Source organism: Bidens hawaiensis, unplaced genomic scaffold, assembly GCF_021521415.1.
Source record: "Bidens hawaiensis isolate Kalapana, Puna unplaced genomic scaffold, B.hawaiensis_p1.1 tig00001016_1, whole genome shotgun sequence".
Lineage (NCBI taxonomy): Eukaryota > Viridiplantae > Streptophyta > Magnoliopsida > Asterales > Asteraceae > Bidens > Bidens hawaiensis.
The window spans coordinates 779046-851134 of record NW_027491059.1 but is presented as its reverse complement, the minus strand read 5'-3'; the positions used below and the strand labels follow the sequence as shown (position 1 = coordinate 851134).

The 72089-nt window shown below is 36.8% G+C and overlaps 4 protein-coding genes and 1 pseudogene across 6 annotated transcripts; 2 read left to right on the top strand and 3 right to left on the bottom strand.

Annotated features, from left to right (window-relative positions):
• Window positions 1-4880: 4880 nt before the first annotated feature.
• Window positions 4881-9035, top strand: LOC143551432 (recQ-mediated genome instability protein 1). Of its 2 annotated transcripts, none has more exons than XM_077041879.1 (8): window positions 4881-5381; window positions 6452-6622; window positions 6797-6942; window positions 7133-7275; window positions 7542-8254; window positions 8336-8446; window positions 8531-8659; window positions 8747-9035. In XM_077041879.1, exons 1-8 carry the CDS (start codon window positions 4881-4883, stop codon window positions 8909-8911), a joined length of 2079 nt encoding a protein of 692 aa, XP_076897994.1. In that variant the 3' UTR covers window positions 8912-9035. The 2 variants fall into 2 exon arrangements, with proteins under 2 accessions (XP_076897994.1, XP_076897991.1); XM_077041876.1 differs by having other exon boundaries at window positions 7452-8254.
• Window positions 9036-18875: 9840 nt separating this feature from the next.
• Window positions 18876-22630, top strand: LOC143551422 (11-beta-hydroxysteroid dehydrogenase A-like; annotated as a pseudogene). The gene is made up of 6 exons (XR_013138490.1): window positions 18876-19061; window positions 20443-20635; window positions 21250-21335; window positions 21406-21537; window positions 22089-22253; window positions 22343-22630. The product of XR_013138490.1 is annotated as an 11-beta-hydroxysteroid dehydrogenase A-like (transcript).
• A 1756-nt stretch (window positions 22631-24386) lies between these two features.
• LOC143551411 (11-beta-hydroxysteroid dehydrogenase A-like) lies at window positions 24387-27152 on the bottom strand. Its single transcript, XM_077041860.1, has 7 exons — window positions 26970-27152; window positions 26779-26889; window positions 26008-26092; window positions 25834-25919; window positions 25612-25743; window positions 24802-24966; window positions 24387-24671 (listed from the first exon to the last, which is right to left on the bottom strand). Exons 1-7 carry the CDS (start codon window positions 27150-27152, stop codon window positions 24387-24389), a joined length of 1047 nt encoding a protein of 348 aa, XP_076897975.1.
• Window positions 27153-33459: 6307 nt separating this feature from the next.
• Window positions 33460-54217, bottom strand: LOC143552325 (protein YOP1-like). Its single transcript, XM_077042585.1, has 3 exons — window positions 54081-54217; window positions 34867-35037; window positions 33460-33773 (listed from the first exon to the last, which is right to left on the bottom strand). The coding sequence occupies exons 1-3, from the start codon at window positions 54215-54217 to the stop codon at window positions 33599-33601; spliced, it is 483 nt and encodes a 160-aa protein (XP_076898700.1). The 3' UTR covers window positions 33460-33598.
• An 11483-nt stretch (window positions 54218-65700) lies between these two features.
• On the bottom strand, window positions 65701-67777 carry LOC143551400 (heavy metal-associated isoprenylated plant protein 7-like). The gene is made up of 5 exons (XM_077041851.1): window positions 67768-67777; window positions 67493-67679; window positions 66907-67109; window positions 66625-66715; window positions 65701-66338 (listed from the first exon to the last, which is right to left on the bottom strand). Exons 1-5 carry the CDS (start codon window positions 67774-67776, stop codon window positions 65860-65862), a joined length of 969 nt encoding a protein of 322 aa, XP_076897966.1. The 5' UTR covers window position 67777; the 3' UTR covers window positions 65701-65859.
• Between the last annotated feature and the right edge of the window lie 4312 nt (window positions 67778-72089).

The window sequence follows — 72089 nt, the reverse complement described above, 5'->3', positions numbered from 1 at the left end:
GCTAAAACCTACGCCTCTCCTAGTCGTGGTCACATACAGCAACTAAAATATCGTCTTAAACAACTCTCCAAAACGCCTACACAATCGATAACTGAGTACATGCAAGACATCAAAACAATAGTTTATGAACTTGCTATACTAGGCAAAAAGATGGATGATGAAGATGTCATAGATGCTATAACAAATGGTCTTGACCAGGTTATCTTGGATGGGCTTAATGTAAGAGACTACCATCTCATTCAATGAATTGCATGAGAAACTCATAAACCATGAATTGTCTTTGCTACAACAAACTACATCAAATGGAATACACCAACCAGCTTCTGTCTTTTTTGCAAAAAAACAAAAGCAACAGTAGGCAGTGGGCAAACAAACAAGGTAATCAAGCAACATCTCAAAACATATCCACTAACCATTCTGCAGGTCTGCTCCCCACCCCCCACCTCATCAACTGGTCAAAGACCCTATCTTGGCAAATGCCAATGGTGTCACCAAAAGGGTCACTCTCTTGCAAACTGCTCACACTTCAAAAAGGTGCATCCAATGATTTCCGTTCCTAATTTTAACCGTGGCTCATAGGCTAAAAATGCACAAGTAAACATGATGAACACAAACGGTGGAACCTCTGCAAATTACCTTTTTGATAGCGGTGCTTCTCATCATGTCACAAATGATTTAAGCAATCTCTCCCTTCATGCCCCATATGATGGAACTGAAGAACTAGTTATCGGTGATGGTTCGTGTCTCAAAATCACTCATATTGGCTCTCTTGTTATTAACACTCCTCACACACCACTTATTCTTTATGTGTTATGTGTTCCTTCTTTATCTAAAAACATAATATCTATTTCCAGATTATGTTGTGATAACAATCTAACTATGAAATTCTACTCTTGTGTTTTTGTTATCAGGATCGGGCTTCGAAACTCCAAATCCTCCGGGGAACGGCAACAAAAGGAATGTATGAGCTTCGCTCCCCATCCTCACCGCCACCATCTGTCTTCACTATGCAAAGCGCTGACTCCATCACTTGGCATCATCGTTTTGGACATCCGCATAATAAAGTTTTCAAACTTTTATCATCTATTGTTTCTTTTAATTCTAGTTTCAATGACAATTGTAATTCTTGTCACATTAATAAAAGTCACGCTTGCCATTTTCGGATTCTTCACTTTCATCTAGTGCACCGCTTGATTTAATTTTTTCGGATGTATGGTGTTCACCGGTTACTTCATTTGATAATTACAAATATTATATCATATTTGTTGATCACTTTACAAAATACATATGGCTTTACCCACTAAAACGCAAGTCCGATTCCCTCTCCACATTCATTCGGTTCCAAAAGCTAGTTGAAAATTACTTTGAGCGAAAAATCAAACAATTATTCTCTGATAACGGAGGTGAATATGTGGAACTTTTACAACATTTAAACTCTTGTGGTATCTCACATCGCCACCACTTACCCCAGAACACAATGGATATGCCGACACCGACATATTGTTGAAACTGGTTTAACTCTCTTATCTCATGCTAAACTACCTGTAACATTCTGGCCATTTGCGTTCACCACAGCTGCCTATTTGATAAATAGACTACCTACACCCACTCTAAACAACTCATCTCCATTTATCAAATTATTTCAAAAACGACCAAACTATACTAAACTCCGCAGTTTTGGATGTTTATGTTACCCATGGCTTAGGCCTTATTCCCCTCATAAACTACATTCAAAATCCACTCCTTGTATTTTTGTTGGATACTCTCCAACTCAAAGTGTATATTATTCTTTTGATCCACTATCTTTCAAAATTTATTCTTCACGTCATGTTGTTTTTATTGAACATAAGTTTCCTTTTTAACAACTCACAAAATCCACTACCAACTCTTTAGTCAACCTAAATGACTGGGTACCCATCACCTTACCTATTTCACAACCTAGCATCTCTACCAATCCTATAAATTTTGTACCTACCCCTATAACTACCTCTACTGCCACAAACATACCTTTATCCATCCCACAAATTGCTTCACCAGTTGCTCACTCTTCTGATGATCAAAGTACAGATAGTGATCCATCCCTTTCAACACATAATGACATTTCTTCATCACCTTTATTACCTAATTCATCAAACACAACATCTTCATCTCTCTCTTCACCTATCCTAGACATTAATACTTTGTCTTCTTCACAACCCACCAACTGCCACCCTCCCAAACCCATTACTAGTTCTAAACCAAAACCAAATTCTCGCTACCATAATTCAGATTTTGTTCCACACACCAACACACCCTCTGTTCCCACTGAACCACCAACTATTTCTCATGCACTAAAGCACCCATCTTGGCGTCGAGCCATGCAGGAAGAGTTTGATGCTCTTGAACGAAATCACACTTGGACTCTAGTCCCATCTACACTTGCTCCCAACCTTGTCGGTTGCAAATGGGTATACCGAACTAAGTTTAAACCCGATGGTTCAATTGACCGACTAAAAGCACGTTTAGTTGCCAAAGGCTTCACTTAGTGGTCAGGCATCCATTACATAGAAACCTTTAGTCTCCCCATCCGTCTCTCACGGCTGGTCCTTGCACCAACTCGACATTAATAATGCCTTTCTTCAAGGCACATTAAATGAAGAAGTTTTCATGGCTCAACCTCTGGGTTTTATCAACCCATATTTTCCTACTCATGTATACAAATTAAACAAAGCAATCTATGGTCTTAGACAAGCCTCTCGTGCCTGATATGCCGAACTAAAATCCTTTCTTATTTCTCATGGTTTTAAATCAACAATCTCAGATTCTTCTCTTTTTACCCTTACGGTCGGCTCCATTCCTATATATATTCTTGTTTATGTCGATGGCATTATCATTACAGGTCCATCCACCACTCTCATCTCTCGATTTATCAATCTCTTATCTGCCAAATTTTCTTTAAAAGATCTCGGTCCTTTATCTTACTTTCTTGGTGTTGAGATCTTACCTCATCCACACGGTATGCTTCTTTCTCAAAAGAAATATATTTCTGACATCCTTCACAAAGAAAATATGAGTGACTTCAAGTCCATCTCCACACCGATCACATGTTCTGAACCGCTAACATTGCACGGTGGAATTTCTCATCCTAATCCAACAGAGTACCGAACTCTTGTAGGAGCCTTACAATATTTATCTCTTACTAGACCGGATGTAGCCTTCACAGTTAACAGGTTGTCCCAATTCATGCATGCCCCAACATCACAACATTGGTCAGCCTTGAAACGGCTCCTACGCTATCTACAAGGCACTTTGCATCATGGTATACTCCTTCGTAAAAGTTCACCTCTACACTTACATGCTTTCACAGACGCGGATTGGGCTAGTGATAAGGATAATTACAGAAGTACCACGGGTTATGTAGTGTACACCACATATTTATACCCCTTGTTTATGAAAGTGGCCATGCTCATGTAAATTAGTATATTTATACCCCTTTCAGTAATGGAAACAATAAGCTTTTCCTTTCTACTATAATCTCTGAGTTACCTTTATAGTGTACACCACTGCGTGAAGATCGCTACATCATGCGCATGGCCACTTTTCATAAACAAGGGGGCCGGGCTCAAAATTTTAGGGTGAAAATGATTAAATTTACACATTTTACCTTTGTTGTAAGGACTTATTTGCCATCGGCTGGTAATATAGCTTGAAACATGTCGGGGCTCGAGCTCTCGTAAGTCAAAAAGAGTTGAGCTAAGGCTCAGCTTGTTTACACCTCCAGTCGTATATCGTCAAGAGAAACATCTCTTGCACTTCATGTTACACGAATTGGAGTTACGTATAATGCTACCTATATGTGTACCTTTTAAAAAATATGAGTGCCTCGTAACTTTATTTCCACCCTTTTAATTCAATAATAATTGAAAATAGCCTTTATGGCGATTAGATTTTAGTTTTTCAAAAATAAACAATCTTCCGACTAGAACCACCTATAGCACTATCACTAAGTCGACATGCTCGCAAGCTACCGATTGATATAAAACTCGAAACGAGCCGGGTTTTGTGATCTCAAGCCTCAAATAAAGCTCATTTAGTTATTGAGCGCAAACTCGAGCCTTGTTTGAGAAACTCATTTAAGCTTGTTGAGCCTTAACGAAACTTTTGTATTTTTAAGTTTGTGTTCTCTTTTAGACCTTTATATATTAATTTTACATTGGGCAACTGAGTTTGAGCCAAGCTTAGGCTCTTTAAAGGTTTTATTTTTTCAAAAAAACATAAAAACAATTAAAAGTGTATATGAATTAATTAATAAATAATAATCGAGCCCGAGTTTGAAAAAAAAGTCATGAGACATGCTCGAGCTTTTTGTAAAAGAGCTCGAAACAAATCAAGCTTGCCTTGTAATTCAAAACGAGCCGACTCGTTTACACCTGTTCAACCTTATGCCCTTGGATTAGAGATGACAATGAAACCCAAGCCGATGGAAAAACCCAAAAACAGACATAATCAGGATGGTTAATACCCGACCCATCAAGGTTTGGGATGAGTTTGAGATTTCTTATATACCTGATAACCCGACCTGATTACATAGACCCATTTACTAGATATAACTTTTTATTATATTACATATATAGCCTATTTATATTATTTGTCAAAATTTGTTTATAAGAATTATTTGAGACATTTTATCTTTATGATAACCATTTTTTCAATCGACTAGATATATTTTATCAAAACTTAGTAGACGGGTATTTCATCAAAACCCATAACCAGACAAGTAATTACCTCATAGGTTTGGGATCGACTTTAACCGGCCGACAAAACCCTACCCATTATATAAAACCATTTCAAAATGACAGAAAAACTGGAGGGAAAAAGAGACTCCATTGCAGGCAACTACAATGTCCTCTAGAAGACGTCTTCTGCGTATAGTCACTTCATCCGACGAAGAAGAAGAAGAAGAAGATGACGTAACACACCAACCACCACCACAACCTCAACAACACGAACCACAAACTCTCAATCTCCAAACCTCAAACCCTAACTCCATCCAAATCGAAATCTCCGACGAAGAATTCATCGACGCAACAGAACACATCTTCAATTCTCCACCGCCGGTTGTAAACTCGTCGGAATATTCCACGAATTCAGCGTCTCAGAGTCCAATTGGTAGGGTTTTGGAAGAGTTAGGGTTGAGATTGAGAGGCGAATGGTTGGATGCGTGTTTACGTGGCCTCGAGACGGCGGTTCCGGGGTTTATAACCTTTGATGATGCGAAAAAGGCGAAGCTATGCTTCGAGAGGTTTTTGGATGCCGATATGAATTATTGTGGTGTTGGTGTGCTTCCGAGTGATGTGCATCGGATGCACCTTGTTGATCTTCCTGGACCGTTTGTGTTACAGGTGGTTTGGATGTTTTTAGTGTCGGCTTTAGGTTTTGTTTGATAAGTTTGGAAACGAATGTTCATGAACTGTTTGGCGAGAAGTTTGTTTATTTAATAAACGAATGAACGAACATGAACACATGTTTTGTTTGTTCATTCATGTTCGTGAGCGTCTATTTATGTTCATTTAAATTTTAATAAATGCATAAGTAGTTATATATAAGCATGAGTATAAACATAAACACATATGTTTGGATGAGTTGTGATGTATTAGACTAGTTCGTTTATGTTTGGTCAATTTTGTTCAGTTGTGTCCGTTATGTTTGTTCAAAGATGTTTGTTTAACTATTGCGGTGCAGGTGTGCTTCCAAGTTATGTGCAACGGATGCACCTTGCTGATCTTCCTGGACCCTTTGTGTTACGGGTGGTTTGGATATTCTTAGTGTCGGTTTTAGGTTTTGTTTGACGATTTTGTTGTGTAAATTGGAGTTCGCAAATATAAGAAACTAATTGCACATAGGCCTGTAAACGAACTGAACATTCATGAACTGTTTGACAGGAAGTTCGTTTATGCCTGCTTATTTGATAAATGAACAAACATGAACACATGTTTTGTTCGTTTATGTTCATTTAAATTTTAGTAAATGCATAAGTAGTTATATATATTTAAATAAAAACATAGAAACATATGTTTGGATGAATTGTGATAAATTAGACTTGTTCATTTGTGTACGTTGATTGCTAACTTGTGTTCGTTTATGTTTGGCCAACTTTGTTCATTTGTGTTTTTTATGTTTGTTCAAATATGTTCGCTTAAGTTTGTTTGCTGGCGTTCGTGGGCTGTACATTTAGTTTTTAAACGATTGAACACGAGCATGCCGTATTCTTAATGAGCGAACATGAACAAAACTGTACGATTATGTGTCCGGTTAAAGTTAAATGAATGAACAAGAATGTGCCCCTGCTTGTGTTCGTAGGTTCGTTTGTGTTCATAAGTTAGTTTGGTTCATTTACAGGCTTAAATTTGCACATTCACTTTGAAAGGCTTCTTTATGCAAGTTGTAAACTGAAATAAGTGCATTTGTGCAGGTTGATGAGATCGTAAACATTAGTCAACCACTTCGAGAGCGTTACAAGAAGGCGAATCCCGGATCAAAGAGATGCCTAAAGCTGTCTATGACTGATGGTGTTCAACGCGTTTTTGGCATGGAATATCAACCTATTAAAGATCTAGACGCTCTTGCTCCTGCAGGACTGAAGGTGCTATGTTATAAATCTTGTAACTTATTATAGTTTGTGAGCATAAATGGTTATATTTTTTTGAAGAATTTAGTTTGTTGCATAGTTGGTATCTTGCAAACCCTAATTGAAGTTATTCTAATTTGTCTAAAGACGCTACAAATTTTGTGTATAATTTTGTGATTCATTTTTTAGGTTGCTATTTCTAATGTAAATGTACGGCATGGGCTCATAATGCTGGTTCCAGAAGTTATTCAAATTTTAGGAGGTTCGGTTGAGGAGCTGGAAGCAGCACGACAAAGACTTGTTACTGAAGTCAATAAGCCCCCAAGGGGAAATAGGTATTATGTTTTCTCTGATGAGATTCTCATATATTGTTCAAGTACAACAATGCCCAGTGGTTAATGTTTTTATACAAATCTGAATGAATCAGTTTTCAGACACCACAAAAAGAAAAGATTATTGAATCCTTTTGTATTTCGAGCAAATTACATATGTTAATTTGATTAAGTTATTTTAATTTAATTTTAGGACAAGAACTGGAGTTGTCCCCCCCTTATCAACTAGAGCTACTCGTGCAGCGTGGCCTGCTAATGATATTCCCGCTTCAAATTTACCGCCATTAAACAATTCCATTTCTCAAGGTGCAACTCCAATGCAGGTGGATAACGAAGGTACGCACATTGATGTTTTTCTAACCCATTAACATGTATTAAAGTCCACCTTATCATTGTTAACAACCCTTAAAATTCTGCAGTGCCGGTTAATAACAGAATGTTATCAAATTCTGCAGTTTCTGTTAGCGCTGCTAATTCTTTTAATGGTCGAATGCCATCAGATTCTGCTGCAGTTCCAGTTAATGGCGGAATGTCATCAAATCCTGCAGTTTCTGTTAATGCTGCAGATACTTTTAATGGTCGAGTGTCATCAGATTCTGCAGTTCCAGTTAATAGCAGAATGCCATCAAATCCTGCAGTTTCTGTTAATGCTGCTAATCCTTTCAATGGTCGGGTGTCATCAGATTCCACAGCTCCCATTAACGGTCGAGTGTCATCAAATTTTGCAGTTCCTGTTAACAGCCGAGTGCCATCAAGTACTGCAGTTCCTGTTACCAGTCAAGTGCCATCAAGTACTGCAGTTCCCGTCAACAGTCGAGTGCCATCAAGTTCTGCAGCTCCCGTTAACAGTCGAGTGCCATCAAGTTCTGCAGCTCCCGCTAACAGTCGAGTGCCATCAAGTTTTGCAGTTCCCGTTAACAGTCAAGTGTCTTCAAGTTCTGCAGTTCCTGTTCACCGGGAACATGTTGGACATCAGCCACCAAGAACCGAAGTAGAATCTTCTGTTTCCACCCATAGGATGAATACTGAGCCCTTTTCATCTACTGCTGCAACCGAAAATTCTGTTAATATAAACATGGAAAATGCTTCTTTTACTGCTCCCATCATCAGAGAAACTGTTGAAACAACCCCGTGTAGGGCTAGAGAAGAAACGACTGCTCCTACCCAGCTGGCATCACCTCTGGTGTTTACTGGTGACGAAGATGTCCACATGGCGGACAGAAGTAGTGAAAATCCGTTCACATATTTGGTCAACTTGTCGGTCAAATGGGCTGCATCAAAAGATAAAGCGTCTCACGTCGAGGGTAAAATTAAGGTGATATTATCTTTTCCTTAAATCATGTTATCTTGATTTGCTATATTATCTTACTTATAGTATTCATGTAAAACTTTTCAGTGTTTTGTGACTGGAGTTAAGGAATTCCAGTATAAGAAAAGAAACACATATGAGCTTAAAGTATATGTAGATGATGGTAGTTTAATATCTGAGATCCTCATTGATCACAATGTAAGTTCATATTATCCCATTCAAAATATTAAAATCCAAATATTTAAAACAATTAATTCCTGTGTTAACGTTTTGATGCATCAGATTGTACAGAAAAAAATAGGATATTCCCCTGCGGAGATAAACACTGCCTTATCTTCTTCAGTTCCATCTCGGGTTCAAGACATGAAGAATATAATGAAACAGTTCCAAGTTTATTTAGTCAACTTTGAGGTCAGCAAGCCATTACTTAATAATTAGATTTAATTACACAAAGCTGTTTATTTTGTTGTTTGCTTTATAGGTGGTAATGAATTGCAGGGAACAATGGTTATAAGAATTAATGAAGCCTCAAGTCTTCCGGTTGCCATAGAAATGGAGCAGGGCTGCTCATTATCTGATGCATGGCTGCTTCTTGGAAGATTAAAGTCGAGTGGTGGTGATTGTCAACGTTCACAGTTGGATCCGATTATTCTATCTCCGTAAACGAGTCATGGCTTTTTTGGTACATTTAGTGATTCTATTCTTAGCTATTTTATTTGTACATTTTATTTTAGGTAATCAATAGTTACTCTGGATTTCAGCCCTAAATTAACTTGTAGGTTTGATAATCGTGTTAACTTTTTGGTGAGATAATTTCGACTAGTTGACAATACGAGAAGTTTCAATGCTAAGGCTATGGGGTATGCTCTAACCCATCTTAATTCTACATAAGACACATCACTTATTTTTCTTTCTTTCACTCCATCTCATCCAAAATCTCATCCAAAGGAAATAGTTTAATTAATTTAACTCCATCTTACTCTTATTAATTTTTAATAAATCAATTAGTAATTAATTCATAATTAATGGATATTGTTCCTTTTAAGCTGTGAAAAGCATAATCCATTGGCTTTTTTAACAAACTTAATACTAGTGAGAAGTGGTTAATGCTTATTTAAAGTGTCATGCCATCTTAACTTATGTTGGGTGCTAGAGTACATCTCATGACCTAACAATAAGTATCTAAACTTGCGTTATTTATTTATGGTTACGTATATTTAAACTCGAACAGAGTGGGGTTTCTTTTACTTTTTTTCCCTTCCAAATCTCTTTCTGATTAGTTACTTCTTCAACTTGAATATTTTGTTGACGGTATAAGCTCATATCAAAAGATAAATTAGTTTCTAATTTTTTTGTGCAATTGATTATATTTTTGTTTTAGCAAAGTGGTTTGTTTGATAACCGGTCTACTCACGTCACAAAGTAAAAGGGTTAAGAAATAAATAACTAAGGCAACATAAGTCCATATCTTGCACACGATTCGAGAGTACAATGTGTTGCCAAATCAGCCGCTTGGGCGTGGAACGGAACATAGCCACACAAGGGGTGCAGAGATCATGGTCAGAGTAGAGAAGGTTGTGGGCGATTATAAGATTGCTTAATTTATTTTTAAAATTTAAAAGAAAATAACCGAATCATTTAGCTCAAACTCAGCCTCTACACACCACATTTTCACACTACCATAACACATGTTGGTTAAAACGTGTAATGGTTTTTAAACAACTATATGCAAATTGCAAAGTATAAAAACATTATTTAACCAATGATCTTACTGGGCTTGACCTTTGGGCTAATATATGAAACATTATCCTATTTACCAATGCAACATTACACATCTGAAGAAACACTAACCGAACCCCGGGCAGGTTACTGGCAACCTGGGGGTTGGAGAGATGTTTCCCACGAGGGGTTAGACCCTTGGAAGATGGTTCTTCTGATAACCTGCAAAACAGACACCGTGAGCTCGTCACTGAGAAGGGGGGGGTTCCTCCTTGTGACCACCCTCCGGCGTGAGAATCAGACTAGATTGCTCTTTAAATATAAAAGTATATTAAGAGATTGCTAGAGCAGATATCAGGTATAATATGATGATAATGTAGTAAGATATGATGAGATGATCATACCATTTGGGGTATTTATAGCCGAAGGTAGGTTTCCAAGGGGTTTAGCCGGCCCAACACGCTACCAACTGTAACCTATGCACGTGCCCTGCCTGTGAGTGGTAGATAGGTAGCGGCTGACACAGAGCAGGCGTGTCGTGCACTCTTCCTCTTCTGCCAACTACAGGCTAGGCACGTGGTATGGCAGGAGTTGGTGGGTAGGCGGCGGCTATTGGTCACAGTGCTGTGGCGTGCTGTCTGCCATGCTGCTGTCAGTGAGCTGTCGCATTCTTGGTCAGATCTTTTGTCTGTACCTCGTCAGGTATCACACAAAAGATCCTCCATCATACGGACTGGCTCATTTAGGCGGGAGTTTTCCCCCTCCCGCCTTTGCTCATTCCTTCAGGTGACACTGGGGAGAGTTAAGTGCCTAGTGCGTGTAGCCATGCTGCGCGGGTGGCCTTCCCTCATGGCTTGTATCCGAGGCTGCGGGAACAGGCGGAGTCCTTCACCATGGGAGGCATTTCCTGCGGGACCAGCTTGCATACTGCGCGTAAGGACGTCACTTCTCTGAGCATGGTTGGTCCTGCGGATCCAGTTGGTCTCTGCGCAGACGTCCCTGTTTAAGGTGAGTCTTGCGGGTCCAACTGGGCTCTGCTGGGACCTACCTCTTCAAGTCCCCCCAGTCCAATGTTCTTCTCATGCGTGTTTAATAAAGTGAGGTGAACTTTTGGACTTAAAAGGGTTTTGAAAAGGGTTTTGTAAGGTTTTCCATGGGAAGTCCTTGTCACTTGCAGAAATGCCCGAGTTTCCTGCTTGGTCTTTGGGTATGATGCGGGTAGGTCTGTAACCTCCTCGCAGGTCAGGAGCATTGAGTCCCAGTTGTGTGGATTCTCCATGAGGTTTTGGTAGTTTTGAACATAGTGATCAATTATGTTAAAACCACCAATTCCATCCTGGAGCTTCAAACAACGTAGTTCTCGACGTTCCCGCTATGCGGGGATGTTATTTCCTTTTCCGCAAGCATTGCCCAGAAGATCCTTCTTGGTTTCAATTCCCAGCGGAGCGCTAGGTATGTGAAGGGTTTTGCCTTAACACTGTACCTGCGCTCGTCTTACGGTTACTTTACTTCCAAGGTATTCCTGGCGTCAATTCCCTGCGGGTGCTAGGTATGTGAAGGGTTTTGCCTTTACACTGTACCCGCACCCGTCTTATAGTTACTTGGTTGCCGAGGTATACTTGGCTTCAATTCCCTGCGGGTGCTAGGTATGTGAAGGGTTTTGCCTTAACACTGTACCCGCATCCGTCTTACGGTTACTTGTTGGCCAAGGTTTTCTTGGCTTCAATTCCCTGCGGGTGCTAGGTATGTGAAGGGTTTTGCCTTAACACTGTACCCGCATCCGTCTTACGGTTACTTGTTGGCCAAGGCAAGGGGTATTTTCCCGCTTACTTTTTAATACTTCCGAAGTTTGAATTTTGAAATTCGAAGAGTTGGTGAAAAGATAAACCTCTGAAACGTCGTGCGACGGTTTCTTCTGACTGTGTCAGGACGTGCAGGAAGTTATGGTGACGTGACAGAACATGGTCATTCCAGTCGCTTTTTCAGGCGCGTGGGAGCGATTTTTCGGGCGCGTGGCCGCGAAATTACTGGCACACGTCCTTTCAACAGCTGTTGCCAGCTTGCTTTTTGCCACGTGTCATAGTTTCATTGCCCATTTGATTTCTCTCTCCTCCGCATTAAATTCACCGCATTAATTGCGATTACTATATAAAGGGGGAGAGGGTTATTTGCAATTCACACTTTCCACTTTCATCTCTTCTTTTCAAGTAATTTCCGGCGAATTTTTCTGTTCAGTAAAGCTTTACCCTGAAATCTCTTTTCATCTTTCTTTCACCATGTCTTCTCATGATGCTGATGACCAGAAGACTGCTGGCGAATGCCAGTGCTCTCTTCCTGTCGATCTGTACCAGTATATCGTCAGGAAGTTCATGCTCGAGTCTCTCGAGCCTGAGTTTCCTGAACCCCACCATACTGTGTACGATGCCCCTAGTGGCAAGATCGGGGTTTATGCTGCATTCTTTGTCTACGGGAACCTTAGGTTTCCGTTGACAAAGTTTGTGTACCGTGTCCTAGAGAGGCACGGTGTGCACCTGACAGAGGTGCACCCCATGGCCATTGCCAAGGTCCGGCACTTTGAGTGGGTGTGCCGGATACTGGGCCTTGAGCCCCTCGTTGATCGCCTGATGACCTTCTATACATGGAGGTGCATCCAAGGGTGGTACACTCTTACAACCCGTATCAAGGGTTTAAAGATTTGTACCACCGAGCGGAGTCTTCGCTCATGGAGAAGAGAGTTCTTCTTCATATCCGCTCGCGCCATCCCCATCGCCATGAAGTTCAAGAATGGCCAGGCGCTTCCGAACCTTCCCGCCCTCAACTACGAGGAGGCGGAATGGTTCTCGAAGATTTCCCGGGTCCAGTCCCCGGTTTTCCGTTTTCCGGAGTCGGCGATGGTGATGTTGGGGATGAGCCGGGTGTGGAAGGCGGCGAATGCGGATAAGGTTCCGATCGTCCTTGAATATGGTTCGAACTCTGTCCCTTATGGTACGTCTTGTTTCATTTTGCTGACTTCGATTTTTACTAACTTTCTTGTTGATTTCAGAGGGGAACGATCTTCAGTCGCTCCTGAACCCGCGGGAGGAAGATGGTCCCGCGCGGATGGGTACTCGTGCTCTGGACGAGAACGAGTTGCCCATCTTAGAGCAGACCGCGGGTCGGTTCGTGGAGGTTTACCCGCCAGGCCAAGAGATCCTGAGCCACCGACGGCCAGGTAAGCCTATCTTCTACCCTGAACCTCTCAATGCTGTGCCTGCTGCTGGAGTTCATGACATTTCTTCTTCTGAGGAATCCGCAGAAGGTCCTCCACTGGTGCGGAAGAAAAAGGCTGCCGTCGGGAAGGGCAAGGAGAAGGTGGCCTCTACGGCCGACCCGGTAATCCTATCTGACTCGGAGTCAGATAATGCAGAGGTGGCGGGGAAGCCCGGTGGTGAGGAGACCACCGCTCCGGAGGCTGCAGGTGTTACCTCCGGGGAGGCAGCGACGACGACGGTTACCGGTGTCAAGAGGCCGGCTCCATCGGGTTCGCCCCCGCTCGTCCGTGCGTTCAAGCTCAAGAAACCCCGTGAGTACCTCCATAATTCTTGTCTAGATTTGTTGTTTCAAATAAATTTTTCTAACACTTTTGCTTGTGCAGGTGTGGATGTTGACGCATTCCAGGGTGGAGTTGGAGCAAGTATTCCCCCGCCAATGACGGTAGGCTCGGTCAGCCTTCCCGAGGCGTCGACCCAGGCGTCTACGCCTGCTTCCGCTGGTTCCAGCCTTCCCAAGGCTGTTCCAGCTGAGAAGGTGTCTCCGCCGGCCGTGAGTGCAATTTTTACAGCATCTTTCACGGAGCCGGCGGTTACTGTTGCTGAGAAGGTGGCGCCAAACATGGCTACCACAGCGGCTGCCACTATACCTGCGCCACCGCCACCGACGGCCGGACCATCAGGTATGCGCCAGGCTTCCCGCCGATCTATGCCACCTTCCCGTCTGCTTGACCTGTTGGATGGATTTCCTTTAGGTTCAGGTGATGGGTTTGGCGGCTATCGGCCTGTTATTGACCCTACAGGTACGTAGGGTTATTTTTTTCCCTTATATATTTTTATCATCTTTTCCTAACTGCCTTTGTTTCTTTTGCAGTGTCGGATTCCAATGAAGTGTATGTTCCAAGATGGAACATACGCCGAGGAACAACCCTTCGCACCCCTGTGGAGTGCGTGGACTGGGCTCGCCACGCTGCTCCTCATGGTGCGTTGGGGGAAGCCATGGCCAGCTACCAAGAGGGTAGGCTAACCAATGAGCTTCGGGTTCTCCAGGCCCGAACGCAGCCCCGCGTCGAGCTGCTTTGTCGTGAAAACGACAAGTTAAAAGCAGCTCGCGCCAAAGATGTATCTGAAGCGCGGGCTCTTCGGGAGGAGAACCGGCAGTTGGCCGCTGCCGCAGCCGAGAAGGAGAAGGCATTCAAGGCCCTCGAGGTTGAAGTCCAGGCGCGACTCGAGGCCCGCTCCAAGGCTGCCCAAGCTGTGAATGAACAGCTTCGGCTGGCCAAGGAGACTGCGCGAAACTCAACTGAGAGGGCTGCCAAGGCTGAAGCTGTTGCTGAGCCACTTCGCGAAGAGAATGAGCAGCTTAAATGCAAATTAAAGGCTCTTCAGCATGCTCATGATGCCTTGGCAATGGAAGACGCCAAGAAGCTGCAAGAGATTCTTGACCAGAGGGGGGTGCTTGACCAAACCGAGCGGAAGCTTAAGGGCGTCGAAGAGGCTGCCGCAAAGGAAGTATTACTTGCCAATCTGAACCAAAGCGAAGCCGAACGCGCCCGTGACGAAGTGCAAGCTACCCTCCAATGGCTACTTCGAGAAGCGTTGCCTCAGGTATCCTCTTTTTTTTCTCTCTTTTCTACTTGTAATTAGAAAATGTTCTAACTTGTAATTTTCTTTTGTAGGTTGTGCGTCGGGTCCTTTCAGAGACCTCTTACGACGATGCAATGAGCGCAGCCCTCAACGCTTCTCATGAGGATGGGGAGAAGACTGGTTTCCTGCTTGGTCTAGGGTTTGCTGAGAGAGGCTTTCCGCCCTCCAACTTCCCTTTATTCCATGTTAATACTGAAGTTGCTTATGACCAAGCTGTGAACCAGTATGCTGCCTTCCCGCATCCAGTGGTGGAGAAGGTGAATGAAGCTGCTGCTGCTGATGATGGGCTAAACATCCTTAAGGCTTTCCTTGGGCAGCCACGCTCAGACGGTGTTGGTCCAAGCGGAGGTGGCCCTGAAGCCTGATCCTGAAGATCTCTTCCCACCGTTAGGATAGACAGCTTTGTATAGATTTCTTTTAGGCGGGTAGTTACCCGGCTACTGTTGTAATACATCATTGAAATATTAATCTTTTTGCGTATAAGACTGTTATTTCCTTCTTTGGGTTCCTTGCTTTATAAACTTTATGACTTGCATACTTAGTTTAAATTAGCAATTTTCCAAGTGTTCAGAATAAGAACCTTTGAACGTGGTTGATAGTGGGTTAAAGTTTCGCTTCCTCCTTCGTGATTGTGCGGGTAGAACCGTCACTTGCACTTAGTAGGATGGCAGAACTTTACCCTTATCTGACCTGCGTGTAGGTTTCTCATCTTTTGAGGATAAGTTAACCTTTGAACGTGGTTGATAATAGGTGTGAAGTTTTGCTTCCTCTTTCGTGATTGTGCGGGTAGAACCGTCACTTGCACTTAGTAGGATGGCAGAACTTTACCCTTATCTGACCTGCGTGTAGGTTTTTCTCATCTTTTGAGGATAAGTTAACCTTTGAACGTGGTTGATAATAGGTGAAGTTTTGCTTCCTCTTTCGTGATTGTGCGGGTAGAACCGTCACTTGCACTTGGATGGCAGAACTTTACCCTTATCTGACCTGCGTGTAGGTTTTTCTCATCTTTTGAGGATAAGTTAACCTTTGAACGTGGTTGATAATAGGTGAAGTTTTGCTTCCTCTTTCGTGATTGTGCGGGTAGAACCGTCACTTGCACTTAGTAGGATGGCAGAACTTTACCCTTATCTGACCTGCGTGTAGGTTTTTCTCATCTTTTTAAGAATTTTGTTTTGAACCGTTCGACGCGCGGTTGTCGATAGGTTAGTGTTCATTTTCCTTTCATGATTCATGCGGATAGACCGGCACTTTCATTTAATGGGATGAACTCTTTCAACTGACCTGCGTGAAGGTTTGCCACGTTATTGGGTTCGTGCGGGTAAGACCGCCTTCCCACGCGACGACTTCACGTAATGTGAATGTCGTCACCAGTGTTGGATAGTTTTAACCGTTCGACGCGCGGTTGTTGACAGGTTATTATTCAGTTTCCTTAATGATTCATGCGGATAGACCGGCACTTTCATTTTTGGGTGCTGAACTTTTTCCCCTTCAACTGAGCTGCGTGAAGGTTTGTCACGTTATTGGGTTCGTGCGGGTAGGACCGCCTTCCCATGCAATGACTTCACGTAATTATGCGGTGGAAACCGGCATATTAGTGTTCAGAAAAGTATAAATGTAAAATCATCAGCTTCGATATTCTTAAAGAGAATCATTTCCATTAGAAGTGGCTCTTGGCCTTCTCTTTACAAATTGGAATTGATTACATGCAAACTGTGTAATTGAACTCCCTTCCATGTTGGGATGGGAGTGCCATCGAGCCGATACGCACCTGGTTCGGGATCTCGTTCTTTACGCAGCATGTAGTCTCGATTTTGAAGCTGAAATTGGTTCGTGTTTTCCCCAGCTGGGGTTCTATACGCACTCGCCTGCCTAGCTTTTATTTCGCCACGAGGTGCGCGAGCGTCCCATCTCTGACGAATGTTTCGACCATGTCTTTTACGTCTATGCATTCTTCGGTGTTGTGGCCTTTTGTTCTGTGATAGTCACAGTACTTGCTCCGATCAGCATCGTGACGATGCCGGATTACTGGAGGCTTTGGCCATGGGAGCTCCTCAGTAGCAAATATGTCAGTGACGCTTTTGGTAAGTGGCGTCCACCTGGAGTTCCGGTGCGGCTTTACATTATCCCTTTCACCCAATCGGTGCTGTAAGCCGGATGAGGTGTCAAAGTTTACCCTTGACTGCCAAATGCCTTGCTTCCGTTTTTTGTTCAATCGGGCGGTGAGGACGTTGTCCTCTCTCGTCCTCTGGGTGTAAAGGTTTGTGTTCTGCGGAAGGTCTCTACCCAGTTGCTTCTCCGTTTCCGCATAGCGTTTGGCTGCTGTCATGATGCCATCCCATGTGGATGGCATTCCATCTTTACCCGTTAGGGTGCGGATAAGCTCTGGGTCTTGCGCGCCCTGGATGAAGGCTGCGCGAACAAGATCCTCGCTGATATTGCCCAAACTTAACTTCTTTGAGTTGAAGCGAGTGATGAAGTTTAGCAGAGATTCATCTTCTTCCCGTGTGCATTTGAGGATTGTCCATTGCTCCTCGGTATACTTTCGCTGCTGGCTGAAGTGTTGGCTAAACTTCTGCTGGAAGTCTGCCCAGTCGTAAATGTGGTTAACCGGTAAACGATCGAACCAAGCCCTAGCAGCCCCCACCAGCGTCATTTGGAACATGTAACACCACGTGGGTTCCGTCCAATTGCTAACGGTTGCCCCCGCTATGAACCTGTTCAAATGATCGTCTGGATCAGATATGCCATCATATGTGCCTATGTTAGGCATTTGTTTAGCACTTTTCGGGGCGATTGCTTCAGCAATGTCCCTTGCAAATTTGGACGTTCCTGCATTTGTAACGTTTGGTCTGAACGTTTTAGAGAAGTCTCGTGGACCTCCATCTATGCTTCTTGGTTTGAAGGCTTGTCCAAAATGCCTTTTCGGTTGGATTTCCGTTTCTTTACGCTTCCCTTTTGCCTTATGACGAGGGTTCGCGTCGGAGTCGGATTCCTCCGAGTCATCCTCCCAGTATTCGAATTCGTCGGCCTGTTGCACGGAACGCAAGCGTTCGTTCAAATCAGCCTGGAATTCCTTTTGTCGTGCCTTCGCCCATGCCTTGACTTCGTCGAGAGTCTGGCGGGGGAGTCTTCGTTTTTCAAACTGGGTATCGGTGGATCCCAGTAGGCGGTCATTTACTGCACTTGCCCCTGCTTTAGTAAGTGGGGTAGTGTTCGTAAAATTTACTTCACTTGCTCCGGCTTCGGTAGCCGGAGTAGTGTTTGTAAAAACTGTGTTGCCGGTATTCCCCCCAATAGCTGGGGTTGTGGTTACCGGAATTTCTCTAACCATCTTTTGTATAAAGTTTTGAAAAAACTGGAGAAAATTGTAGTTCTAGGTTTATGCACGGATGGCGCCAATGAAGAAACACTAACCGAACCCCGGGCATATAAGTCACAAAGTAAAAGGGTTAAGAAATAAATAACTAAGGCAACATAAGTCCATATCTTGCACACGATTCGAGAGTACAATGTGTTGCCAAATCAGCCGCTTGGGCGTGGAACGGAACATAGCCACACAAGGGGTGCAGAGATCATGGTCAGAGTAGAGAAGGTTGTGGGCGATTATAAGATTGCTTAATTTATTTTTAAAATTTAAAAGAAAATAACCGAATCATTTAGCTCAAACTCAGCCTCTACACACCACATTTTCACACTACCATAACACATGTTGGTTAAAACGTGTAATGGTTTTTAAACAACTATATGCAAATTGCAAAGTATAAAAACATTATTTAACCAATGATCTTACTGGGCTTGACCTTTGGGCTAATATATGAAACATTATCCTATTTACCAATGCAACATTACACATCCAATGTGTCTTGTTGACTTTATAGTGTCTTCACCCACGTGTCACATCCTAAGGCTGATACCAAGCTTCTGAGTTTTGACTTTTGACCAACACCACCGCCTCTTCTTCTAAACTTCAACTGTTATATTGTCCTCATGATCACCATCTCCATCAACTAACCATGGATAATAATATTCAAATACTCTTCAGTTTCCTCTCTTATATTACAACTGCCTCTGCATTCTTCATCCTCACACCACTTTATGCTCTCTTCAAAGCTTTATGCTACATTTACACCTCTATTTCCAAGGAAGACGTAGCCGGTAAAGTCGTGTTAGTCGTCGGTGCATCATCCGGTATTGGCGAGGTTAGTAGCTCTTTCATTCAGCCTCCTATCCATCTGCTTTAATTTAACAGCTCAATTTTGTGTATTCTAAACCGAAAAACGATCCGAAACAATAAAAAAAGAAAAAGTCGGTCCAATATAACCGAGTTGAAACAAAAACTAACGGTTTGGTTTGTTTTTTTTTTAATTTGAACGTTTTGTGCAAATTCGGTTTTGTGTGTAATTAAAATTAAAAAACCGAACTGCCTTTACATATTTTCATTTTTATTTGAATTTGAAGTACTTTGTAATATATTAATATATAGTTTAACCCAAATATTAAGTAATAATATGATTATTTATGGTCCTATATAACCGATATATAACCGAGCTGAAAAGGCTGAAAAAAAATTGACGGTTTGGTTTTCAGTTTTTTATTTTCTTTTTTATTTTTAAAATGAACTTTCGGTTTAGTTATGTTTTGTGTTTAATTAAAATTGAAAAATTGAACTGCATTTACATATTTTCATTTTTATTTGAATTTTAAGTAATTTATAATAAGAAAATTGGAAATAAATAATCTCACCTTTTGTGTATTGGCTGATAATATCCACCTTTAAGAATCACTAGCAGCGGTCCCACCTTTTAACTATTTTTGTCTCACTTGTCCCACGTTAAAAATATTTTTTAACGTCGTTATGTTTTTTCCCTAGTTTCAAACCGATGTTTTAGGGCTTTTGATCGGAAGAACGATATGAGTAGACCGATGTAAAACTTATCTCAAAACGGTGATTCAAATGGCTTGATTTTTGTTAATTGAAAATTCAAGCACCCGAATTGAAACATTGTTCCGTCGTTTGGATCACCATTTCGAGAAGTTTTACATCGGTCGACTCGTATCCTTCTTCCGATCAAAAGCCCTAAAACATCGATTTGAAACTAGGAAAAAACTTAACGACGTAAAGTATTTTTTAACGAAGGGCCATTGTGACAAAAATAGTTGAAAGGTGGGACCATTGGTAGTAATTTTTAATGGTGAGATTATTATCTACCAATACACAAAATGTGAGATTATTTATTTCCAATTTTCCTTTATAATAATATAATATGTAGTTTAATCCAAATATTAATTAAATAAATTATTAACTCTAACTGAAAAAGTTTTATATGTAAATTCATTATTTGTTTGCCAACTTTTCTTTAACCAAAATTTTGAAGCCCAACCGTATCAAAGACAACCAAACTAAAAACTGAAAAACGTGAAACCGAATGGTTTTTAAAAGCTCTAAAACCGAAATTTCAGTTTTTGGTTCGGTATTATCCCAAAACCAAACAGAATCGACCCATGCACACCCTACTATGAACGGTGTCGCTCGTTCATGTTTTTGTTGACTTAATTTGTTTTGTCTGGATCAAACTGTAGCATGTGGCGTATGAGTACGCCAGAAGAGGCGCGTGCTTAGTAGTCGCAGCTCGAAGAGAGAAGAGCCTCCGTGAAGTTGCGGACACTGCTCGATCACTCGGTGCACCAGACGCCATCACAGTTCCGGCTGACGTTTCGAATATTGATGATTGTAAGCGATTGGTTAAAGAAACCATCAATCATTTTGGACGACGTAAGTTTCATTATTTCATATATATTGTGTGTATGGGTCGGGTCGGTTTGGTTTTGGCTTAAAACCGAACCAAATTCTGAAATTACAGTTTTTAGAGATTTTGGAACGTTTCGGTTTTTGGGTTTTTGGTTCGTTTTTTTTGGTTTCGCCATTTGGGCTTGAAAGCTTGAAAAGTTTAAAAGTTTAAAAGCTTGAAAATTTCGGGCCTAAATAAAAAAGTTGGCTGAAAATAGTAGTTGGTTTATTATATGTCTAGGCTCGAATATTTTGAGTTAAACTATATATTAAACTATTATAAATTACTTAAAAGTTCGAATAGTAACTAAAAATCTATAAGTTCGGGTTAGTTTTTGGTTTTACTTCCACGCAAAACCGAAACCAAACCAAAATTTTGAGTTTTACGAAAACGTAAAACCAAACCGTTGGTTTTTGTTTCAGTTCGGTTATTTCGGTTTGGTTCTTTCGGTTTCATACACACCCCTGTATGATATTTGAGACTGCTAACTGAAATTCATCCGTCAAGTTGCTAATTGTGCATCAAAACCGTGCAATTTCAAAATTTTTTGTGACATTAATATCATTATCAATATCATCTGTTGATGAATTAAATACAGTGAATCATTTGGTAAATTGTGCTGGAGTGACTCCAATGAGCATGCTAGAAGAGATCACAGATATTACAAGTATCACACCAGTCATGGTAACGACTAGACAACTTGAAACTTTAAACTTCAAAATATAATGTATATTATAACTTTATATCTTTGTAGGACATAAACTTTTGGGGTTATGTTTATATGACATATCTTTCAATTCCGCATTTGAGAAAGAGCAAAGGGAAGATTGTAGTGATTGCTTCATCTGCTTCTTGGATGCCTGCACCAAGAATGAGCCTTTATAATGTAAAATTTAATATATCAAGTGTCATGATTGTTGAAACTAGGGGTGTGCAAGAAACTGAAAAAACCAAACCGAAACAAAAACCGAAGGTTTGGTTTTAAGTTTTTATAAAAACCGAACTTATGGTTAGGTTTTGGTTTTGTATGTAATAAAAACCGAAAAAACCGAACTGAATTTCTAGATTTTATTTTTTTATTTTAAGTAATTTGTAAGAATTTAATAAATATACAACTCAAATATTTTTTGTTTACAATTAACAAAATTATTTATACCTAAATTCATTATTTTTGGCCTAGCTTTTTTTATCCGTCTAAAATTTTCAAGTTCAAATGACAAAAACCGAAGCCGAACCGAAACAAATACTAAAACAAACCGAAAGGTTTCAAAAATCCGAAAACCAAAGTTTAGGTTTTTTGTTTAGTTTTAGCCGTGCACACCTTTAGTTGAAATTTGTTTTTTTCATTACTTGTTTGCAATAATGTTGTTATTATTATTATTATTATTATTATTATTATTATTATTATTATTATTATTATTATTATTATTATCTCAGGCGAGCAAAGCAGCAGTTGTAACCTTTTACGAGTCATTGAGGATGTAACTCGGTTCAGAAGTCGGTATCACCATAGTGACTCCAGGGTTGACCGAGTCAGAAATGACTCAAGGCAAAATCTTGAATAAAGATGGTGAGGTAGCCGTTGATCAAGATCTAAGAGACGTGAGTCATTTTTTAACGTGTAATATTGTTGGTTATATATCTTGTTTGAATGACTGAACCGAGTGATGAGATTTGTCTTATGATGCTAGGCTGAAATGAGTATTGTGCCGATAGAGATGGCTGCTACGAGTGCCCGGACTATTGTAGATGGAGCTTGCCGAGGAGTTGTTTACATAGCGGTGCCATGGTGGGTCCAGACGACGGTGTATTGGGTGGCGTTTTTCCCAGAGTTGGTTGAGTGGGTGAACCGATGGTTCTTGCTTGTGAAGCCCGGGGCTTCACCGTTGGATGCACCTAGCAAGAAGCTATTGGATGTGCCAGGACTGAGGCGAGTTTCACAGCCGCCTTCTGTGTGGTCTTCTGAGCTGAAGGAATGATCGTTTGTGTTAAACTTTCTCTAGGAAATGAACCGTAAGGGCTGTGATTCTCGTATGTGGGGTTATATGTATAATGTGCGTTATGTGAATCGGATGACAGAGAGATGTTTTACTCACGTTTGTTTGTTTTTGTATACGACGATAGACCGGGAGTTCATATAAAACGGTTGCATTTTGGTCAAAATGTTTATAGTTTCCTTTACAAATTTTACAAAAATTATACTTGGTTACAATTTCTGTTATGTTTATAAACTTCAAACAAGTTATAAGTCAATAAGAATAGAAGGCTTGTAAAAATTCTAAAAAGAGGGTACAGATTATGCAAAGTTTTTGAACATATGTGAATTTTATACAAACTTAAAACATACCTTAGTCCTTAAACATGAGCTATATAATTATAATTTAAAATGATGGAAAAAACATGTGAACTTGTGGGCTAATTTAGCCCACAAGTCAAGTCACTAGCTGAGCCATGTCATTTTACAGGTTAAATTAGCAGCACAATGATGCCTACTGACTTATTGGCTTCTAGCAGCACAAATGGCTTAGCCAAACTGCCGAAGCGCAGAACAACGATGAAGGCTGAAACAGCATGCAAGCTAAGCCTATATCAATTAGCTTATACCTATTTCAAGATCTTCTTGAAACAGTGTGCACACTAAAGGGGGTGTTCGTAATTTTCATCTTAATAGGCCTGTCACGTGTAGATGACCGGGTTGGACCTATTAGGCCCGTGAGATTCATTAATTATGTAATAGGTTTATGGGGTTGCAATTAGGTTTTTATTATATTTAGTAATGTCTTTGCTAGCAAGTTAGGTTAGTCTACATAAACCAAGTAATGGCTAGACAATATAGAACGATGTGAGATACAACCGAGTTAGAGTTCATCAAGAGTTAAACCGAGTTAAGGTTTGAGAGTCGTAATCAGTTTTTTGATTTATATTTTCTGATTAATATGAGTGAGAATTATTCGTTTACTTCGTGTTTGATTATCGATCCAGGACTTGACTTATAAGGTGTGGGAAAAGTAAACTTCGTGAGTGTATAAGTCATAAGTTACAACTTTGTAACTTATAACTTATATAAGTCATAAGAATGTAAAATAAGGAATTCCAAACACCCCCTAAGCCTATATGAGGTAGACAACATCCCCATACCTTAACCGACACCTTTTTGAAGATCGTTTTAAGACAACATATAGGCTACGCATATATTCCGTAGCCCACATCCCTTAACGACACCCTTTCGAGATCGTTTTGAACTTGAAAACCTGTTTCGGCTAAGTCATTTGAGCTACTAGAAGCCGCCAAGCCAACATCCTTGTGGCCGGCTGAGAGTATTAAGATAAATTCAGCCTACAACAAGACACGTGTCTAGTCCACGATGGCCTCACTCACTATTACTATCAGAGTAATCCACAAGAAGCTCCATGTTCCTAGGTCTGGATCTATGTGTGACAGACAACAAAACCAAAAACAAGCGAAGTCCACCATTAAGTCCACTATTTTGGAGAGAATCATTAGGTGAAAAGTTTGTCCCTACAAACTTGAAACATACATGACTTGGATCAAAGTTCTCCCTTGACAGCCTATCTAATGTCTTCTAAAACATTTTCCAAAACGCAAATCAAGAAAACTTGCACAACAACACACAAAATGTTTTCTTATCTAGACATCAAAGAGAACACACAACATAACTAGACAAAAACTAAAAAACAATCACACAAACACAACTTTAACCAAGGCATAAGTTAACTAGTCCGATTTCATCTCCGGCGTTTGAATGCTTGACGGGTACAAGATACCCTGAGCTCCGGAAATGTTCAAAATCTTTTTACCAAAAGTCTCGTCACCACCAACCGTCATCATGTTGGTCAAATGGTTCGCCCACTCCACCGCTTCCGGCCACAACACCTTCCACACGTAACTCATCCTCATCCACGAGGGTTCGGTCACGTACCGTTCTCCTCTCAGTGCCTGTTTCACTATTGCTCTTGCGGTTCCTTCTACCTTCCCCACCGGAGACAAGTTTAATTGCATCTGATCATCAACTTCATTAATCACATTTTGTAAAAAAAAAACTAAGTAATTAACAAAAATGAATTTGTAAAAAGAACTAAAATAACAAGTAATAGTAATTAACAAAAATGAATTTGGGATGCCAACGTACATCTCGAGCCTCATAGTCGACTACCATATTGCCTTCGTGTGAAAGGAACTTTCCTTGAGTAAGTTCAGACTCGATGAATCCAGGAGTCACGAGGGTTATTTTGATGTCCGACCCGAATTCTACTCGCATTGTTTCAAAGAACTGCGCTAATGCTGCTTTGCTAGCCTGAAAAACATAAGCTAATATGTGTTAATTACCATATTTAGGAATATGCATAGGGTTCAAACATGACAAGCTGCTCGCAAGCTACTCGGGATCAGATCAATGAAAAGCTAGAAACAAGCCGAGACTGATAATCAAATAAAGCTCGCTTGGTTATCGAGCCCAAGCTCGAGCCTCGTATGGGAAGAGGCGCATATTTAAGTTTCAACTCCTTTAAGCATCTATGTATCAATTCCACACTGAAGATTCGAGCTTGAGCCAAGCTTTGGCTCGTTTAAGCACTGACACGACCTCAAGCCGAGCCTTGGCTTGTTAAGGCTTTTTTCAAAATATATAAAAATACTTTTCTTTATAATTATAAATTAATTATAGAATAATAAATGTCCGAGCTGATATATCTCGAGCTTGAAAAATCAACTCGTTAGCCGACCTCGAGCTTTAGAGAAAGTGCTCGAAACAAACTAAGCTTGAGCCCTCGTAAGTGAAAACGAGTCGAGCACAGTCTAGCTTGGCTCGTTTACACCCCTAGATATGATCAAAGCCTAATGAAACCATATCTGTTAATTATGGTAAAATAATTTAATTAACCCCAACTAATATATATATATAGAAATTAGGCCCTTTCAAGTAAGATCAAGAAAATATTACATTGTATACACTCATTCTTGGAAGAGGAAGCCAGGATGCCGCCGATGATATCGCAATGATTCGGCCTCCACAGTTTCTAAGATGTGGAGCTGCAAATTTTGTTGTGTAAACTGAACCCCAAAAGTTTATATCCTGTATAATATCAACCCATGAGATTATTTACAAAACTTTATAAAATAATTCGTAGATTGGAATCATATATATGAAGGATTTAAAGCTTACTATGACAGGTCGTAAATTCGTAATATCATCGGCTTCTTCCAACATACCGATTTGGGAAATCCCAGCATTATTCACCAAATGATCCACTGCATGGATTAACCTAACAATAAATCTCACCGAAAATAATAAACAACAATCAATTATTCAAATGCATGTTAGGCAGTGGTTGTGTACATCGGCCGTTGAAGTGATGAACAGTTTGATCAACCATTCGTTTACAGTCGTGAGCATTGGAGACATCAGCTCGAATGATTATAACCTACGGACAGAATATGAATAATAAGTTTTAACGGGAAAATCACCAAAATGTCCATATGACGGATATATATCAATGTGACAAAATGTTCATTTCGCCAATTAATTCCTCTAACGCCCACACTTTTTTAACTACTATATCTGTATCCGAGGTATCTATTCGGTTTGTACTATAATACCTTGTTTTGACTGTATCGCACTATGTATCATTTATAACCCCCAAAATCCTCTACCCTTAATTTAATTTAAATCAAATTTCAAATGGATAAATTCCAAAGTTATTTAGGGCTAGATAGATCTCACTACTTCTTATATCCCCTTATCTTTCAGGAGTATATTTATGTACTTACTTGCTCATGATCATGGTTTAAATGGATCAATTTTGTTGGAAAATGCAGGTTATGACAATAAATCCAGTTTACTAATTGTGATTTAGACAACCAGCATCTACCACGTGTCCCAAAATCTCATCGGAAGCCAAAATAAATAATTTTGTCAGCTCGACAATTTTATTTTTATTTTTGAAAAAGCGTTTTATGATGCATGTGGCTAGTTAGATATCCAGTCGGGTAATGATTAAAATGTGATTGTGCCGCGGGGGTTTCAGTGGACATTTTGGAAATTGGTTGGTTAAATTTTTTGTTCACATCAATTAACCGGTCAAATGAATGTTATTTATTCAAATACAACCTCCGGGGATCCGATGTGGCGGCACCAATTAGCAACCACTCGAAGACGCTCCTCTCGCCGAGCCGAGAGAGCTAAGCACGCTCCTCTACTAGCATATTCATAAGCAAGATGCTGCATGCATGGTGGAGTTTCATTATATCATATATATTTCAATATAAGCATACAAAGGTAATTTAGATGATAACACGTACCTCGCCGATGCCGGATGAGGCTCCGGTGATGAGAACGACTTTGCCGGCGACAACTTCAGAGAAAACGGTACGAAAGACGCGTAGGCAAAACTTGAAAAAGATCCATGGAGGGAGGAGGAACAAGATGGTGAAGAAAGTGAGAGGAGGTGCTGCAAGATTCAAGAAACCATTCAACAAATCCATGGCTATTCTGTAATTGAAATTGATGGTGGATGACGATGATATTGAGGTTAAGTTTAAAGTGGAGGTGGTGGACTACGTGTTTGCATGGGGAGACTAGGTAGTGCCACGTAGCAGTGTGTGCCACGTGTTACAACTATCAGGAGTTCATAGTTGGTCGTCGAGTGAAAAACTTGTAGATTACCTCGTTTATTATTACTTTGTTCTAACGTTCCACGAATCATTTATATGAGATATTAATTAAATTTATCATATCGAGATACTTTCGTTTTTTATTTGGAAAAACTTTCATTTAACGCTAACGTCTATGAACATTCGTTCAAAAGCATAGCGGTGTGGTGAGATAAAGCCTATTCAGATCAAGGATCCAACTAATGAACGACGCCTACTCGTCTAATCACCCGGTGCCGCCGAAACAAAATGATAAGGGCAAGAATCAAACTTGCGTCACACGAAACATAAGTATCTCCCTTAGTACTCTATATTTGCAATTTGGTGCACTTAAATATGAATTTAGTTTAAGTACATTTAAATTAAGTTTAGTTTAATTTGAGAAATAATAATTTTTAAATTTTTAGTGGCTATTTTTAATGAATGGTGTATAAGTTTATTAAAGTATACATGTCTTTCTTTTATATTCAGTTGTTTATCATATCTTTAAACTTCGTTGTTCATCTTCAACTTAATGGTTGGATAATAAGAGTGAAGAACCTAAATCACCAATCCGTGAACCAAATAGAGTTAGAAGGCACTTGGCAAGGTTCAAAAATGCATGTAGTACTTAATGAAGGTTATCATGCATTTACCGATATAGGGGTGCGTATGATAGTTAGTTTATTTATTTTTATTTTTTTTATTTTACATATATATATTTTTGTTTGTGCAAGTTTTAATTTTATTTTGTGTACCTTTTGTTTGTAGTTTATGCACTGTTTATTTTTTAAGTTATGTAATATTTGTTATTAGTTTATCCATATTGGCCGATAATAATCACAACTTAGTTTTTTCCCACCAGTGGTCCCAAATTTAAAAACTTGACTCTCAATGGTCCTCCGTTAAAAAAAACCTAACGGCGTTAATTTTTTTTCTAATTTTGAACTGATTTGTTAGGGCTTTTGATTTGAAGGAGGATACGAGTCTATTCATGTAAAAGTTAGCTCGAAATGATGCTTTAAATGGCTTGATTAGTGCTTCAAATCGGGTGTTTGAACTTCAAATTAATAAAAATAAAGTTGTTTGGAGTATCGTTTCGGGTTAAGTTTTACATCAATCGACTCGTATCCTTCTTCCGATCAAAAAAACTAAAAAATCAGTTTGAAATTCGGAAAAAACTTAACGACTTAGGTTTTTTTTTAACGGGGGACCATTGAGAGCCAATTTTCTTAAATTTGGGACCACTTGTGGTAATAAACTAAGTTGGGATTTTTATCGGCCAATAACTGAATTTTGGGATTATTAAAATCCAATTTTCCATCTATAAATATATTGTATTTTAATTGTGCATAACGGATGACATATCATGTATTTTTTTTTTGTTACATGGTAATATCATATGTTGTGTGATTATCTTTTTTTTATATGAGCCAGCCCGACTTAACCCGACTTAAACGACCAGAGCGGATCGAAAAGGAAATTATGTACTGATTTGACCCGACCCGTACAACCGAACCGGACCGAAGAAAAATTTATATAGCAATAAACAACTGAGTACTGATCCAAAAATTTTCCGACCCCTGCAAGTTAATTTTCTGGATCCGTCACTGTCCTTTTATAGAATAACTTGAACCCACATAACCATACAAATTTTTTTTATAAAAGATGCATATAATATGTAATTATGTACGCCTAATATATATGTTTCGGTCACATGCATATGATTATAAATTATAAATAAATAATAAAGGATCAATAGAAAGAAAAAGAGTAATTAAAGCAAATATGTGGATTTAAAGGCATTGTCTTTTCCTTTTTTGTTTCCTTCAAAAAGGTGAATAAAGGTATGGAGTATTTGATTCCACCTATATCTTAAAACAGTGATCGCTGTTTCCATCTTCTTTCCGTATTTTTCATAATTGCATTGATTAAAATTTTATATTATCTATAAGGAATATTGGTTTTAAATAATTCTAACTATGATCTATTGGTAAATAACGGTCCCAACTTTAAAGTTGTCTGGTGGCGGTACCAACTAAAGGAGTATTTGTTTTAAACGGACCGCGACTAACGAAAGTTAACTCCGTTAGTGATTTTGTGACGTGGCACGCCTAGTTGTCAAAAATTGATTACATAAGCAGCTTACTTGGCATCTGATGATGATGAGCAGGCACGTCATTTTTATACATTTGTCAACACCCACAAAATCAATATAAACCCTAATCATTCAAATCCAAAATCGATGGATCAAAAGCCTCTGTCAATTAAAATTGACATGGGGTTTTTGATAAAGGAATGAAGATGATTAGAATGCATAAAAATGTTTACTCGATTGAAAATGAATAGAAGGATTTATGGCTCGTCGGAGTTTCGATGGTGACGGCGTATCAATAGAGGACAAATCAATGGGGTCCATTTGAGTGGGGGGAAAGTGGATGGCGGGTGAAATTTGCTGCGTTTGAAAACGAGTGGCAATGTATGCTTTCATAGGGTAAATTTCGTGATTCCGCTGATTATTTAAGACTCATTTAGGAAACGATCTATAGCCTGTAAAAGCGTAATAGAGGTTGCGTCCATCTCGGATTGGGATTACGAAATAAAAGATGTAATCAACTGATCGTTTCGGTCATTAATTCGGCGTTAAAAGCTCGCCGGAGTAGATGCCGGAAGCATTGGCCGGAAAAACATGGATGAAATGATGAAGATGGAAGTTATAATTTAATTTCACATCCTTGAACCTTGAAATAAAACCAAAACCACCCTCAACTTTTCCCACGTAAGCATCCACGTTTTTGCAACATAAGCAATTTTTGACAAGTAGGCGTGCCGCGTACGTCAGAAAATCACTAACGGAGCTACCCTCCGTTAGTCGCGGCCCGTTTTAAACAAATACCTCTTTAGGTGGTACCGCCACCAGGCAACTTTGAAGTTGTGACTGTTATTTACCAATATGGCATGGTTGGGATTATTTAAAACCAATATTCCTATGTATAATTAATCATCCACGCTACATGAAGCTTGTAATTTTTTTTTGATTACGTGTGACATGTCATGTGTGTTGTAGTGTTGTTACTAATAAAATAACAAAGTGTTGTTACTAATAAAATAAAGTGTGACATTTAACACGAGTTTTAGAAATACAAGAACCATATGTTATCTAGTTGAAACCAAAAGTCTATTGAAGTATTACACTTAATATATATCTCAACATTTGTAACTAAAAAAACCATAACGAATACGTTGATCACTCAAGGGGAAAAAAAGAAGGGAAAAAAAAACAAAGAGGCTTTGCCGCCGCCACCGCTATGCATCCTTTATTCTTTGCTTGGTCTTGACCATGATTGGTTTGGTATATTAATTACCATGCATTAATTGAGAGCTAGAGAAAAGTACTCGCAAGTAAAACAGCCGGTGAGACATGAAGTTCGGATCAAAGAAACCTAGGGCTGTAAACGAACCTAGAACACAAACAAGACCTTGTTCATGTTGTTCGTTAAGGAAATAATTTGTTCACGAACACTTATCGAACAAGAATTTATTTTCATGTTCGTTTATTAAGGAAATGAATGTGTTCACGAACACAAATAAAATCGGCAAAGCCTAGAAATTGAGACCCGATATATTCATCAACGTGAATAATGAAAGCATGTAAATAAATCAAACGAACATGAACAAGGATATGTTAGTGTTCGTTCGTTTAACTTTAAAAGAACACGAATGATTAATCGAACGAATATTTAAGTTTTTGTTTGTTTATTTAAAAAATGAACACTTGTGTTCGTTTATGTTCGTTTAACATAATTGAACAAAGATAAACGAACATAAATGAACAAATGTAAATTAACACAAACAAACATAAATGAACACAAATTAGCAAATACAAAACTTTTAAGTATATAACTTATCCAAAAAATATTTAATTATTTTCTATTAACCATAAACAAACATAAATAAATAAGCATAAACGAACGTTCATGAACATAAATGAACAAACGGAACATGTGTTCATGTTTGTTTATTAAATAAACGAACATACGAACTTCCCGTTGAACGATTCACGAACATTCGGTTCGTTTACAGGCCTAGACACCAAACTTGTATGATCTAGGATAAAACTATGACACGAAAAAGTTTGGATCAAAGATAATCAATTGTTTGGTCAATGTATCGAAATGTTATTTATATGAATAGAAATCAAACTCGTATGATCTAGGATAAAACTATGTCACGAAAAGAATGCTGGTTAATCTTAAAATGCTTTTGCATACTAATAAAACATAGGTCAAGTACAAGATATGGTGCTCTAGTATTGTCATGCAACGAAGTAAGTGGGTATGATGAGTAAAATGACAAAATTATCCGTGTGATTTGGTTAGTGTTGTTATCTACGTCCATAAAAATTAGCCATTTCCGTCATCTTGGTTTTATTTTATTATCATGTCAGTCCAATTCACTAACTTCGTTAGTTATTTCTAACAAATATAATTTATAAAAATAATGATATGAATTTATAAAGTAAACCGTTAAAATTGTCCTTGTTATTTGGTTACTTTTATCATTTATGTCCAAAAAGTTTGTATTAGCAATCCACTAACGGCTGTAAACGAACTGAACGAACATGAACAAGGCCTTGTTCATGTTCGTTCGTTAAGAAAATAATGTGTTCACGAACGGTTCATAAACACTTATCGAACGAGATTTTATGTTCGTGTTCGTTCATTAAGGAAATTAATGTGTTCACGAACGGTTCACGAACACAAATAAAATCGGCAAAGCCTAGAGATTGAGACTGATGTATTCATCAATGTGAATAATGAAAGCCTGTAAACAAATCCAATGAACACGAAAAATAGCATGTTCGTGTTCTTTCATTTAACTTTAAAAGAACATAGACACTTAATCGAACAAATATTTATGTTCACGTTCCTTTGTTTAAAATCTAAACGAACATAACTGAACACGGATAAACAAACATACATGAACAAATATAAATGAACACAAACAAACATTAACAAACTTAAATGAAAACACCTAAATGAACACAAATTAACAAATATAAACGAACATAAATGAACACAAACAAACATGACCTATCTAGATAATATTTAATTATTTTCTATTAACACATAAACGAACATAAATGAACAGACATAAATGAACATAAATAAACGAACATAAACAAACGTTCATGAATATAAATGAACGAACGGAACATGTGTTCATGTTCGTTCGTTTAATTAAACGAACACAAGTTTTTTGTTCATGTTCGTTCGTTTATTAAATAACGAGCATAAACGAACTTTACGCTGAACGGTTTACGAATAGTTCACCGAACGTTCGGTTCGTTTACAGGTCTACTAACAGCGTATATTATAGTATACTAGTTAAGCATTGCTAGTATATCCTAGAATGTAATTGGACCGACTTACCTTTGTGAAAGGCTTTATAACCTAAATTGTGATCCATGTGAGAAACACATCATGTAGCCCAAGACTGTGCCCACATACTATCATCCTCCCAAACTCCAGTCGATATTGAATATTTGGGCTACGGTACAATCACTAGAGGTGCACGTTGAAACCGGCCCAGTTAACGAAACCGACCAGTGAACCGAACCGAAACTGGACTAGTTTGGAGCCGGTAGGAACCGCTTCAAAACCGATAGAATCTAGGTTTGGGACCGTTTTATAATCCTTGAAGTTGAAAGCGGTTTCAAAACTAAAAAACCAATTTCATCTCGAAGCAAAACCTATCAAGCTGGTTTTGACATTTTGTTGACTAAACCGAACCAGTTCAAACCAAGGCTTGTGCACTTGTATTGGCGCCCACCTCTAGCGTCGTCGTCTAAACCAAAATTATTTTTATCATTATAATGCTCTCTCTTTCTTTTGAACAACCACCTCAGTAAGATGTTGATGGCTTATAAGTTACAACGCTATATTTGATTATCATCTCAACTTTGTTCCCTCTTTTAGACCATTATTTTAGTAACGCTTATAGCCCAACAAATTAGACCCTCAAAAGGCTCAAAATAGTCACACACACAAAGCATACAACAACAAAAGCAACAGAACTAACTGATTTCAGTTCACAACTAGTTTGTTCATCACAATAAACAAAAGCCAACACTTATATCATCATTACATCTGAGAATCAAATCAAAACAAACTCCATCTCTAGGTCAAACATCACCATCATCAAATATTAAAGAGTAATTAACAAGATCAGCTGTTAATCTATCCTAATCAACTGGCTTTCTTAGTAGTAATAAGATCTGCAAGCTTGGTCTTCAACTTTCAGTTCGGAGACGACTTATGATCGCCACTTCCCGGGCCTCCCCCAATCCCAGGGCAGTACCTCTGAATCACCTGCTCCCTCACAAACTTATTGTAAATGAATGCAGCTCCCCGGAACTGCGGTAGCACCAGCCACGCCACTGCTATCAGTTTCACATCGTACCATATCGGAATCCTGATAACACAAAAACACAGAATATATTAAGGTTTTATGTTAAAACCTGCGGGCCAAGTGTAAGTTTCTAAGGTTTGGTGATCAACAGGGCAGGGAACTCTACGACACCGGCCCGACACCAACACCCTATTAAAGCCAGAATTTTGTTTTAAAAAATTTATATATTTTTTTATGACAAGAAATATATGTATTTTTTATTTTAATATTTAATTTAAACTCAATTACTCAATTCTTTTAAGCCTATATTTATACCAAAAAAAAATTGCACAATCCAAAATCATAACAAAGTAAACCCATTTAAAAATTTAAATATTTAAATCCAATAAAAAACTCTTTACTTAAGGCCCGAAATTTTTTTGCCTTTGGCTAAAAATTTTTTTAACAGTTCTGAGAGAGAGCCCTGGTGATCAAATTAGCTCGGATGCCATGTAAGATAGTAAAATACTGATAATATAGGGGTTTATTTATCTTGAGCCCATGATCGAAGTTTAGTTCAGGTTTTTATGGTTTCATATAGGGGTGCAAACGAGCCGAGCTGCTCATAAGCTAAAAAAACAACTCTTTAAAAGTCTAATTTAACCAAGCTTACACGAGCTCGGGCTTTAATTAAGGCTGATTTAGAAAAAAAGCTCAAGCCCTAGCTTCGCATATCGAGCTCGAGCTAGATTGTAAGCGCATAAACACAATAATATTATAAAATAACTATAAAATATATACTATATTATAGTTATTAATATATATATATATATATAAATATATATAAAATATTAAAAAAAATACATAAATTATTTAAATAAATAATTTTTTTTATCGAAATTAATTAATTATAAAAACCAATTGTTTTAAAAAGTGATTATATCAATATAGAAGACAACAAGCCAAGCTCATGCACCACCTGCTGAACCCGGCGACAACTTCATGTGCGCAAGGAATAAATAATGAATAAAAATAAAAAATAAATAATAAACAAGCCAAGTTGAGTCCTCTTAGGCTAAAAGAAGCGGAGCCTAAATAACCTCCTCAGGCTCTGGTGGCACAGCTGTAGTTTGTTATGATGTACGTGTAGATATGAATATAATAATTAGGGATATACCATTCGAGGAGTGGTTGAAGAAGCATCTCCATGAGGGTGAGGAAGGAATACAGAATCCAATACGAAAGCCACTGCTGATCGTCTTCTTTTGACGCGCTTGGAGGGTTCTGGTCATCCAACGGCTCAGGTGAGGTGGGTGGTTTTGATGTTTGATGGCCCACTTGGAGGATTCTGGTCGTGTTTTTTCTCGAGTGAGGTGTGAAATATAGGGATGTTCATGGTCCGGTTTTACGGTTTTTTGGTCAAATCGTGAACCAAACTATTGGTAACGGTTTTTATTTTTGTAAATCAAAACCGAACCGTAGAACTCTTAAACCGCACCGAACCAAACCGTTAGTAACGGTTTGATTCCGGTTTGGTTTCACGGTTTGAGCTTGTTCGGTTTTATACAAGATGTCCAAATTAACGTATGATTATAGTAAAGTTATCAAGAATTTGTAAAGTTTAACAAGTATACACAAGTAAACACAATCTAGCCACAAACTGTTAAGTTTAATATAGTATGCATTTTGGCTTTGCCCATCCTTTCTATATTATTTTGTACTTACTGTTTAGTAATACATCCCTCTTATATACATTATAAAACAATTTTAAGTTACAGTATTATATTTGAATACATATATACATAAAAATTATAAAAAATTAATACACGGTCCGGTCCGGTTTATACGGTTGGTTTTTGTTGTAGACTGTAAACCAAACCGTTCGCTACGGTTTGAATATTTTGAAACCGACCGACCAAAAGTTATGAAAAAAACCAACCATGAAACCAAACCAATGACCGGTTTGGACGGTTTCACGATTTTAAACCGAACCATGAACATCCCTAGTGAAATATATTTGTATGATACAAGCTTTAGGGATGTTTAGGATTTCTTATTTTTGCTCCTTATAGCTTATAACTTATAGGTTATAAAACGTTTGGAAAAGTTAGGTTTTGTAAGTATATAAGTTATAAGTTACAATTTTATAACTTATAACTTAAATAAGTCATAAGGAGGTAAAATAAGGAATCCCAAACACTCTCTTTGTATCTTTTTGAAAATATACTTTTTTTTTTGCTTTATATAATAAAAATAAATGAAAATTCCTAAAAATAGCAATTTTTAGAGAGAGAATTCATAAAGTAATCCTTTTTTTCTTAGAATTATTTAGAATTTAAACTTGAGAGACTTTGGAAAAGAAAATTATTATGGAGTAGCAGACTAAATCTTAAAATAAAGGGAGGGAGCAGGTAAGATTTGAGAAAATATTGAAAGTAAAGTTCAAATTTTTTGAAATATCGAAGGAAAAGTTCAAATATTTTCTAAACTTTTTTCTCAAAAAATAGTCTCCCAAGACTGTTTTTTTATGTTTCCTTCCTGGCCAGTTCATATTTTCAAATTCTTGGAAAAATATATTTTTTGCAATTATACCCCTGAACCATCACCACCACCACCAACATGAACCACCACCATTATCGACGCCGTGAAATTGACGATTATCACAGATGGACATAGCATTCAAGAGTCAAATTGGTCGAAATCTAGAGGTGTATATGGATGATCTCGTAATCAAAAGTGTTGAAGAAGATCAAATGTTGAGAGATATCGAAGAAACATTCGATACTTTGAAGAGTATCAACATGAAGTTGAATCCAGCCAAGTGTTCATTTGGAATGGAAGAAGGAAAATTTCTGGGAGTGATTGTCACGGACGAGGGCTTCAAAGCTAATCCAGATAAAGTTCAAGCCATAGCCCGCATGCCTTCCCCGTCCTCCCTCAAGGAAGTTCAAACACTCAATGGGCGTTTGGTTGCTTTGAATCGATCTTGGCAAACCATGCAGCTAAATCTCACCCATTTATCTCAACACTAAGAAATTGCCTTAAGAAAGCACATTTCAATTGGACTGCGGAAGTAGAACAAGCTTTTTTGGAGGTTAAAAAATGTTTGATGGAGCTGCCCAAGTTAACAGCACCCTATGCGGGGGGACCTTTAACGATATACCTATCAACGTCAGACATTCCCATCGGGGCCGTCCTCCTGACAGATCGAAAGAATATTCAAACACCGATCTACTACGTCAGCAGAACACTATCGGACCCGGAAACAAGATACTCCATGTTTAAAAAACTTGTTTTGGCACTGGTCTATGCTGCCCGACGCCTCCGCAGGTACTTTCAAGGGCACCCCATCAATGTTTTAACCGGATACAAGCTCAAAAATGTTCTCAGTAAGCCCGAATTATCTGGCCGATTGGCCAAATGGGCCATCGAACTAGGTGAACATGCAATAGAATACAAACCTAGGCCAACAATCAAAGGGCGGGTGTTGGCGGACTTCGGGACAGAAGTTCCGCATCATAAAGAAAAAGAATGTTTAATCGAGCAACAACCCCAAGCACCTCCGGAATTGGGACAAATTTGGTCCTTATTCACGGATGGAGCTTCAAGAAATGAGGGATGTGGCGCAGGCCTCAGGCTAGTCAATCCCGAAGGCCATGAGTTTACATATGTCATAAAGCTGGACTTCAAAAGTACCAACAACGAGGCAGATTATGAAGCTTTCTTGGCAGGCTTGCGGATAGCCAAAAAGCTCGGGGTTAAACATTTAGAAGCCCGGGAGGATTCCATGTTGATTGCGAGACAGATCAATGGTACATACGAAGCAAAAAATGATATCCTAGGTTTGTATTCTATTGCATGTTCACCTAGTTCGATGGCCCATTTGGCCAATCGGCCAGATAATTCGGGCTTACTGAGAACATTTTTGAGCTTGTATCCGGTTAAAACATTGATGGGGTGCCCTTGAAAGTACCTGCGGAGGCGTCGGGCAGCATAGACCAGTGCCAAAACAAGTTTTTTAAACATGGAGTATCTTGTTTCCGGGTCCGATAGTGTTCTGCTGACGTAGTAGATCGGTGTTTGAATATTCTTTCGATCTGTCAGGAGGACGGCCCCGATGGGAATGTCTGACGTTGATAGGTATATCGTTAAAGGTCCCCCCGCATAGGGTGCTGTTAACTTGGGCAGCTCCATCAAACATTTTTTAACCTCCAAAAAAGCTTGTTCTACTTCCGCAGTCCAATTGAAATGTGCTTTCTTAAGGCAATTTCTTAGTGTTGAGATAAATGGGTGAGATTTAGCTGCATGGTTTGCCAAGATCGATTCAAAGCAACCAAACGCCCATTGAGTGTTTGAACTTCCTTGAGGGAGGACGGGGAAGGCATGCGGGCTATGGCTTGAACTTTATCTGGATTAGCTTTGAAGCCCTCGTCCGTGACAATCACTCCCAGAAATTTTCCTTCTTCCATTCCAAATGAACACTTGGCTGGATTCAACTTCATGTTGATACTCTTCAAAGTATCGAATGTTTCTTCGATATCTAACATTTGATCTTCTTCAACACTTTTGATTACGAGATCATCCATATACACCTCTAGATTTCGACCAATTTGACTCTTGAATGCAGCGGTGGTGGAGGCGGCTATGGTGGTAGTGGCGGTGGTGGTGATGGGGTGGGGGCAACGGCGTCCTGATGGTGGTGGTGATGGTTCAGGGGTATAATTATAAAAAATATATTTTTACAATAATTTGAAAATATGAACTAGCCAGGTAGGAAACATAAAAAAACAGTCTTGGGAGACTGTTTTTATGACAAAAAAAGTTTAGAAAATATTTGAACTTTTTCTTCGATATTTCAAAAAATTTGAACTTTACTTTCAATATTTTCTCAAATCTTACCTGCTTCCTTCCTTTCTTTTAAGATTTGGTCTGCTACCCCATAATAATTTTCTTTTTCCAAAGTCTCTCTCAAGTTCAAATTCTAAATAATTTTAAAGAAAAAAAGGGCTATTTTGGAAATTCTCTTTCTAAAAAAGGCTATTTTGAGAATTTTTCGTAAAAATAATAATAATAATGTTATTGTTGTATATCTATGAAAATAATGGTTGAAACTTAACACAAATAAGTCGACTCTTTCAAAACCAAGCTATTACAATAATAAACTATAATTGTGTTGAATGACTTTGGCTAAACGGTATTAAGTCTATATGTTATTGGCGCCATAATGGGGCGCCGAACGCCGTCGAGGGACACGGATGGCAGGGGCAGGGGATTGCGGTCTTGGAATGACCAGCGCGATTGGAATGATCTCGATGGACCCTCTCATTCTCAACGGTCACATGATCGTTTAAAATTTTTAGAAAAAAAAAACAAGGATGATGACCATATATGCAAACGAGGACGACGAATATTAGTTATATGTTGGTTATGTTTTTTATTTGTATGTTTTTTATTTTTATTTTTTTATTTGTATGTTTTTTATTTTTTTATTTATTTATATGCTTTTTTTATTTAAATTTTAATTTTAGGATTACTATATTATTATTAATTTTTATTAAATTGTTTTTGTTACAAAAATAAATAAATAAAAGGTTTAAAGCTTATCACCATAGAGGGGCATTATATGTTGAGGCTTCGATATCCCCATTGTCCACATGACGTTGACATGACACTATGAAGGGGCTTCAAAGCCTCCCACCATATAGAGCAGGCTAAAGAGTTGAATAAAATTACACGGGTATCATAAAAATGTGTAATTTAAAAATAGTATTATATGGTATGAGTTTCTTTTTAAATTAATCAATTAATAATAAATGAAATTTATACTCAGTGAACACCCCAATTAATTGTCGCATGATAAAATCAAATAAGACTTTATTTCGAGTTTTAATTCAAGCTTTACTCACAACTCACGAGTAGTTTTATAAATTTGAGTTTGTGTGAGGGCTCGACAAATTTTTTACTTATTACTTTTTTTTTATGTATTTGTAATTATATTCTATACGTATTTATTATCATTTATTGGTAGTTAATATCTTAATGTATAAAATTAAGTTACATAAATGCTTGATTAGGCTCGTGAGTGCTCGTGAGTTCATAACAAAAGTTTAAAGGTGTGACTTATGATTTATTTTATTTTTATTTAAAAGGAAAATAGGAAGGCATTATCAATTTGTCTGTGATGGTGGTGTCAGATTTCTTTCTCAAAAGCAGTATAAATATATTTAATTTAGTAACAAACTTAATCTGATAAAAAGTTTAAGGGTAATTAAAAATGTAGTATAAAGAGTAAAGTGTAATTTTCGTCTTTATGGTTTGATAAATAATGTAAATTTAGTTCAAAAAGATTATTTTTTGCATATAGACCCTTCACATTTCTAAATTCTTGCCAATTACATCCAAATCACTAATTACGTTAAATTGAATCGTTAACTCAGGGGTAGACATGTTTTTTCACTCTTTATTTATTACATGAGTGCAGTGCCAAAATCGTCCCTGAAGTTTGGTCACATTTGCGAATTTCATCCAAAAATATTTTTTTTCGCAAATAGACCCTCGATGTTTCCCAACTGTTGCCAATTTCGTCCAATTTGTTAACTCGGTCTAAATTCAACGTTAACTCAGGGGTGTTACTGCCCTTTTACATATTTGTTTACATTGTTAATATTATTACGCGTAGCTAAACCCCTTATAGGACTAAAATTAAAGAATAATAAACAAACGCATACTATATTGGATTCAAACATAAGAATCGTGAAGTGTTATATATGTCATCGAACAAACACATTATAATAATAATAATAATAATAATAATAATAATAATAATGTAAACAAACATGTAAAAGGACAGTAACACTCATAAGTTAACGTTGAATTTAGACTGAGTTAACAATTTGGATGAAATTGGCAACGGTTGGGAAAAATTGAGGGTCTACTTGAAAAAAAAATATTTTTGGACGAAATTTGCAAATATGACCAAACCTCAGAGACGATTTTGGCACTTTACTCATATAATAAAGAAATAGTGAAAAGACATGTCTACCCCTGACTTAACGATTAAATTTAACGAGGTTAAGAATTTAAATGTAATTGACAATAATTAAGAAACGTAGAGGGATCCATATACAAAAAAATAAACTTTTTAAACTAAACTCGCATTATTAACAAACAACAAAAACAAAAATAACACTTTACTCTTGTATAAATATTAAAATGAGGATGATGAGATTGTTCTTTCCCCCGGGCAAAAGCCACGTGTCTCGGATTTTGATGCAAAGTAAAGGTCGGTCACACATGTCGTAGATCAAGGAAAATATGAGTTTTTTAATTGGCTGTAATGGCAACAGATTCATTATACTAATATATAATTAGTTAATCATTTTGCTAATGTTTATGTTGGTTGCATCATATAAAATTACCCCAACTATATAAATAAAGACAACATTCGTAAACAATGTTTAAAGGCTCGATTTAATAATATATACTTTTATTAGGGAGTACAAATCTTGTTTATTTAATTATTTAATAATATATATTTTTATTAGCCAGTACAAATCTTGTTTACTTAAGAACATAATTAGTAGATTCAATATTTCAATTCAATAGAGTAAATTAAGATGATAAAAAATAAAATACACACAATTAATGGATTAATCAGAATTAACTGGATCGATGTCTGATCACATGAAACATCATGTCTCTTCCTTATCACCTCACCCCCAGCTCATTGACATTTATGTAATATTCTTAACTTATTTGTATTGTATTTATAGTTCTTTACTTTCAATATATACATTTTATTATTTACCTTTGTGTCCTATGTTAATTCTATTTAATTACCTTAATGTATACCCTTTTTTAACTAAGTTATTATTTTCTGCCCGACTCAATTTGGCTTGATTCGAGCCATTTTAATCAACCTGTATTTACCCATGTAAGAAATATATTTGAATCCATCAATAACTATAAAAATCCAATGGGTATTAAACATGGTATGAGACATAGTTTTATAATTAAATCCGGATTAGGTTTACAAATATTTGTCATAAACTAACTTTGCAAATTGGTTTACACAAACTTAAGATAAATGACTCAAATTTTCAAAGTTCATTCAATTAAGTTAAACTGACAAAGTTCAACAAATATGAATTTGTCAAAGTCCATAAAATTATCGGTCTTAATAAATAGCTTGTTTGAAATCTAACACAAACATGCAGTTATTATTATTTTAATTTAAAAAAAATAGCATTGAACGTCTAATAAGTTTAACTTAGAAGACCGAAAGTGGATCAACACAAATCAAAGTATCAAACCACTACCTACTGATGGCCTATTAATCAATAGTACTAAGTGGTATGATATTTTATTTTAAAAAATGTAAGGTTGTGAGTTTAAATCCTTACGCATGTAAGGTAAGAGTTGGAACTTATGTATTAAAAAAAAACGGGTATCCTCTACTAGACCCAATGCATGCTTTCTTTTGGACACATCAAATGATGCCCACACCATACTATTTGGGAGGTGGGGGGGGGGGGGGGTATAACACGAGCATGCAATTGGGTTGCTCTTTAAAAGTTATTGGTATTTAATAATGGTTGAATTTTGTTATTACATTAAAAGATTTTGATGGTACCGGTGTACCTAACAAAAGGTATGGATATCTAAATACATAAAATAGAGAAGAATTGAAAATTTTGCACTAATTTTATACTTTGCATTCAAAAACTCAAAATTGAGGGATATCTTGGGCACACCCAAGACATTATCTAGATCCACCCATGGTGACTTCCCTGCAATATGCATATGGCTCCTAATTAGCATTTCACAGTTCTGCCTTTCAGATTGTATTAACATGCAAAGAAGTAAAACTATGGAAAATTCCAATGGAAAAATTGCTAGTTGAAACACCAAGCGAATGTCGATAAGGTTGTTTATTTACCTATAAGAATGGTGGACTGAATCGCTTATGGCCTAAAGTGTTTTTAAAACAGATAAACACTGAGAGAAAACTAGTTGAAGAGGTAGGTCCCAGCAGGGCCCAGTTGGACCCGCAAGACTCACCTTGAAGAGGGACGTCTGCGCAAAGACCAACTGGTTCCGCAGGACCCACCATGCTCAGAGAGATGAAGACCTTACGCGCAGTACGCCAGCTGTTCCCGCAGGAAAAGCCTCCCAATGGTGAAGCACCCCGCCTGTTCCCGCAGCTGCGGATACAAGCCATCAGGGAAGGCTACCCGCACTAATAGCAAGGCTACACGCACAAGGCACTAACTCTCAATAATTCAGTAATGTCACCTGAAGAAGGAATGAGCAAGGCGGGAATACTCCCGCCCAAATGAGCCAGTCCGTACGCTTCTGGAGGATCTTTTGTACTATACCTGCCAAGGTATGGACAAAATAGACAAGATCTGACCAAAGCAGTCCATGAACCAATCGCAGGGTAACAGCTCACTGACAACAGTACGACGAGGAGCACGCTCTAGTACAAAATGTAACTATCAGCCGCTGCCTACTCACCAACCCTTGTAGTGGCACGTACATAGTCTGCAGTTGGTGGAAAAGGAATAGTACACAGCCGGCCATGTCACTATCAGCCGCTGTCTACCCACCAACCACCAGCATGGCACGTGCGTAGCCCACAGTTGGTAGAAAATGAATATTATACAGCTGGCTGTACTTGCTTGGAAACCTACCTTCGGCTATAAATACTCCAACACCTTGGAACGGTATCATATACTATCTTATACCATCACATATCTTATCTGCTCTAGCTATTTCTCTTAATATACACTTATATTCAGAGCAATCTAGTCTGATTCTCACGCCGGAGGGTGGTCACAAGGAGGTACCCCCCCCCCTTCTCAGTGACGAGCTCACGGTGTCTGTTTTGCAGGTCATCAGAAGAATAACCATCTTTGCCGGACCTAACCCTCGTGGGAAACATCTACTTGACCCTAAGATTATCCGTAATCTGCCGGGGTCACTTAATGTTTCTTCACTAGTTTAGTTTGTAAAAACTTTGCTTACTTATTTAAGAGCATTCATAACATATCTCTCATCCCCATCTCTATAATCATACTAAAAAACGCTGCATTTCTCTATCCTGTTTAATTAAATAATATTTTTTTGATACTTTTACCATTACAGTTTTCTTTTTCCATCATATAATTTACAAAACATCACTACATTTTACCTAAATTTACAACAAATAACTACAATTTTTTTTCGCTCTGCTCTATAATTTACGCTCACAACCACTCAAAACCTCACCATATAATTTACAAACTCCCCTCACAAGATTTTGAAGAATGGGATGAGAATGCTCAAAGAGTTTCAACTCACAAAATAATGCCCTAAACATGTTATTTAAATACAATCCCAAACTTCTATTCTTGGATTCCACCTTTTTCTCGACTCTTGTAGTTTCATCAGCTACAAAAGTACATCACACACATATTATGATAACGCCTAGTCACCTAGTGAACACATTTTTTTATACTTGAAAACATTAACCACCTTAAACTCAACGTTATAAATATTTCCAAGCGTATCGATTTGATTATTTATGATCTTTAACTTAAACCGGCCATTTATCACAAACTACTATTGTAGCCATTCTAGTGTAAAAAACAATGTGTTGCCGTTCTAAATGAATGGAATTTATTCCACTAACACTTTTATCTTTTGACTACTTTGAACCCCTTTTAAGTTTGGACTCCTTTTAAATATTTTATTGCTTTTATTTATTTGGAACTTAATTAACAACTTGGTATGGTTCATAAACAAAATGGTAAGTTATTTTAAGGTTTGAACTTTAAAGTTTAAAGTGTGCATGTAGTATACTATAAATATTTTCCATCAAATGTTTTAATACTTTTATAGGTCACTTTTCTTTGGGTTGACTTTCTAAAGGCCCATAACCATGGATCACAGAAAGTTGCAGATATGGATATTGGCCCAAGTTACATCCTAAACAAAATATTCTAAGGCCTAAAGACCAGATCCAAACCAACTTATAAGTAAATAAACATATATTTAAAGCATCTAGTTTTTAGTTATGAAAGTATTTTTTCACTAGTTGATGAAAATTATTATACACTCCCTGTAATCAGATAATCATGGATTGAAGATATGCACAAGTTAATCTGAGTAAAAGTGTATAAACTTTAGTGTGATAAAAAACAAACTTAAAGTTAATTCCGGTTTTCGTTAATGTAGTTTGACGAAAATAATCTCTTGACTTCTTTTCCTCGGTTTTGATATCCGTTGTCAGGCCCGGCCCGGCCCATAGGCCAGCCAAATAAGGTAGTGGCTTTGAGCTTCCAATATTTCTAGGCCTCCAATTTTATATAGGTTATGTTTTATATCTTTTATAATTGAGCTTTTTTTTATTATGAACTTATTGATGGGCCACAAGTTAAGGGTGAAGCCCATGTCATTAATGATTCATCCTTGTATTATAGTCGCATAATAGAAAAAATAAAATAAAAATAAGGATAAGCTAATGGGAGCTGATAGTTAGAATATTAGATTATTTATAGTTAGATTTTTTTTATAACGCCAAATAAAATTCGAATGTTCGAATCAGATCATTCTAAAAGGTTAAAGAAACAAAAATAAATAAATAACTCCGCCAACTATAAATTTATTAGTTTATTATTGTCGGTCTGAAGCCCGGGAAAAGGAGGGTTTACATCAAATAGATTTTTGAAAAAGGCCTCAATATGTTACTTCGCTTTAGGCCTTTGCAAACGTTGAGATGGCTCTGTCCGTTGTTAGGGATTAACGTAATCAAATACGATATGAAAAAAAAACAAATTTTGTGGGCTCGTCATTTTCACCTAGTATACTTAGAGAAAACGTATAATTCGCATGTGAGTCAATAGTTGATATGTGACTTGGTTATATGTAGGAGGAATTGATCTGAATAAAGTATATGCTATACGCTATCAAGATTGAAGGATTCACATAGCTTTATGTTATAGACATAACTGTTTTCTAAATTCTCACCTTTGGTGTAAAAGAACAATAATGCCCACTAAAATATGTCACCAATGCAAACCTATTAATAGGGTAGAGAGGATGAAATATAAGCAAACTATTTCTCTATCTAAAATATTAAAGATGCTACATTCAGATAGAACTCGCTTCATAAACATAATCAGACCTGAAAAGTAAATTAGACACATATAGTGTTTTGTATGGAATCTATGTAAGGAGAAAACAAAATGCTAAAACCTAGCATCAGTAGGCTAGCTATCAATAACAGAAAAATGTATATTAGTCATAAATAAAACATTAAAGACACGAGGACAGTAAATTATGCAAAGACCGCCAAAAACATAAAGAAAAGCTAGGCCCCTAAGGCAAGCTAAGATTAATCATGCGTCTCAACGAATTCCTATAGTTAGCATTGGCTTTACAAACTACAAGCCTAGCAAATTATGTCTAATACGTTCATCAATCATAAGTCGCGCTGGGCCTCTACTGCTTTTCTCAACTTCCACAACTATATACATTTTGGTGTGTGGTTACCATATGAACTTGAGGAACAAATTTAAATTTAGGAGCTAACCATTATCAAAAGAAGAAAAGAAAAAAAAAGAAAACTGAATCATCTACTTAAAAAATGTTTACTTTTAATTCTTTTGGGTGTAATTTATTAATGCATCTTTATACGATACTTTAACTTGATCAAACTAATTTTAGGAAAAACATTTATACTAACTTATTATATCTTTACATTTACATATTATTGTAGGCTAAATAATAAGACACTATATTAATTATAAGGAAACAAATTTTAAGAAATAAATATTGTTCTTTCATTTGGAGGAACTTTAGTTTCTGAAATTCTATAAATACAAAATATATAATTACTTTTCTTTTTCGAAACATTATATACGAAAAAAAGTGATTTTGAAGGGCAACGCTCAAAAAGGTTAAGTTATTTTACAAAGACTTACAAAAATGAGAAATCATAATTAATTGTCATGTATCAAATAGAGACAGAAATAAGAATGACATAAAAGTAATAACGCATATTTTCTTGCTCTATATGTATGACACATATCAATTCCCCTATCATTTTAAAACGTCTATAACCTTTTCATATGATATATTTTTTTAAAAAAATAAATTTCATCATAATAACAAACGTTTTTTTATCTTTAATATGAGCATGACTTTGCTATATAAAAATTAAAACGAAAATTTCGTCTTTGTGTTTTTCTGCTTTTCATTGTGTCTTTTACTCATCGTTGTGTACTTTTTTTTAATACTAATAATATCGTTGTGTAATCCTAATATATAAATGTAACGATAAATAACAAAAAATTATCAAATACATAAAACACATTGATGAATACATATTACATAATAACTTAAAACGTAAAACATAATGGTGAATACATATTACACAATGACCTGAAACGTAAAACACAATGAATGTAATTCTCTTTTTCTCAAATTCAGTGAATACCATATGTCAATCTCGAACAAAAGATAATGAACGTAATACACAATGACTAAAATACAATGATGAGTAGAAAGACACAATGACGAACAAGAAAATGATGAGCAGGAAAAACACAATGACGTAATGTTTGTTTTAATTTTTATCTTTAATATAAGTTCCAATCGAAAAACATAATGACCAGAACCTATAACGCAATACATAGAAAACCCAACTGAAAAACACAATGATCAACCAATAACATAATGCCCACTAAATTTTGTTCTTTTTTATATAACAATATGATACTTATATTAAAAAAAAACGCTTGTTATTATAATGAATTTTTCAAAAAAAAAAATTGTCGTATAAAAAATTATGCACGTTTCTAAATTATAGTGGAATTGACATGCGTTTTGCATATGAAGAGAGAATATCAACAAATGTGTGTTATTTTCTTTATGCCCCTTTCATTAATTATTTTTTTCTCAAATTAATCACACCATTCAAATATATGATTAATTGACTATATTACTTCTCACACTTCTAATTTTTATGAACTTTTATATTTTAACTTTATCCATGTTCGAGAAGCCTAACAAACACCTAACACGTTTTTTCATTCCATATGTTTAATTACACGATAAAGAATAATTAAATCAAGTGTGGTCTATTACTTTATTTGATGCCCACCATTTTAAACGCTAAACTAATATATTTAAATGCTAGTTTTAAAGCCGTGTCACACAGGGATAATTCAAATTATAAAATTATAAGTAAAACAAATAATTACATAGCGCATATGAAAAGAATTTATTACATCTATGCTTGTATCTATACAATGTGTACATAAATTGATTTTATTTATGTCACAAAATGATTTTTTTAAATGAACATAATAAAAAAATGCTCGTACAAAAACGTAACCAAGAATGCTTCTTTCTATTGAAAAATTCATTCTCGGTGTCATATATGTATAATTAAAAGAATTTTGGTTATGAACTAATTCGGAAATAAGACTTCACATACGATAGTAGTTCTAACCACTCAGCCTAAATACAAAAGGAGTGTTACCTTTATTCATATATTTATCAATTTACCACTCATCAAAGAAAAGTAGAACATTAAATTGTAACAATGGATGTTCTTCAAAAACTATGTTTTTCTGATCTACACCATGAAAAATGTTTTGATAAGTTTCAGAGGGCTTCTCGACTTTGTCATAATGACAACATAAAAAACATGTTAACCCATTCAATTTTGTGAATATTTTGTTTCATTTGAGCATAGTTTAGCATGTCATGCTTCCCATACAATGTTCTGATCACCATTGAAAGAAAAATTAATGTTGACATAAATATTTCAAATTTGATAAAAGTTAAGCATTGATAGGTATGGGGGTGGCATTTCGAAAGTGTTCGCAATGCTTTCTTAAATTTTAATAGTTGACCCATTCAATTTTGTCCATATTTTGTTTCATTTAAGTATAGTTTAGCATGTCATGCTTTCCATACAATGTTCTGATCACCATTGAAAGAAAAATTAATGTTGATATAAATATTTCAAATTTGATAAAAGTTAAGCATTGATAGGCATGGTGGTGGCATGTCGAAAGTGTTCACAATATTTTCTTAAATTTTAATAGTTGAGGGGAAAATAGTCAGTTTGTAAAATCCCAAACCTTTTGATTATTTCAAAAAATGCCCTTAAAAATAAATTTAAAACCCGAATCATGTTTAAAATTTTAACTTTCATACTTTTGACATTTTAAAGTCAACACTTTGAACCCATAACAAAATTGACGATAAATCTATTTTGCATTCTCAAACTTTTAAAAATACTCAAAATTTTCATTTTTGACCCTAACAAATTTTGACCAAAATGTAGTTAACTTGTACCAAACAATTTATTTACCAACTTTTGACATAAAAAATCAAATTTAAGTTCCACAAAAAAACCAAAACAATTTTCATTTGAGAAACATGATTTGTTGTTGATTTTTGGAATTCACCAAGTATTTTGAATATATAGTAAAATAATATGTTAATATTTATATTTATAAAAATATATAGATGTTATATAAACATAGTGTAAAAGGAAAGTGAATAATTATTGATTTATTACATATATTTGGGTATATTAGTTTGGAGGGATAAATTATGAGAATTAACCAAAACATAACAAGTGTCCACATTTATTTTACTTTATTAGAATAGGTAGATTATACAGTATTTTAAAAACCGGTTCAAACCGGCAGGTTGAACCAGTTAAACCAGATTTCACACAGCAGGCCGGTATTTTAAGGCCAGTATTTTTGACCGGTTTGCTAGAACATCTTACCGGCGGTTTTTCTAAAATACCGATTTTTACCCGCAAACCGGTTTTATGTCAAAGAAATTTTTAATATTTGCGGCCCATATTTTATCAAAATTACTTTTAACCCAACATCTAATATTCAAACGTGTAAGCTTTATGACTCTTTTTTTAAAATTGAGTGCTTTTGTGTTATTTTTTAATATGGATTAACTTTTTGATTATTTTTTGTTATGAAATCATTTACTTTTGGGTTATTTTTGGAGTTAAAGTTGTATTTATAAGAAATTATAAAGTAAACTATTCAACCGGTTGAACCTTCCAGTAAAACCCGGTTCAACCGGTTGTACCATTTTTTAGTCAAATCCGGTACGTGTAAAAAACCGGTTTTTAAAACATTGAGATTATATCTACTAGTTAGGATGATGGGATTAAACATATAAAAATAATCAATGCGATCATTATTGTTACAGATATATATTAATTCTTGAAAAGTTTTTATTTAGTTGATATAATCAATCTTAGTTTATTATTCTATAAATATGTTACGCCAAAATGGCTTAAAATGCTAAATTGGTATATTGACTAGTCTAATTAGCAAAGGTTGGTTTATCACGTATATATAATTATGGCTTGTGTGTTAAAAGGTGAAAATGGAAGTGATCATATATGATTTTTTGCATCAATGTGGTTGGAATAATGGATCAAGGGATTTAAACTGCATTCTTGATGTTAAGATGTGGTTTATTAGATTCCTATATTGAGTAAGAGAGAGTGAAGTTAATTTAGGGGTAAAGATTTATCAATTAGTTAAAAAAAATAAATTAACTGCATTATATGTCATTTTGATTGACTCTAAATGTTTTGAGTTCATACAACTCCCCATGTTTTTTCTTACTTTGGTGTAAATTGTTCCTATAAGTATAGTAGTATACATAGGGTTGTTCACGAGCTGAACCGAACTGAACAAGGGTTTGCTCGTTGCTTGGCTCGTTTCAAATCGAACCGAGCCGACCGGCTAAAAATCGATCCGAGCCAAGATCGAACCGAGTATTTTTCGAGCAACATCGAGCGAGTTCGGAACATTACTGTTTTTTCTTTTTTCCCCTTTAAATTCTTTTCTAAGAAACAAGTTTGAAGTTGAATATGATGATTATGAAAATAAATTAGTAGTTTTTAGTAGTGGCTTGTAATTTTTGATAAAATTGAAGTTCGAAGTTGTATATAATGTAATAAAACAATTAATAATTAAAAAATAATTGTTTATATAAATATATATGCACAAATATATAACTTATTTTTATTTTATATTTAAAGTACTATAAAATATTCAATAATTAAAAGATATTATATTTAATATTCAGTTTTTCAATATTCAAGATAGTTATTAAAACAAAATATATATTTATGAGTATATAAATATATATATATATATATATATATATATATATAATGAATTAAAAATATTTAAGCCGAACCAAACCGAGTGGATATTTGCTCGTTGCTTGGCTTATCTACAAACCTAACCGAGCGGAGCAGCTCGTTTACAATTGAGCGTAGAGATGACAATGAAACCCGAACCCGATGGGAAAACCTGAAATCCGACATAAATGGGACGGGTAATACCCGACCCATTAGGGTTTGGAACGGATTTGGGATTAGTTTTGAAATTTTTCGCGGGTTTGGGACGGGTTTGGATTTCTAATATACCCGATTACCCGACCCGATCACCCGATAACATAGACCCATTTACCCGATGTACCCGATATAGCTTATTATATATATATATATATACACACTATATTTTAAATATATTATTTGTCGAAACTTGTTTATGTCAATTATTTGAGATATTTTATCTTTATGGGAACCATCTTTATAATCGATTAGTTATATTTTGTCAAAACCCGGTAGAAACCCGACGGGTTTTGAGCCGGGCATACCCGATGGGTATTTTATCGAAACCCGTAGGAAACCCAAAACTCGATGGGAAAACCCGAAACCCGACGGGTAATTACCCGATTAAAACCCGACGGGTTTGGGACGGGTTTGGAACGGACTTTTATAACCTGGTATGGGTTTGGGAATAGCTAAACCCGACCCATTGGCATCCCTAATTGAGCGAAAAAACGAGCAAGCATTTTCCGAGCAAATTCCGAACGAGCAGCGAGCGAGTTCGAGCGACAAGCAATTTTGGCAGCCTTAGTATACATGCGGTGAAAATAATGTGGTTATATTGTTATCTACAAGTATGTGTTAATTCAAGTATGTGTTAATGGATTACCAAACCGAAATCCCAATAAGCTTTAGCTCATTTGGCATGAAAGGGGAAGCAAAGATTTGGTCGGAATATTGAAAGGACTCAAGTTTAAATCTGATTTCAACTAGGTTTTATTGTAGTGGACCTTTAGATGACGGGCTTTCTATGAAACAAGAGATAATGGGCTTGATCAGCCCAAAGCGTTGTCTTGGATCCTGAGCATATGGGGTCACATTTTACTATTAGACTACCCGGGTAGCCGATTTATTTGTTGATCATTATTAATGAAAGAAAATAATAGTTGAATATGCAAAGCATGCATATATGCCATATGTATAAGAGCATTCTCAATGGGTCTCCATCTTTATCTTTAAAATTTAATTAAAAACCATAATTTCTTAAATTTATCCATCATTTTCTAAAAACCTCTCCCAACCCATTCTTCATTTCTATCTTTATATTCTTTTTTTATTATTTCTTTCTCTTTATTTCATTTGTAATCTTAACTACTAACTATTTTGTCTTGTTATCTTTTTTATCCTAAAAATAATTTATATTAAACTTTTATAGAAGTTTAACAATCTTATTAATTTATAGGCTAACTGGACCAATACCCCGGTCGATGTTATTAGAGGTGCACAAACCGGTTTAAAACTCAAAACCAGTTTGGGTTAACACCGGTTAGATTTGGTCAACAAAAGTCACTACGATCGGTTTCGATTCGGGTTGAAACCGGTTTCTTACCATGTTACGATCGGTTTCGGTTCGGGTTTTGATCGGTTTCGGTTCGGGTTTTGACTGGTTTTTGCCGTTTTTGGTTCGGTTAACCGATTTGGAACCGGTTTTGGTGGAGAAAATTACAAATCGGTGCCGAAGCTACGGTTTCAATTGGTTCCAAACCAATTTCTACATAATCGGTTTCAAACCGGTTCGGTTTTAGTTTTGATTTTCAGATCGGTTCGGTTAACCGGTTTATTTGCCCACCTCTAGGTGTTATAAGAGAGCCGAGCCGAACTCTTTACGCAAAAAGAAAAAACTCTTTTATATCAACAACTAGATATTTACCCAGCACGTTGCGACGGGGCATAGTTGTTTTGTTTTCTGAAGCAAACACGCTTGCGGGAATGTAAACGTAAAGTTGTCCAGGTTAAGCTAGTTGTTTAATTACAAAAGCAATTGTGAGTCTTTTACATTATCTGAATACAGAGAATTTCACAGTCAATATATGTAAAGAATGAAAAAAAACATGTTTCAAATGTAAACGAAGTGGACCAGTATACACTTATAAAAACACTTTCTTGGAACCCTTTTAATCAAATCTTCGACTATGAAGATATATTACTGTCAAAAAAATAATGGATAAGAATCCATTTGACATAAAACCAAAACAATAAACATTGAAATTTTGCATCTTTAATTTCTGTTGTGCACTACTGTTAAAACAAAAATTTTGCATAATCAATTTTGACTAATTTCGTCACAAAACCCTAGAATTTGTATAATAGGGTCTGCATCAAAATTTACCGAAGGAGAATCGAACTGGGAATATACAAACCAACAATATGAATGAACTACAAAAGATAAATGGATTTGAAGATGCATTACCAGAGAATGGAGAAAGAATATCTGGGAAGATGATTTAGAATCACGAGTGTTTGATCATTTGTCAGCCAAAGAAACATGCAGTGATAGTCAATAATACACAATTTGATTAAGTCATGAATTAAAAGGGAGAAATGAGCGCCAGAAGAAGATAGGCGGAAGAACGAGTGAGGGAGTTGGAAATGGAGAGTTGTGACATTGCTCTAAATTTGGGGGGTTACCGTAGCATTTCATTAAAATTTAGAGATGGGGTTTGGAGATAGGGAATGGGTTTGAGTGATTATTTAAATGTTTTTCCTAAATTTTAGAGATGAAGATGGTAACGGAGAACCCAATGAAAATGGTCTAAGTCAATGAAGTTTGCACTGACTGTTGGATTAATTGTGTATTGAGATGTGTGAAAAGAATTCTTGAATTTAGGGAATTCAACCAAAACAAATTCATCTTCGTAACTTCTATCACTCACGAGTGACTGAGTCAAAGGGGATTCAGTTTGAAAAATATAATAAAAACAATAATAATAATTAGAAAGAAACCAATCTACAGTTTTTGTTAAAGAAAGATTAATTATATCAATGGTTCACTTGATTTGCAACCACTAATGCATTTGGGATCTTCCTTTAAAAGGTCACATGCTTAGGTCTATATTTTACATTTGTAACATCTTTCGGGTCTAAAATTATATTCAATAACAAATATATATATATATATATATATATATATATATATATAATACAATAATCCTTTATCGTACATTACATACGCGACACTTCCGACCGTTAGATTTTCAAAACCCAAAATCACAATTACACTCATATGCTCGTCCCTCTCCCTCATTCCGTCTCCACCACCAGTCGCCGACATCAGCACACCTCCTTCACCTCCGCTCGCCGGCGCCATCAACACTCTTCGTCACCATCATCGTCGTCGACAACGAACTCATTAAAAAAACGCAAAACTCGTCACAGGTTTGTTTAGTTAAATTGAAATTGAAGCCAATTGATCGGTTAATCTTTGAAAACGATTCAATTAATTATCAATTTGAAGTTTCAATCGATCAATTTTGAGTTCTGGATGATGGGTTTTTGACATTGAACGTTTAAGGCAAAAAACGTTTTAGCTGAACGCTTAAAGGTTTAAAGCGTATTAACATAACGTATTAGCTTTAGACCTTTAAACGTTCTGTTAATATGTTTTAAACCTTTAAGTTTTATATACTCAAAAATTGTTTTAATACCCTTGTTTTCCATTTGTTTTGGTTTATTAGATAAAAAGTTTTAATAATACGTTCTTGTTTTCCATTTGTTCTAATGTGTGAAGGAACGTTTAAGCCAATATAATGTGTTAAGGAAGAAGGGTATAACGTTTTATCAATTTCACTATACACTCTAAAATTGATTTTTTTAATACGTTTTGATAAAACGTTCTTTTAATACGTTTTGCTTTGAAATAAAATTGATTTTTTTAATACGTTTTGATAAAACGTTCTTTTAATACGTTTTGCTTTGAAATAAAATTGATTTTTTTAATACGTTTTGATAAAACGTTCTTTTAATACGTTCTACTTTGAAATAAAATTGATTTTTTTAATACGTTTTGATAAAACGTTTTGTTTAATTTGCAGGTAACGAACATTTTTAGGGTTAGATAATTAACTCAATTAGTTTGATATCGATATGCAAATTAGTAGGTTTTGATTGCCGTTCGGAACGGGGGTTTAGGTTTTGATTGCCGGATTTGGGGGAATTTTGAAGAACAGCGATTTGGGGAATTGAAAGACTAGATTTGGGAGAGTATACTTGTACGTTATGGACGGAATTACCCTTTTGATAACCGCCGTATAATATCGTATTAATGTATCTAATAATTTAATCGTGTTGAATTGTACGTTCTGGATTATCGCGTACCTAATGTACAATAAAATATTAGTGTACGTTAACCGCCCCCTATATATATATATATTCAAATTCTCAAAATGGCAATTAATCCTTTCGACAAACCACATGAATAATTTATTAAGGTTGTTCGAAATTATAAGAGAAAGAACAAAAAATCACATCCTCCGTCGTGTAACAATTATCTATGTGGAAGTCGCGGACAAAACCAAATGAGACCTGACCACCAAAACACCAAACTGAAGGCCTAGTAGTAGGAGCCGGAATGCCTAAACTAGATACAAATCATCCCTAGGTTCATAATTGGATTGTTGATCTTCTTCTCCCTTGGGCCTTGACTAATTTTTGGTTTGACTAAAAAACATTTTCTTACAAATCGATTGGTTCTTCTTAGGATACAAGATACATAAGACTAAAACATAAAGGCTTGGCAGGTATTACCTTAGATTCATGGATGGGTCTCACAGACTCATACAGCAAGAATAATGATCGAAGAAACATTGATTTGGCCTTGTGGTTTTAATCGTTGGGGTCCGTTAACATTTTTGTCGATGGCTTCCACGTAAACAACTGATACATAGGGGGTGGGAGGATGGACTTACGTTGAAGGTTGGGCTTTTTTTCTTCCTAGTGGTTTAAGTAAGTTACATAAATAGTATATTTGGGATGCTAAAAATGTATACTTGTAACTTTCAAAAAAATTTCAAGAGTACTTAATGTTTGAACAAAGTTTTAACAAAAGACCTATGGAGCTTTAAATTTTAGATCATAAGGTCATTCTTTGTGAGAGTGTGCACCTAAGTTGATACTTTTAAACAATCATATAAAACATTCATGATTCATGTACTTAACTTTTAAAGATAATAGAAAAAGGGAAAAAATGGTAAAAAGAAAAACAGAAATGAAATATTGGAAGGAGTTATGCATGCATGTGATATAGTACAATGGTGAGGACAAGTGATTTGGAGTTGTGAGAGTGTGCACCTAAATTGATACTTTTAAACAATCATATAAAACATTCATGATTCATGTACTTAACTTTTAAAGATAATAGAAAAAGGGAAAAAATGGTAAAAAGAAAAACAGAAATGAAATATTGGAAGGAGTTATGCATGCATGTGATATAGTACAATGGTGAGGACAAGTGATTTGGAGTTGTGAGAGTGTGCACCTAAATTGATACTTTTAAACAATCATATAAAACATTCATGATTCATGTACTTAACTTTTAAAGATAATAGAAAAAGGGAAAAAATGGTAAAAAGAAAAACAGAAATGAAATATTGGAAGGAGTTATGCATGCATGTGATATAGTACAATGGTGAGGACAAGTGATTTGGAGTTATCAAGGCAGAATAGCAGACACCACTAAGGCTAAGGGGTGTGGGGGGCGCGAGAGGGGGCGCGAGTGGGGGCGCCAGCCAATAATATTGTGACGTGTAGCGGAGAGAGAAACTTGATAAGATGGGTGTTGGTAGTGGTGCTCGCGCCCCGGGACATGGTGTGGAGGGGCGCGAGAGGGGGCGCGAGCGGTTTTTTATTTTTATTTTTTTATAAATGTATTAAAAAAACGTATTATTAAAAAAACTCATAAATTATTTAAAAAAAACACACATTAATTAAAAAAACACATTAATATCTAAAAAAAAATTAAAGTACTAAAAAAAAACATTATTCTTATTCTTCGGCTTGGTCTTCTTCGATCAACCTCTTCCGGATACGTTCCTTTTGTTTTTCCATCAGCATTTGGTCGACCGGATTTAGGTTACTGAAGTCTCTTGTAAGGAATTCCAAATCTCTCATTCTTTTTTTTTCCTTTTTGTCATTAGAGACCACCTCCATGGTTTTGTTGAATTTATTGAGGGATTCAACAAGATCGTTGATGTTTACGGCTTCCCCCTCAGCCGGTTTTTTGCCCCTGGCGTCCCTTCCCAATGGCCGCCTCCTCGGCGGTGAAGACGTTTCCTCCCCCGCAACGTTTAGGTCGAATCCAACCCGGCAATCCGACCCGGCGGAAGTGCTGTACGCTCCAGACGAACTAGTTTTAGTCCGTTTCGGCCCTACTTCCGCATCAACGTCCGGCGCCACCAGCTCAACCCACTTAGAACACCTTCTCAACCTCTCCCACACCTTTACATCGTCCCACGTCTTCACCGTCCCATACCTCCGCAGGCACTCCTGCTTCCACTCTTCGACAGTGAAATTATAAACCGCCAAATCGTCACTGCCACTTGGTCTCATACGACCGGCGTTCCTGTTGAACAGATTAGTAAACAAGCCTACAAATTTTCTGATTTCGGTCCACCGACCCGAAATCATATCGGCGTTCCGCTCTGTACTCCCAACAAGCGAATATAACGTCTCCCTAACCTTTGTCCAAAAGACCTTGCTCTTTTGGTAGTCCGCTGCAAAATGCATAAATAAATTTGTAAGTCATTTAACTTTTTTATTAAAAATCATTTTTAAAAACGTTAAAACAATTACCGCAACGCCGATCCTCAGAAGTGACTATCCAAGCCCGACACAGGGCTTCCTTCTCATCCGATGACCACGGAGTGATTTTCCGTTTCGTCCTTCCGGTCGAAGCCGAACCCGACCCGTCCGTTGCAACTTGTTTTTTCCGGTGGACGCGTCTTCTTTGTCCCGCAGCTTCACCTTCTGGTTCTTGTGTCTCCGGAACTACAAAGTTAGGAGACGGTTGTATGTTGGATGGTTGAAAGCCGGATGGTTGTTGCGACCCCGAATAAAACATCGCTTGGTCCGGTGCCGACCATAAATCTTCGTAACTTTAATCTGAATCTAGGTTTGGGTACCAATTTCCAGCCATGTGATATTGGTATGTGATATTGGTGTTGGTTTGGGTTTGATATAGGTTTAATAGAGAGAAAATTGTATGTTTTATTATGTAGGATGGTTTGTATTTGATATAGATATATATAGAGTAAAAAAAATTTTTTTTTTTATTAAACAAAGAGCCAACGGCTCCTTTTCACCATTCCAACGGCTCTTTTCACCATTCCCAATCCCATTTACGCCCCACAGGTCCCGCTAACCCCCTTGCGCCTGCCTCTTTTTCCGCGCTCGCGCCCCTCTCGCGCCCCTCTCGCGCCTCGGTGGTGTGGTGCTCGCGCCCCGGGGCGCGAGCGGCTGGCCTCTTGCGCCCTTTCTAGCGCTCCACACCCCTCAGCCTAAGGCTGAGGGGTGTGGGGGGCGCGAGTGGGGGCTCCAGCCAATAATATTGTGACGTGTGGCAGAGAGAGAAACTTGATAAGATGGGTGTTGGTTGTGGTGCTCGCGCCCCGGGCCCTGGTGTGGAGGGGCGCGAGAGGGGGCGCGAGCGGTTTTTTTTTTATTTTTTTATAAATGTATTAAAAAAACGTATTATTAAAAAAACTCATAAATTATTTAAAAAAACACACATTAATTAAAAAAACACATTAATATCTAAAAAAAAATTAAAGTACTAAAAAAAAACATTGGTTATTAAATCAATGTGATATGTGATATTGGTATGTGATATTGGTTTTGGGTGGTATGTGATATTGGTTTTATAGAGAAAAAAAATTTTTTTTTTTAATAAACAAAGAGCCCAACGGCTCTATTTACGCATTCCCAGGCCACTTCACGCGTTCTCCCAGCCGCTACCCCTCTTGGGCCCGCCTGGAAATCCGCGCTCGCGCCCCTCTCGCGCCCCGGGGCGCGAGCGGATGGCCTCACGCGCCCTTTCTCGCGCTCCACACCCCTCAGCCTAAATGCTTTTAACTGTCCCTTCCGACTTCCGAATAATACCACCTCATAGTCTCATACCATCAATCAAATTCAAACCACATCAGATTCCATTTTTGTATCTCTATGGGACACAAACTATACAATTTTTTTTGGTGTAAATCATTCTTACACTTATTTCATGTCTAATTAAGAAAACAAAACAATGGTTTTATAATATTAATTCATTCGTGTATACTGAACAAAATGATTTAATTACAATAGAAATGTGGGTAAGCGAACAACAAGATGTGCCTCCACCCCCTTTTAATTGGCAAAACCAATCCTACTGAAAATAAAGTTATAGTTTTTGGCGTCGATAAGTTACTGTGTAGGACCAGGTGAACTAGCTTCGGGGGTAAGGGACCCAAATATATCAAAAGCAAAAAGAATAATGACTTGTTGATTCTCGGCATATGTTTTCGCATGCTTATCAATTTTTCCTGATTCCGCATTCAAAACGGCATGCTAACAACAAACTCGGTATCCCTAAGCCCGACAAGAAAGGATACTCTAGTAAGGTCTATGCAAGCGTTCTTCCCTCCTGCCCATCTAGACACAAGAACGTTTGTTGGCCACAGAGTAGACCTTCCTTCAAGTAGATCCGACAAGAAATTCACAACAGCTTCTTTTTTTTTTTGCCATGATCCCTCTCGTTTTAACACATCACAAAGTACATCTCTGACCAAATCATGCCTATATTAAACCCCGAAAACTCCTTGCAATGAACGGCATGTTCACCAAAATTATCCAAAGAAACTTTACGGCAAACCGAGCATGGCTCATCAACCGGGAACAGTAGGATCATAAAACGATATTTAAGAATGACCCGATACTCCATTGTTGACATGTGCTGCCCTAACCCTTCGATGGGGTGACGGTTAAGAAATCTTGAACATGGGAGCCTACTCTAACACCGTTCCCTAGCAAGTGGATAAGCTAATCTTCTATTCCAAACATTGGACGATTTTACTATAAGGGCACTCGCCAAAGCATGTTAGTCTTTTTTTTTCGGGGGGGGGGGGGTCTTTATTAGTGAACCCCTGCCAAGATCAATCGGGAAGAGGACTATGCAAACAATTCAACGCACGCCCATAATAAATCCGAATCCCACCCATCAACACCACAATCCCGCAAAATGTGGTCTTGTAACCCGCAAGATTGTACCCGCGATGCTATGAAAGCATAGGCGAAAACATCCTCAGCTGAATATAAACCTAAGCCCCAAAACGAATTGGAAGATAGGCTAGTCTCCATTGAAAATCCTCAAAAAATGGACCCCCCACATACAACAATATCTTCGATTGCCTCACGGAGCCCGTGGTAAAAAACAAAGACGTTATCCTTAACAAACATAGACTAGCATGTTGAGAGACTTAATATATGATTTAAATGTCCTTTAACCTTTAGTTTTGTCTTCAAAATATAAATCATAGAATTTAACATGTAACACATTTCTCCATTTAATGCTTCCACATTTTCACTTGTTCTCTCTTTTACGCTAGCTTAGCTACCCGTGTATTATACGGGTTTAACAATTTAAATTATATAAGTAATAAGAAACTCAAGATATATGAAATGTTCAATAAACATGAATATCCCCAAATTACATTTGAACCATAAATCATTTCATATTATTGTAAATCGATGACATTATTACAGTTTTTTTTCTTGTGGCCTATATCATCACGTCATGTTATAAATTTTAACAACTCAGACAAATTATACATACAATGAGATATTATTGTGGGCTAACATATAACCTAAATAGACTAACATATGTACCTCTTCAAACTTTTGTACGGATTGATTCTTCTTTGACCCGTTAGTAGTTTAAAAGAAACCAAGATGCAGACAATGGTATTTTTAGAAATTTGACCTGTATCAAATAAAAAATATCATGACAGAAAATATTGACTTTGAATCTAACCCAAAACCAAATTTTAAATTTCCAAATCAGTTTTTTGATATGTCAACAAAATCATGACCCCAAAGATTTGTCATCAAAGTCATTACCTGAAAGTTGAAACACACTTTGGCCCGTTAACTATTTTTAAATAAAAATTCTATTAAAACCCACCTCGACCTTTAAAAAATTATGAATCAATTAACAATATTGGGGTAAAAAAACGTTGTTCTAAACTGCCCCCTGCTAGAGATTATAACCTGAAAACATTTTTTTTCAAATTGTTCAAAACCCTTGATTTAGTTTAACTAATCTATTGTAAAAAAATAACCATGACAAAATACTCTTTTGCGCTCATAAACTTATAAAATTCCGATGATCGATTTTTATTTTGTTAGCTACTTTGTTGCTTTTTTTCACACGTCTTTGTTGTTACTAAAATGCTACTTATAATAGTAATAATGATGATATAAATAATATTAGTAACAATAATATTATTTGTATTCCATACTTAATATTAGTATTTATTAATTATTAGTTTGTATTTATTATAAGTATTTATTATTTATTTGTAACATCCTAAAATTTATAATGTTGAATAAAGAAAGTTACGTTTAGTGATTTCGCGTTATTAATTAATTAATATCGAGTAAAGAACGGATCATGGATTTAGATTAATTGAGATGGGTTAAATGAGAATGGGCCTTAGGTCCATGGGGTTTAAGGGATATAAATATCCCCTAAACCAACCTAAAACCCTAAACCCTCATTTCATTTCCATCATAATCTCTACACACTCCAAACACACACACACCATAAACGAGCAAGATCCGAGAGAGAGTAAACGTTAGTTGGTATTAGATCTTATTACACGAGATCTAGAGTGCATAAACAAGCTAACCAAGATCGAACGAGCGCTAAAGGTATGTTTTTGACCTTTAAAGTTTACGTAGTATTGAACGTTTTTACTTAAAGGTCCAAGCTTTATAGTATATACGGGATATATATACGACCGAAAACGGTTAGGGAACGTAGTGGGTGATGTCGAACCATAACAAGGGTATTAAAATCGCCAAAATGCTTGATAAAAACCAAACCCGTAGCTGAACTGGGCAACTTCGCCTGCAAAACCATAACTTCGCCTGCAAAGCTTAACTTCGCCTGCAAGCTTAACTTCGCTTGCAGGCAAGTTCGCCTAACTAATTAACTTCGCCTGAGTTAAGTTCGCTTAAGGTTTAACTTCGCCTAAAGCTAAGTTCGCTTAAGGTTTAACTTCGCTTAAAGCTAAGTTCGCGTAAGGTTTAACTTCGCCTAAAGCTAAGTTCGCCTAAGGTTTAACTTCGCCTAAAGCTAAGTTCGCCTAAGGTTTAACTTCGCCTAAAGTCAAGTTCGATTAGAAAATAAATTAAAAACCTAATGAAAAATGTGTTAAGACGGTTAATGGAAATAAAATTTTTCCAAGCTGACCTGGCAGCTCGACCCCAGCCAGGGGCTCTGCCCCTTGGACCCTACTAGGGGCTGCCGCCCCTAGACCCCGCTGCCAGGGGCGCTGCCCCCCGGACCCCCGTTCGTTGTGGGTCATATAAAGATAGAAATACAACATGAGTAGTAGTAGTTAATTGATACGTGTAAATATTATACAGTTAGCCGTGCACAGCTCAAGAAGGGAATAACTATTAACGGAGAGCGTAACAGGATTCAGGTGAGTTTCTAGCCTCAATTATGTGTTATGTTTTCGGGGCTGTGTGCATACTCGATATGTATGTTAATACGCTTATCCTAAGAGATAAGTGTATGCCTTATGTGAATGATGTGATATGTATGAATGATGGCTTGACGGTACGTGAACGATCTTCGGATATTGCACGTACTGTCAGGTTGTAACGCTAAGTATAAGGTAAGTATGATATGTATGCTTATGTGTATGAATGTGATAAAGTTAATAAAAGAAGGAAATGATGGTTGTATGGTTACGAAGAGGGTACCGGGCCCTAATAATACTCGAGGTATGATGTATGGTTGCATGGTAACGAAGAGGGAATCGAACCCTACTAATATTCGAGAACTAGGGAACCGAACCCTACTAATATTCGAGGAAAGAGGGTACCGAGCCCTAATAATACTCGAGGAAAGAGGGTACCGAGCCCTAATAATACTCGAGGAAGGAGGGTACCGAGCCCTAATAATACTCGAGGAATGAGGGTATCGAGCCCTAATAATACTCGAGGAATGTAGGGCGTAATGCTCTTTATAACGTAAGATATGAAAGTAAGTTAATACAAAAGAAAGTATGAAAGTATGAAAGTATGAATGAAAGAATATAAGTTTATGTGTATTGTATAGTGTATGATTAACTAGAACTCACTCAGCGTAGCTGACTTTTAGTATGCACGCAGGTGAGTAGGATGAGGCAGCTCGCTTGAGGAGACACGTGGCACTGAATAAGAGGCTGGCATCGGAAGACTCAAGACGTTTAAGTTTAATGTTTCATTTATTTTGAAAGACAAAATGATGTTTTAAGACAAGAACGTGTTTTGTTATGAAAAGTTTTATGAAAGCTTTTATATTCCGCGAATATTTTAATTAATTCTGATATTTAGAACTGCGTTTATGAGTAAATCCAACACGAAAGTAGGGCTACCGGTAACGGGGCCTTACATTATTTGTATTTATTAGTTCATATGTGGCAAAGTAGGGGATTATAAAGCCTTATGTAGTGCCACATAGGATAGAGATGTGTTAGGAGATGCCATGTGACATTAGGAATTTTCTTTTATTACTTATGTAAGACGTAAGATGTAAGAATCATTGATTGGATTAACTGTGTTTTTTAACCTGAGAATCATGGCAGCGGATGTTCACACAACACATATTGTTCATGTTAGAGCATGATGGATCTCCAAATGGGAAAATTCCCAAAATAAGTATTTGTAAAAACAAAGTTATAGTTTTAGGTACCATTTGTAAAAAATTCCAAAAATAGGTATTATAAACTAGTCAAGACGAATAGTTTATAGAAACCAATCCGAACTTGCCACGTGTCCTTAAACTAACCGTAACGAGCACGTTCACTAGTCAATTACTCGTCACGACTAAATAAGTTCCATGCCTCGTAATCAACACCCACGAGTAATTCATAAGTCCTTTAGTCGCGACGAGTATATTATAAGATTATACTAGTCGCGACGAGTAGAGTATAAAGTTAAACTAGTCGTGACGAGTTGATTACTAATAAACTACTCGTGTAGGGAATGTAAACCGAGTAAACTAGTCGTCGCGACTAAGGGACTTTTAAATAACTCGTGGGCGTTGATTATGAGGCATGAAACTTATTTAGTCGTGATGACTGACGAGTAAATGATTAGTGAACATGCTCGTTACGATTAGTTTAAAGACACGTGGCAATTTTTAATTGGTTCTACAAACTCTTCGTCACGACTAGTTTCTAATACCTATTTCTGGAATTTTGTGCAAATGATACATAAAACTAGAAATTTGTTTTCATAAATGCTTATTTTGGGAATTTTCCCATATCCAAATTACCTATAAGCAATTAAGCATAAGGTAGCGTTTGGTATGCAGGAATGACAGTGAGAATAGAATGATTCATTACATGGAAATTAAAAAAGTGGTGTTTGGTTGCTCAATGGAATGGAATAATTCATTACACATGGAATCCCATTCCATCAAAACCATTCCTTCCCACCCCCCTTCTTTTTTTTCATTCCATTCCTCCTTCACCACACTTTCTCAACAACACCATCATCTAACAATGACCACCACCACTATCATTGTTGCCACCACCACCTGACCGCCACCGCCGCCCTCACCACCGCCACCACCGTTGTCGTCGCCCTACCATCGCCGTCACTACCAATGCTACCATCGCCACCCCCACAACCACCACCCACCACCACCGTCGCCACCGACACCACCATTTTCGTTGTAAAAAAATATATATTTTTAGATAGGAGTATTTTATTATTTCTATTTTATTCCTACAATTTTTTTGGATACCAAACAACATAAAGTAATAATTCATTTCATTCCCATAGGTTAACCAAACAAGACAAAGGAATGGTAATGATCCATTTCATTCCTTCTCCCGTTTCATTCCCCCTTCATTCCATTACCTCCAACCAAACATACACTAAGAGTTACTTCTGTCTGAATTGGTTTTAGGATTGATCTAAATTAATTTTTTTCTTAATCAATAATTAGTTAGTTTTAGCTTTCTTTTCTTAACACATTCTCATATATGATTTATAAATGTACCTACTTAGTTTTGATTGATGACTTCAACCATTCAACAAGTTATTTTTAAATTAAGCCATAAAAACATTTCAATATTAAATAATTCAGAATTACATTAAATCTTTTCTAGATGGGTCATGGTATCCTGCATAAAACTTGTTTAATTTTTGATTTAAGATCCTTTCTAATTAAGAATTTTTTTACGGCAAATTCTTTAATCCTTGTCAGTCCGTGAGAATTAATCCAAAACCTTAATCCAAAACCTCAAACTCAAGTGTTCAAAGGTTTTCCTTTTGAAATGAACTACCACCCATTCCCATTGATTCAAATTGACATCAAACATTATTTTAATAACAACCGCAAAATTTTAATTAGTTTTTAATAATTCAAACCCACACCCTAAATAAAGAAGCATGCAAATAAAACAAATACTAAAATAACTAACACACATTAATTAAACATAAAGTTGAAAATTATTAATTAATTAATTTATATACATACGACTTTCCGCATTATTATTTTACTATTTTTGTCATAAAGTAACCCCATTTAGGTCTTAGGATCCAAAATAAAATTTAAAAAGAAAAAAGTACAAAAGCCCTCACACAATTTTACAACTTTTCCTGCTCGGCCACAGACAAAACCCACATGACCGCCACCACGATCACCACCCATGTGCTTTTTAACCTTCTTCCCATTTTACCCCTCGTGGGCCCACATTTTTACATCACACTACATGCATTGGGGTTCTCATCACTAAACATTTGTGGGGCTGGCGGGTACTCATACGACCACGCGGTGTGTCTCAGCGGTTGGAATTGGTAATGTTGCGGGTGGTAAAGATAGAATTCGTTTTTACGCAACTCTAACACCTTTGCATCATCACCATCGCCTGTTGGACCGTCAGGTTTTGCTTCTTCTTTACCCGCGTCGTCCTTTTTCTCCTCCTTTTCCTTATCTTTCTCCTTTTCTTTTCCCTCATTGCCGTCGTCGGCTTTTTTCTCTTCCGTTTTTTCACCTTCGTCTTCTTTTTCTTCTTTGCCACCCTTGTTGTCCTCTTTTTCTGGCTCGGGGTCTTGTTTCACTATGACGGCCTTCTTTCCTGTGCGCTTGTGCACGTAATCAACCAACTGCGCCGCCGCAAACGTCCCTTTAACAGATACTTGTGAGGCTTTTAGATCCGGGTCTACACTTTCCACCCCTGATTATACCCACAAAAATTCAAATTGCTATTACTAAAGTTTTATTTAAAAATTAAAAATTTACAACTATTAATATTAAATAATATTAAATGGATTGCTGCTTTGCTAGGTTGTTGGGATTTTCTTGGAATATTTTGACAAATATTAAATGGATAGTTTCAAATTAATGAAATTGATTTGATGGATGCAAAACGGATCTGAATCTTGTAAAATCTGATTAATAATAATAATAAGATTATACAATTTGGTGGTAAAAAGTGAAATAAATTAAAACAAGTGACACACCTTTCATTCTTAGAATCTTTTTTCTGATTTCTTGAGCACAAGCTTCACAATGCATATTCACTCTCAGGACCACTGTAATCACCTGAGGTGGCTGTTAAAACATCATAATAAACAAGTAAATATCCCTTGATAAAAAATTTAACCTAAGCAACTTTAATTATTACTGCCAAAACTCGCCTCGGCACCCTACCGATCGAGGGCGAGTACTTGGCGCCTAGACCGATTTTTAGAACACTAATTATTAGTAATTAATATGATAATTAAAAGGGAATAATAATTAACCTCTTCTTTCTTCTCTTCGGGTTTAGGCGGCTCTTTCTCTTTCGCTTTCGGCTCGGCTGCGGGCGGTTTTGGGATCGGAGAAAGAAGCTCAACTTGCCGGTGACTCTTCTTTTGAATCCTTTCAAGAACTTTAAGTGGATCTGCTTTTTCTCCTTTAACAATCACCTTATGAGTCTTGCAATCAGTTTGAATATCCTCCACTCCTATAATTAATTAATTCAAAAATATTATTATCATTATTTTCCACAAATAAATACAGTAATACTAATACTATTGATCATATTATCTACAAAATAAAGTTTTTTAAGCACCTAAAAGTTCTCTGTTCCACTCCTACAAAGTGCAAAGTAAATTTGTATCGTCTTTCAAAAGTGTAAATGGACAATAAGCTACGCTTGCTATATATTTTTTAAACAACAAAACAAGGTATTTTAAATACTACGCAAAGTAAATTTGTATTTCAAAAAATTATAATCCAAGAATACCGCCGTTAGCCTTTATTAAACAACAAAACAGGCTTTTAAAAACTACGTTCATAGATCTTAAAGTCATAACGATACGACCACGCAAGATATAAGAGACAAACCATCAAAGCCTCTGAGACACCGCCGAACTTTCCTAGCGCAACCTTCACAATGCATAAACACTCTCAACACAATCTCCGGCGGCGGCGGTGGCGCCGCCGGCGGTGCATCTTTAGCTTCCTCCGCCTTCTTCTCCTCAGGCTTTGCTTCTTCCTCCGGTTTCTTCTCCTCCGGCGGCTTTTCAACTTGCTAAAAAAAACAAAACCAAACCCATATCAAAACATGCAAAAAGATTCTACGTTATGAAACAAAAAACAAAAAGAAATCAAAAAACAACCTCCCCCATGTCACTTTTGTAACAAATCAAAAGAGTGGACACACGTTACAAAATATAATGGTGCGAGTACTAGTAGTAGCAAGTATTAATATAATAATATTAATGGAGTTGTGAGGTGGTATATATGATGATGATGAGCAAGAGTAGAGGACCCCTAGATCTAAAGAGGGTACTACTGATTTATTTATTATGTCATCATGAACTGACGTGGCTGTTTTATAGGTGCCACGTGAAATAGGGTTAGGGCTGTTTTGTAATGATACGACGTCGTATTGGGAGTGGTATATTTTGGAAAGCACTTGGGTACTTGTCTGTTGCTACAGTGGTATGGCCCGTACCGTTTTGTACACCGTCTGATGTGATAGTAATAATAGTATAGTCAATATTAGGGGTGGCAATCTTGACCAAACCATTACAAATAGGTCAATTTGTGTTGTTTTGAAAATTAAATAGGTTGGTTTGGGTTGAAGATTTTAACTAAATGGATAAAAATGGGTCATTTGAAATTTCATCTTGTAATTTTCGAGTCAAATTGGGTCGCCATGTTCAAAGAAATTGGTCGATGTGGGTAAGTGTCATAAGGAAATGCGGCAGATTTCGGATCGGAACGGGTTTGAGATTGGAACGGGTTCGGTTCAGGTTTTAAGCCAACATGAGTTTTCACACAGGATGAGTTGGGTTTTTGGTTTCTTTTTGGTCGATTCCGGACTCGTTTTTGGTTTTTGTTTCGTTTTTTTCCGTATTTTTAGTTTCATTTTTGTTCGAGTTTCAGTTTTTAGTTTCGTTTGATCAATTTTTTGATTTCGATTGATTTGGTTCGGTTTTGGCTTTTTGTTTCATTTCTGACGACTTTTCAGTTTCGGTTCAGTTTTTCGGCGGGTTTTTTATTTATTTATTTATTTATTATTTTTTTATGGAACAAGGACAACGAATGATACATTTTAGGTTTTTTTTTACTTTTTTTGTTTTTGATTTATATTTTCAGCTATGATTTTTTTATTATTATTTTTGAATATTTTTTTGATGGGTTTTTGTTCTTAATAGGAACTCTTTAGAAAAAAAATTCAAAAAAACTAATAAAAAATTCATAACTCAAAATATAAATAAAAAACAAAAAATCTAAAAATACCAAAATGTTTCCGCCGCTATTCTCGTTTAAAAAAAAACGAAACCCGTTTTGACTCGTTCCGACCCTAACCTATTATAACCCAAACCAAAACAACATTTTTTTTAGTTGACCCATTCTGACCCTAACCCGTTCTGACCCAAACCCATTTCGACCCGTGACTCGTTCGACCCAACCCAACCCAACCCATTTGCCACCTCTAGACAATATTCTTTCTGAGTTTAATTACCGCCCTGAAACTGTTTTTACCGAGAGTAATGCAATTAATTGTCCAAAAGTGTGCATCATGTCTCTTTTTTACTTTTTAGATGAATGTGATTTTGAGTTGGTAAGTTGCAGTCATGGGTACAAAATAGCCATGCTCGTAAGTTATTTGAGATCGGATTGTGAAATAGTTCGGTCAAGTTAAGCTTATCAAGCTCGAGGCGGTTCACAAGTCTAAACGAGTCCGTCATTTATATATTTTTTTTAAAATATATATTTAATAATAATTAATAGCTCTATATAATATTATGAAAAAATAATTAAATAATATATATTATTTTGTACATAATTGAACAAAATATATAAATATAATTTTAAATATATAAAATAATAATTAATATATAGTAAATAAGTCGAGCCCAAACCAAGCTCGAGCTTGAAAATCTACTTACAAGTCGAGTTCGAGTTTTGAAAATAGAGCTCGAAACAAGTCGAGCTCAAGTTCGAGCTCTGTGTAAGTTAAACGAGCTGAACTCGAGCTCGAGCCTAGTTAAGCCCACAATTGCAATAAACAAAAACAATAGCATATTATATAAACTGAACCAAATTACCACGTCACAACTCACTTCATCCCATCAAGACCATTGAAGTTATATGACTACCATCTATTTCTTATCCAAAGGAACATGTTTACCATAATTTCCTTAACTGTTTTTGACTTATATTGCATTTTTTTTTATTAAAAGTCATATTATTAACTGTCCTACAAACGGATCATAATGTCACCAATATATATTATTGCTCTTGTTAACTTCTTTGTTGATTTCTCCATATGTAAGGTAATCTATTCAAAACGGATCATAATGTCATCAAGACCATTGAAGTTATATGACTACCATCTATTTCTTATCCAAAGGAACATGTTTACCATAATTTCCTTAACTGTTTTTGACTTATATTGCATTTTTTTTTATTAAAAGTCATATTATTAACTGTCTTACAAACGGATCATAATGTCACCAATATATATTATTGCTCTTGTTAACTTCTTTGTTGATTTCTCCATATGTAAGGTAATCTATTCAAAGCTGCCCCCCCACATAAAATGGACCTTTCTCGAGATCGAAATTGAACAAGTGTCCATATATTGTTCCTTATGTAACTTTATTTTTTCAATAAACTCCTTTTTTTGTACCGAGAACAAGTTGGATTCTACAGCACCCCTAGGCCTAGCGCACTAGCGCTTGCTAAACTTTTGGCGCCCACATAATGGCAATGACTCCAAGGATGCTGATCTAGGGATGGTAATAGGTCAGGTTTAGCCATTCCTAAATCCATACCCGATTATGAAAGCTTGTCCCAAACTCGACCCAAACCCGTCGGGTTTTAATTGGGTAATTACTCGTCGGGTTTTGGGTTTTCCCATCAGGTTTCGGGTTTCCAATCGGGTTTTGTCAAAATACCCATTGGGTATACCCGGCCCAAAACCCATCGGGTTTCTATCGAATTTTGACAAAATATAACTAATCGATTGCAAATAATGATTACCATGAAATAAAATGTCTCAAATAATTGCTATAACAAGTTTCAACAAATAATGTATTTAAAATATATCAAGTATACAATATACAAATATAGAAAAAGTTATATCGGGTACATCGGGTATATAATCGGGTAAATAGGTTAATGTTATCAGGTAATCGGGCATATTGCAAATCCCAAACCCACGAAAAAATTTCAAAATTAATCCCAAACCCGTCCCAAACCCTAATGGGTCGGGTATTATCCGTCCCATTTATGTCGAGTTTTGGGTTTTCCCATCGGGTTCGGATTTCATTGCCATCCCTATGCTCTTGCTCAAGGTTGTCATCTTATTTGAACCTCGACAACACTTAGCCTGAACCACATTAATGCCATGAATTTAGAATTAAATTCGTCAACTAAATTCTATTTAAAATTAAATGCATTTACTTAATAAAAGCAATCAAATGAAAATATCTTCTGATATCTATTGTATCATTACCAAGAGAAGAGTTAAATCAATATCATGTGATTGGTTAATTGGCTAAGAATTAGGTTATCAATACATTAATGACAAGCTACATGTATATATGGCAAACAAATAAATAAAGAATTATTCCATTATAAGTGTCATAACTATTTTTTATTAAATAAAAAACATATTATAGCTCATTAGAACAACTTATTTGCTTCGAAAAATTATAACGACATCAATAGATAAATATAGAAAAAATCTAGTACGAACGATATTGCATTAAGGTTTTAATAAAACAAAACTTATATTTTCTTAATGGGCCCTAATTACTTGTTCTACAAACTTCTATAACATATAGGGAAAAAAAATAAAACACTTGGTAACTTCACGGTCGTATTCATCGTAACCGTCACAGAAGATATGTCATATTGTCATCCACGAAAGATACGTGAAGAAACACTAACCGACCCTGGGCAGATTACGGATAACCTGGGGGTTAGATAGGTGTTTCCCACGAGGGGTTAGACCCGGCAAAGATGGTTCTTCTGATAACCTGCAAAACAGACACCGTGAGCTCGTCACTGAGAAGGGGGGGGGGGTTCCTCCTTGTGACCACCCTCCGGCGTGAGAATCAGACTAGATTGCTCTTGAATATAAATGTATATTAAGAGATTGCTAGAGCAGATATCAGGTATAATATGTAATACGAGATAGTATATGATGAGATGAGATGATCATACCATTTGGGGTATTTATAGCCGAAGGTAGGTTTCCAAGAAGGTGTAGCCGGCAGAATAGTATTCCTGTTCTACCAACTGTGGCCTACGCACGTGCCATGCTGGTAGTTGGTGGGTAGGCAGCGGCTGACAGTGACCAGGCCTGCTGTGTACTATTCCTTTTCCACCAACTGCCGGCTATGCACGTGGTATGACAGGAGTTGGTGAGTAGGCAGCGGCTAATAGTGACATACAGTACAAGAGCATGCTGCTCGCCATA

Coding starts and splice junctions, on each gene's coding strand:
- LOC143551432 (XM_077041876.1), top strand. CDS start 4,881: ATGTCCTCTAGAAGACGTCTTCTGCGTATAGTCACTTCATCCGACGAA. Junction 7,276..7,451: donor AATGCAGGTGGATAACGAAG/GTACGCACATTG, acceptor ATTCTGCTGCAG/TTCCAGTTAATGGCGGAATG. Junction 8,447..8,530: donor AGATCCTCATTGATCACAAT/GTAAGTTCATAT, acceptor TTGATGCATCAG/ATTGTACAGAAAAAAATAGG.
- LOC143551411 (XM_077041860.1), bottom strand. CDS start 27,152: ATGGATTTGTTGAATGGTTTCTTGAATCTTGCAGCACCTCCTCTCACT. Junction 24,967..25,611: donor CAAGAATGAGTGTATACAAT/GTAATATTTTCT, acceptor TATGTTTTTCAG/GCTAGCAAAGCAGCATTAGC. Junction 24,672..24,801: donor TCGACTATGAGGCTCGAGAT/GTACGTTGGCAT, acceptor GTTGATGATCAG/ATGCAATTAAACTTGTCTCC.
- LOC143552325 (XM_077042585.1), bottom strand. CDS start 54,217: ATGGCGCCGGCGAGCGGAGGTGAAGGAGGTGTGCTGATGTCGGCGACT. Junction 35,038..54,080: donor CTAACGGTCGGAAGTGTCGC/GTATGTAATGTA, acceptor AAACACGACCAG/AATCCTCCAAGTGGGCCATC. Junction 33,774..34,866: donor CTTCAACCACTCCTCGAATG/GTATATCCCTAA, acceptor TTGTGTTATCAG/GATTCCGATATGGTACGATG.
- LOC143551400 (XM_077041851.1), bottom strand. Junction 67,110..67,492: donor GTGTCTCAGAGGCTTTGATG/GTTTGTCTCTTA, acceptor AATTAATTATAG/GAGTGGAGGATATTCAAACT. Junction 66,716..66,906: donor CCGAAGAGAAGAAAGAAGAG/GTTAATTATTAT, acceptor ATGTTTTAACAG/CCACCTCAGGTGATTACAGT.